Below are 72,089 nucleotides of genomic sequence, written 5' to 3'. Positions count from 1 at the left end.
CAGGACCTCCTTGGACACTAAAACCTGAAGATGCTCAAGTCCTTGATATAAAATGGCATAGTATTATTTGCATGTAACCTATGAACTTCTTCCCACAAATCATCTTTGGATGACTTATAATACCTAATTCAATGTAAATGCTGTGTAAATCATTCTTATACTGCATTGTTTACGGAATAATGATAGCAAAAATGTCTATCCGTGTTCAGTACAGATGCAACCATTGTAGGCCTAATTTTAATACATTTTCCATCAGAGATTGGTTAAACCCCTGGATATGGAGGCCCATTGTACCAGTATTTGATAAGTGATGTTGGGACAACCAACTAGAAAAAATTAACTTAGAGGCATATCTTGCACCTTTTACTAGGACAAATTCCAAATGGATCAAAGATTTGAAAATGAAAAGTGAAACCAGACCAGGCATGGTGGCTCATGCCTGTAATCCCAGTACTTTGGGAGGCGGAGGCAGGAGGACCACTTGAGCCCAGGAGTTCAAGACCAGCCTGGCCAACATAGTGAGACCCTGTCTCTACAAAAAATAAATTTAAAAAATTGGCTGGGTGTGGTGCATGCCTGTAGTCCTAGCTACTTGGGAGGTTAAAGTGGGAGGATTGCTAGAGCCCAGGAGTTAAAGGCTGCAGTGAGCTATGATTATGCCACTGAACTCTAGCCTGGGTGACAGAGCAAGACCTTGTCTCTAAAAAAAAAACATGAAACCACTAGAAAATATGAGAAAATTCTTTTATGACTTTAGAATGGGGATTGGCTTCCTATGACACAAAATCTAGAAGCCAGAATAAAAGAGATTGAAACATTTTAGCATGTAAATTCACCTTGCTTACAGAAAATTCTTTATGAAAAAGAGACCGACAAAAAAGTACAAATACAAATGACAATATGGGGTAAGTATTTGTAATTTCTATCACAGATAAATTGTCATGCTCCTTAACAGATAAATAACACCTTAGGAAAAGGCAACTTAACCAATGAAGAAATAGATGAAAGATAGGAATAAACTGTTCCTAGAAGAAATGCAAATGATTCTTAAACATACAGAAAGATGCTCAGCCTCATTAAACAGAAGAAATGTAAATTAAAAGAACACTGAGATACCATTTCCTTTGCATTTTGCAAAACTCCAAAAGCCTAGTAAATTATTGCATTGTGTATGGCTGTTGGGAATATCAATCAGTCAAATCTCCATGGAAGGCAATTTGTCAATACCTTTCAAAATTACAAATGTACATGTCCTAAATTTCAGGAATTCCATTTCTAGTAATTTCTCCTACAAGTATATAGTTGCACACATGGACCTATATAGAAGCTATTCATTGCAGCATTTTTGTGTGTGTGTTTTGCAAAATATGGGACATAACTTAAACAGAAGACTACTAAATAAATTATAGTACAGGCCCATAATATGTACAGAAAAACTAAGAATGACTTCATTAGTGATTTAGAAATAATCCTAGGAAATATTAAGCAAAAAAGAGCAAGGTACAGAACAGTATGTGTTGTAGGTCGCCATTTCTGAACCATGAACACAGAGAGTTGGCCCTTCTCCCTGCAAAGGAAAATCAATGGTTGCTTTCCTGGTTAAACTGAGGGGATAGAACACACAATTCTGGATCTTGCTTTTGCTGGTAAAATTCTGGGCACTCCCTGGCTGGTTAAACAGAACCAGTTCCTCAGAGTGCTTACCACAGTGCTTACCTCTCTCCTGCCATCAGCCCTGTATCCAGCTGTAGTGGTGGAGACCATCATTTTTTATTCTCTGGGGATTAGGACTCCTCCCTCCTTGCCTCCTGAACCGAGTCTAAGGATGGTTGGAAATTAGCATTCAAACTTGCTTTTGTTTTATTCATACTCAATGAATCTGGGTTGGTAGCATAAAAGTCTACTAAAGAAATAAAGATCTTTTTGTTTCTTTAGTACAAATAAAGAAAAAAGCTAATAAATAAAGAAATAAAGAAACTGTTTTTAGTTTCAACACTGGAGCTAGAGTATCTATCTTAAATCAGATGAAGATAAACTGGTATGTCAGTTACTGAAAGATTTCTCAAAGTGGATGTCAGTGGTTTGTGCATGAAAAACTACACAAGCCCAGGATCACTGTCATGTTTCAACTACCTTCTTTTTATCTTATTTTATTTTAATTGTGAGATAAAATTATATGTGCTTATCATGTGCAACATCAACTACTCTCTTGATTGCCAGCAGAATGTGGGCTTTTAATTACTGGAGATGTATTTCCCTTCCATGACTGATCATTTGGTTTTGTGCAGAAAACTTAGCATAAGACAGGAAGCATACTGTTGGGAGACAAGTCTCTATGAGTCTCTGCATTTTTTGTATGTTCCTATAAGAAACTAATCATGAATTTGTGGAAAGATTTGACTACAACATTTATTGCATATTTGTTAATAATCATGAAAAAATGTAAAACAATCATAGTGGCAAACCTATAGGTGCTAAGTTAAATTATGGTACCTCTTATAATGGAATGTTCTGCAGCAATTTGAAAATGATGATGTAGAAGAATATTTAACATGGAAAAATGTTCATGAAATATTAAGGAGGAAAGGGGAAAAGCTTGCCTCAAGCTAAATTACAATAATGATCTCATTTAAAAAGCACTAAACACTCACACACGTGTGAAATGACTATATATAGCAAGTTATTAGCACTTGTTATATTTTTGTAATGGGACATGAGTAAAGTTTTTATTTTCTTACGATTCTGAATATTTTTCTACAAGAAATATGTTTACTTTTGGAATGAATCATCTTCTAAATCTTGTTATAGAATGGGGTACAGATAAAAATGCCTCCCCCAGTGCCTCCCCCAATCTCGTTGTAGTAGGACAACACATGGCATTGGGGGGCCATTTCCAGACCCCTAATCTCTCTCTGCCTTGTCCTCCCAGGTCCTTGAAGGCTCTCAGCCAGTTGCTGGGGAAACTACCTCGATCTCTGCGCGCATTTCCTTGCTATTGACGTCTGGTGGGTGTCTGAGCTATATACCCAAGCAGAGGCACTTGTAAAAACCTATAACCTGAATGCAGTTCCCCTCAAGCATATTCCTGGTATTACTGGTTAAGAGGGAGGAGAAAAACATTTAAGAAATTAGTTTCATCCTCATGTCTTCTAGAAGACCAGAAAAGAGCAAACCCCTTGCCCATTTGAAATGGAATTTTGATTGGATTCTTTCTGAATACTTCAGTAGCTTTTGGGGGGGGGACCTTTCTGCCTTTCTGAGTATCCAGCTGCAGCTGCCTGTGAGCACATCACGTTCTACACATCTCGCTGGTTTGAGGACTCCAGAGTCGGTTGCTATGGAAACAATAGTCAAGTCAGACTGCACCGGAGGACCTCTCCTGGGTCCCCAAGAACATATTGTTTCCTTCTGTTTGGTTCCATTTTGCTTAAGTAGCTGTGGAAACCCTCACTTTCTGGATAACCTGTTTTCCGCGTGTCCAGAGATTGATGGATGGACGGTCCCAGACAGCAGATACAGCAATTCTCAACAGTCGGAGATGTCCTTTTCACAACCGGCCACAGGTCGTTCTGGTGGGGGGCTTCTAATGAGAATTGGAGTCTTTGTTTCACACAAGTGCTTTCAAAAACAGGCCAGACTTTCCCACAAATGGGATTGTATGTACGGTAGCAACTGAATGACACAATTTTCAGCTGACAGGTTATTTCTGTGACTTGCTGCTCACGGCAAAACCTGTTTTGGAGCGATCCCCGCGCCTGCGCAACAGGTTTTCCTACAATATTTTCAAACTGCTGTTTTTTACATTCCTTGTTTTTTTTATTCATGTTCCTATATTATAGCCACATGAGGCCAAATGCTAATGTAACTCTTATTTTCACTGGAGACTTAGAAAAGCCAAGTGATTTCTCTCAAAATGCAGTAAAGTGCTGTTAATCAGCACTCTATTCAGCCGTGAGTGACCTCCTGGTGCTCTGCCCACCCTGCTGTTCTTTTTTTTTTTTTTCCCAGCAAAATATCATCATTTTCATTTTTTTCTTTTTCTCAATCAGATATTTTAGCTCGCCTAAAGGCTGGCCCCTCCACTGGGAGCTACACCTCTTTGCTTAGGTACGATGGACCCCAGTTTTCACTTCTGACAATTTCAATGAGGTGTGACTTGTTAGAGGCACTTCATAGGGACCCCTTCACTTTTCTGTTTCCAACTGGGGCAGGGACCTGAAAGAGACAAACTCATGTATAGTGGTTAGCAACTGACCCACTCATTTGACATATTCTATTTTCTTTTGCTTGTGGTTATATGACCATACTTGCCTCAGGGTGCTAGGAAGGGTCTCTTGTAAACTATTTTTTTTAGGGGCTTAACTTAAGCCTGCTTCTAAATGGCCACCCTTATCGGAGACTGGGCAAGCAGCAAGACCCTGTCTCACTTTAGATGGGTTTCTTGTATCGATTCCAGGACATGTGTAATTTCTAGGTGTGGAGCTTTGCTTACTTGCCGGGTTACCTCCGCTACAAAGGAGGGTCCGTTATCACCTTTGTGAAACGCTCAGGGCTCCGAGAAATGTGCTGCGGTCCTGTGACAGTGGGTGCCTGCTGATGTCCCCGCTGAGCTGACTCTGTAGCTGTGGTCCATGGCGTCCATGACCAGCACGCCATTCTCTATCTGCTCGGCCTCTTCCCCAGGACTGCGGATGCCTGTTATCCCTCCGTGCTCCGAGGCCTGCTCCTCTTCTGTGCTGGCGTACGGGTGCAGGAACTCGGGGAAGGCCCTGTCTCAGGCCAGCAGCTCCTGGTAGGATCCCATCTCGGAACCTCAGACGATCTCTCTGTTTGGGTAGGACAAACCTCTACCCAGCCTGAAAAGGTATCTACCGATACGAGCCTAGGCATCCGAGTGAAACTGTCAATCATTGGAAGGGTGGACCCCCACATGTTGGGTTCCCCATGTAGTGGGTCACCTTTCTGGCCTAAGACCACCCTGAGCACATAAACAGCTAGTTGCAAACGGGGTCCTGTCAAATAAGGCCCCTCCAAATCCATGAAGGCATCACACTCCCAATGTGTGTATTCATGTAGGTGCCTCATAAGAGGCCGAATCAAAGCTTTGGCTAGGAGAAGAGCCTGTGAAAATCCTGTCTCCACTTAGTTATGTCATTCCAAGTGAAAGAGCCTCAGTCTTTAATATTAAAGGGGGTGTAAATCTAGCCACGGTATCAAGGCTGCAAGGAACAGATCACCTCCAGCAGCCTCCTTAGCAGCTCTGCTGGTGGCCTGATTTCTTTTTGTCATGCTGGCCACCCATATGGGCTCAGCCACGGCCTGTATTAGAGCCATTACTTTGGTGGCACACTTACTATCCTTACTCACTTTTGGTAGCTTTCTTCTTGCCCATGCTATAACAAGGTGCAGGCTTGCTGAGCCTGAACTTCAAAGCAATGACAGTTTCCTGCATACTTCACCAGGCCCTGATATTCACCCAGCAGGAGCTTGGTGGTGACCCCCGCCCCCAGAGGTAAGCTTCTGCTGCTTCTGAAACAACCCCGGTGCTCCTGCTGCTTGCCCTGGTCTGCCTCCTGGGCCTGCTGCCATGAGTTTCTCAGCCGCTATTTATCTATGGCTGCCTCACTGCCACCGGGCCCCTCCCTTGCCGCCTCCTGCCTGGCTCGTAGAACACCAGGCATGACTGGTGCTAGGGATCGGGGTGGTGGCCAGGGGAAGGGGTCCCCTGGACCACTTCTGTCCAGGTGTCTAGTGCCAAATTGAATCCCCACTGTCACTTTTGCCCAGGGCTCCCATGGGGATATTTGGAAGCAGGAGCCTCCCAGAAACTTTACTTACAAATGGCGTGGCTTTTGCAATGCTTCCCAAATCTGTTTTCTTCTTCTCAACTCAGTTCAGGCTGTGGGGAGCCACACCTACTTTGGGGATACAAAGATGGGAGTTCCCCAAAGCTAAAACAGGCTCTAGCACCTGCTGGGGCTGTCCCTTGCTCTTTCACCTTGAAAAGAGGTTGCTCCTACCTGCAAAGACCTATGGCTTTGACCTGGGGCTGCTCCCTGCCTCTTCCAGCAGTTGTGAAGTGCCATTCCACTGGGGCGCCAACGGGGCCCACCCAGGGATGCCAAATTCTGTTACTGAAAGTTCTGCACTTGTCTGTGAGGCCACATCAGAAAAACAAGGAGAAGGGATTTGAGGAGAAGGAAAGAGGAGTTTATTAATCTATTGGCAAATGAGGAGATTGGCAAACTCCTGTCTCAAAGTACCAACGTCCTTGCCCTGTTTTTCTCATTGGAGGCTCAATCATAACTGTTCTTCCAGATTATGGCCTGAAGGCAAAAATCTTCTAAATCCCTGTGAAGAACAACAGATGAGAGGCTCAGAAGACTGAGGGAGCAAACCTTTATGTAAACGTTGCCTTCACATTTTCCCATTTTATATTTCCAGAGCTTCAGATATTCTGAAACACATAAAGAATGTGCTGCAAATAACACATTTTTCAGAAACAAATATTCTGCAAAATACTGAAAGCAACCTAAATGTCCATCAAGAGTAGAATGGACATATAAATTGTGGTATATTCATACAATGGAATATCACTCAGCAATAAAGACAGAATGACCTACTGGATAAAATTTATGTTTATGCCAAATGAGAAAAGCAAGAGACAAAAGAACATGCATTGTATAAATCCACTTATGTGAAGTTCTATCTGAACCATTTATCTGAATTAATCTGTGGGGGAAAGAAAGTCAATCAGGCTTGCCTGAGGAGTGGGGGTGAGATTGACTAAGAGTGCCAGGGAACTTTTGAGATGATGGAAACGAGCTACATATGTGTGGCTGGGGCAGTAGTCACATGAGTACATACATTTGTCATGACTCTTCAAACTCTTCACCTAGAATCTGTGTTTACATACTATGTATTAATATAAATTATACCTCAATGAAGAAAAACAGTGTATTTTATAGCCTTTCTCTGTGAGCATTCTTTTAAGTGCTTTACATGACTTACCTTATTTCTCACAAAAATATGAGGAAGGAGATACGTTTATTTGCATTTTATGCAAATTTGCATTTTTGCGGGGGAAACTGAGGCACAGAGCAGTTATATAAATTTCCAAAATAGTAGATCTAGTGACTGGTGGTGCCAAGATTTGAACCCTGGCAGTTCAGCTCCAGAGCTGGACTCTTGGCTCTGAATCACACTCCCATACCTGCTGAAAGTAGCAACCAGCTTGATCTCCATTACCTGTAAGAGCTTTTCCAGATATGATAGCAGAACAATTGCTCATATATACTGAAAGAATCCAGCTACTTTAAATACATCTATTTATGCTGGGTATTGGGATAACGTTAATGATTCCATTTAGCTTTAGTATGGTCAACACTGCTAAGTTGCAGACTTGCATTGCAGATGGTCGAGAAAGCTGGTCTCCTGGATTTGGTTTGTTAATCATTGTACAACACGGTTAATGTTATAAGACAAGCAAAGTCATTTGCCTGATTTTGACAAGAGGAAGGTGAAAAGATCAAAGTGGTTCAGGCATTGGGCTTGAAAGAAGACTCATCTACTCATTCGATTTTGGTAGTGTATAACTTACTGTATTGTTTACCACATACAGAGAAAAATTAACAGGGACACCAAAATATTAACTGTGGCTGACTGTGGGAAATGAGATTAAGGTGGGAGGAATATTTTCAATTTCTCAATTATATACTTGCCTATTATTTGCAAGTTTTAAGATAATTGTGCATTTTTGATGAGATTTTATAACAGTGATCCACCTAACTGTTCTTGCTTATGTGCAGATTAGCCATTTTTCAGACTTCATTCATTCACTTATTCATTGAATAAACAAATATTTCCTTAATGTCTACTGGATGCCCTATAGCAGGTACTGGAGATACATGGGAACTAGTAGTCTGGTCTCAGACAGACATATGAACAATTGTAGAATAAGATAGGCACCCTGCAGTTGAAAGGATTTAGTTTAGACCAGGGAATACTGCCTAACTCTACTCTTAGCCACAGTAATCTATGGGTTTGATGGCTCTCCATGACAAGGGGTGAGAAAAGATGAGCATTAACTGTCTGAATGACGTAAGATTCTTCTATCCTCTTATGTTATGAATATTACTAGAAGCATGCCCATTACATGGAAAATGCAGGCCCCGCTTCTGCATCTTAATATGGTTTTGTAAGACTGTCAGTTTTTTTCCTAATCCTGGTTTCTCGTGGCAAATTGGTTGGTTGTCAGTTGCCAGGGAACTCGATTTCAAGGTTGTGATTTGAGTACTTTTCTCTGTTCCCTGGCTATAGGCTGTCTCCCTAATGCCAGCCACTGTTCTTCCATTTTGCAAAATGCATAATGGTTAAGAAGGGCTGACTTGATGCAGATTCATTGTTTAATTTCTAGAGTCTCCTAAAATGAAAATGCAAAGTAGCCACACCAACAACCAGAGTTGAAAGTACTCATTCTGCATCCAGAGGGCAGCCACGTTGCCTTTGTGATACAAAGGAAAAATATAATTCTTATCACATGCCTGTGGTGGTGTCCTTAGAGCCAGAAAAAGAATGGGTAATCGTCTACTTTTCTTCTTGCTTTAGCTAAAATCAGAATTAAGGAACCGGCTGTAAAAAGTAGTCTTTCTCAGGACCATATGGTTCATTAGCACCATATGGTGCACCTGTGCAGACACAGTTCTCTAGTCCTGTGCTCCTGCCCGATTAAAATGTGAATGATCACGTCCCTTGCTCCCACTCCGGTATGGTCAGGGTGGTTTAATCCTTCCTGGAACATCATGTTCTTGTTGGCCTTTAATACCTTCTTCACAAGCATGCCTGCCTTTTGGAATTGTTCTGTAATTGGAAATCATCCTCACTGGGAAAGCGTACGTCCTAAACCCTTCCCAGAGCCCTACCAGCCTAATTAAACTACAGAAATATAAAAGCAATTAGGTGGGAGCATTTGCAAAACAAATGCATATTAGTAACCTGCATAGTTACAAAGACTTTGTAACATAGACTTAACTGCTTGTATATGTTGACTTTACCAATGGAAAAAAAAAATCAAAGAAAATTCTCCACATATTAGGACTCCAGTCTATTCTTGGCTGAGACCCTAAGGCCTCTCCGGGGTCAGAGACTTTGTTTATAACTATAGCTTCCGGATTGTGAAGAGATACCATTTCTGCCCTGTCCTCCCCGCCCCCGACCCCCCCTCTTGCAAAGCAAAGGAGAAAGAGACTGAGAATAAGCAGCGGGAAAGCAAACTTCCACCTTCATCGTAACTAGGAAACACTCATATCTGGAACCATAATACTGCGTATGAAAAGGGGCTTTCAGATTAGTGAAAACTGTACCATTGTGAAGACACACAGAAGGATGGGGACTTTGAATTTCACAGGTGGGACTAGACAGAGTGCAAAGGTTTCTGAAGTGAATGTCACAGCCCTGGCTTGAAACAAAGGTCAGGGTGCATGGACTGAGAGCCACACGCTGCCAGCACCGAGTGGACTCAGACAGCAGCCGAGAAAACACGCAAATGCATAGACACACCGTCTCTGCTCACTACACTGTGGGGCACGAGCAGTCCACCGCCTTCTATGTCTGCTAAAGAGCAGTGAAAACATTCACCGAAAACCTCCATTAAGTGGTTTCCCTGGGAGGAGGGAAAAACCAGCCAGCCAAAAGCCACCCACAGTTTTTATAGGGTGTTGATGAGGTTTCTGGAGGAAACAAACTCAAAGGGCTCACCAACTCATTCGCCTGGCCCTTAGTCTCACTGTCATTTCTCGTAGTATAGCTCAGGAATAATGCCCCCTTCTCAGTTCAAGGATACGCAGTATTAATAAGAAATCAGCACTTAAAATGATTTCTTTAAAATGTGGCATTTAAAAAGAAATATCACACATATACACAGAGGTAGATGAATAAAACACATCAGAAAGATCATACCAAAGCAGGTGAAAATCAAAACATATTTCTTCAAAAAGTAATCTGGCATTGTACATTGACAGCAAAAATTCACCTAGGAAATCATCCTATAGAACAGCTCTGCCCACTATAGTAGCCACCAATGTGGCCACCCAACCAGGTTCATTTGCCCATGCCCAAGAGGAAGCCAATATGCTGAGACAGCAGGGTTTATGGCAGAGTGTGAACGGAAAAAATTCTGAAATATTTGAAGGAAGTTTATTTTGAGCCAAATTTGAAGAGAAAGTTTATTCCGCATAGTGCTAAGCAGGGAGATGGGAGGAATGTCTCAAATCTGCCTCCCCCAGAATTTGGGAGAAGGGTTTTTAAAGACAATTTGGCATAGGCAATTGAGTCTGCTAATTGGCCATGTTTGGGGTGAAACCATAGGGTTGTAGGAATTATCTTCTTTGCGTACAGGTTCTTGGGTAGGGGTCACAAGACCAGTTGAGTCAGTTCCTCGGTTTGGGCAACTGGTCTGGGTGGCTCGGTAGTTCCACTGGAAATGTGGGACCTGGAAGATATATCAGAAGCTACCCCTAGGTTTCAAAAAGGTGACGTTATCTATGGAGAAAGCTATGACTCTTTATGACCACCAGCTATGTGGCTCCAGAGCAGCAATTATAGAGAAGCAAACAGTGGCTAATTATTACCATTATTTTTAGCCAGGCCTGTGCCTTATTTTTCCGCCAAGCCCTTACCACAGTTCTTGCCTTGCACCCCTTTATCAATTCGTAAAGGCAGTTTCGCTAATACTTGAAATATAAAGGAACCAAATAACTAAAATTTAAATTTAAAAACTGATACTCATTACAATGATCAGAAAACTTTTAAGCATGTTTAGAACAACCTGGGCACGTGAATTTACCTTTCAATTTTAATTCTATGAAATCTAAATAGATCAGGTATTGCCAATAAAAATTTAGTTTCTCAGTTGGGATGTACACAACATATTTTGAATTTAGTTTGATAAAAATGTAAAATATTTCACTGAAATAATATCTTCAATATATTGGGCTAAATATATTTTTACCTGCTTCTTACTTCTTGCATTATATCTCTATCGGCATTGGGTAAGGGTCAGGGGAAACTTGCCCTTTCCCCCAAAGGTTCACTGAAAGATCAACTCACAATTAAGGCAGATTAATAAGAAAACAGGTGTATTTACCATGCGCATGGGCAGAATCACATAGTGATTACCCAATATCCCAGTGAAGTTCAGATATTTTTTATACATGCCTTTTGTGGGGGGTGGGGAATGAGAAGTATAGGTAATTCTGTTTAGGGGCAATAAAGGGTTGCCAGGGAGAATGAATGGATAGAGGAAACATTGACTTGCAAATTAACCTGACAGACAGGTTATCATGTTTTAAATGATTTGGGCCAGGTCTGGTTGCATTCTTGATCTTCTTTCCTGCAATATAGTAAGATAACAGGGAGAGGAAGGGAAGTCAATTGCCCCCTTTGATCAGGTCAGTCCAGTTTATGCAGATAGAAAGTTCCCTCCAGTGCTTTGTTGATCTGGAGGGGCCTGAAATCCAAAATACTCTTTATACCAAGGAGTCATATTTTGGTGTGAAATTTCCTGAGCTCCTTCATTTGGCATAGAAAATAGAAGCACCAGTATATAAAGAAAATATATACACAGTGTTCAAAGTAGGGGGAAGAAACCGCTCAAAACCTGTTAACAAAGTAAATGCATGCCCATAGAGAAATTATTTGATTAATACATATACATAATATGCTATGGGCTATTATGAACCCTTTGAGAAGAAAGATTTGCCAGTGGAATTGAAAATATTCACAAAGATTATGATAGAAGAAAAGTAATCTACATAGGTGATTGTAAAATACGCTATGGCCTGAAATCGAAAAAAAGTACAGAAGGCTGCATATCAGGTTATTTAACATGCATTACCTGTATGTGGTGAGAAACAGCGAAATGGGAGGAAAGTAAGTAAGAAGAAAATAAAAGGTCTAACTTCCCTCCCTCTCTCAGCATGTATATTACCTTATTTATGTAGAATTCTACACACACGCAAATAGGAGAAGGGAAAGAGAGAGCTAGAAATATATATAATGACTTGTAGGAATGTCCACGGTTTGTTGTCAACTGGAAAGAAAGAAGTTGAAGGTAACATGTAAAGATTCACTCTGTTTGTGTATCAACAACAAATTGCCCACATTCTTATATATGTTGACAAAAGCAAGAGGAAGAGCATGCTCGTCAATTCACAATGGTAATCTAAGGGGTGTGGTACTGCAAAGAGTCTAGGGTGAACAGGCTAGGGACAAAGATGTTTCCCTATGTATATACTTTTTCTTAGTTATATATGCATTTACATATACAATCTTCATTCTTATTGCAAGTAGCTATTGCCCTTTATAATTTGAAAAGGAAATCGTAATAAAGAGGGTAGAAATTAAGTTTTTTTGAAATAAAAAAAGCTCAGAGAAGAGCTATAAATATTTAGTAATAGTAATGACAGAAGACAGAATTTAAAAATTAGTTGGCCAGAGATCCACACTAAAGGCAGCAAAGAGATTCTCTTAAAGAGATTCTTGGGAATAAAATGGAGTAGAAAAATGCAAGGAGTTAAAGAGGATTAGAGAGAAAATAATAGCGATAGCAGATAAAGGAGAGCTGAAAATACAACCATCGGGACTGGGCCACAGAGCTCCGATGTGCCACACCATGCCCCCTACCCCACCATGTCCATGGCAAATTGTCTTCCATGGAACTTGGTGGTGGGGCACACAGCTGCAGGTGAGCGGCAGGTGAGTTCGCCTGGATTTACAGCTGCTCCCCATCACTGGCATCACTGGCTGAACCACCTGGGCTCTGCCTCCATGTCCAAAATTGTCTTCCATGAAACTGATCCCTGGTGCCTAAAAGGTTGGGGACCACTGCCATAGGCTATTATGAAGCCTGATACCAAAAGGGAGAATGAGGAAAAGGCATGCACATATATGTTCCTGAAATAAAGCCTAAAGACTGAAAAGTGACATTGAGTTCTAAGAAAAATTAATACAAATGATCAATAATTAGAAATAGTATATTGTACTTCAGGGATAAATAGTCCTTTGGGCATTTGGCCTCCTCCTTCACCACCAGCAAAAACAAAACCCAACTATTAACACATGGATTTTTAAAAAAATTAGTCTTGTGCGTGGACAGAAGACAAAATATATACAAAATAAATTAGGTCACATTCAGAATCTCTTCCTTGCGAATCACCTTTTGATTCGTCAAATGAGTTTGTTTTCACATGATGTGGTCTTTATGCTGTTGAGAGCAATGGTGATGAGCATTTAATTAAGAGTGTCCCACCATTATCTCTGGAATTTTCCTCACAGACTCTGACACCCATCAGTCAAGTCTGATGCTGATGTCTTCTTGGTTGATTGAATTCCCAGTGGCTTTCAGATCTCAACTGCTTCTTGTGTGGCTCTTTGACTAAAGACTAGCTGTTTTCCAGTCTTGTCCCTGGGAATGTGTTACCGGGTTTTCACATGAATAGGTCCACAATTATGCCCCACGAAAGGTTGACTTCTTGAACGGAGACATGGATATCATACACCCTTGTGGTATATCATATTATCTCTGCAAAATAGTCACTATCCCTCCCTATGACCAGATAGTTCATTTATGGTCATTGACATACTAGTCATAGGACTTGGTTTGGGTGGTGGAACATGCCCCACATGGGGGCTGCTCCTTTAGTCTGGGTCCTGGAAATGAAGACAGGGTGGATTATGGCCAAAATTGACCATAACAAACATGTAATGTTAGTGAAAAATAAGTTCTAAGCCACTGAGGTTTTTGGGTTGTTACTGCAGCATAATTTAGCTTAAGCTGACTGATAGAACTCTCTAAGCAGACGGGATTTAAACCCCGCTTTTCATATGGTCTGTATATTCTCCTGAAGGACTCTGATTTTTGCAGGACTTCCTGAGGGTAGCCAATCAGTAGGAGATTGATGATTAGTTTTCCTTCATGTGAGATTCAAGTTCAGGCTATTTCAGGTAAGCAAGGGTGCATGCAGAGTGACCTCACCTGAGATGCATTTAAAACGAGTCCCCCGGACTACTTAGAGACTCACTTCGCACAGGGAGTGGGTGTGGGTGAGTCACAGCCCAGTTGTTGGTACCACCATTTATACCTGTATTCTAGTGAAATGCTTTGGAAATCTAAGGTCAGAAAACATCGTTGGGACAGGAAACGACACCTCACTTTGGGACACCATAGTAGTTCTTAGTAGGGAAGGGGTGGGCTGGGAAGGAACAAAGAGGAGGAAGATGGAGTTCTGAAGCATTCACTCATGTTTTTTCTTCTTTCCTTGCAATTAAAGCAGATCCCATGATGGAAGTATCAATCTGCAGACAATTCTGTGCTTAGAGTTCCACCGGAGAAGTGGCTGGACTCAAAATGTATTCCGGATCCAACTGCAGTTAAGTGTTGATGGCTTCAACAATTCGCAGCAACCCTTCAAGGAATACAGGCTGTGGTTTCCTCCTGGGATGACCTCACCGGGACCCTTGACAACAGTGCTGGTGGAAAGTAGAATGAAACAGTTAGTTGAGCCTTAGACGGCAGAAACAGTAGGTGAACAAAAGAGGAAGCATTAAAAATAGCACAGGACAGGAAGCCGACTTCCTCCCTCACATTCTGATTAAGGTGGGTTAAGGACAAAAGCACTGAGGATTTACTTTTGGCTCTCAAATTCCAGGTGTCCCAGCACTTTCTCTGTTTCCTCCAGAACAAAGAAAGCATATGACAATCCTTATAAAACACTTGCCCATTAAGGTGGGCATCCGGGATGGGGATGTCGGATTCTGCAAGTAGAAACTGTGGGTGGGTCTCTGATCCACCATGGCTCATCACCATGTTGTCAGGACAGCCTCGATCCCCTCCACGGGGAGGCGGAAAGGGGAGGGGAGCAGCTAGGGTCATGTGCTTGGTGGGCAGACAGACCTGAATTCTGTATCTCGAATGTGGTTAGAATTGCTGCACAAGTTCTTACTTTTAAATAAAGACAGAGTCAAAACTATTTTTTAAAAAGCAGATGGTGTCTTTAGGCCTGATTTTATTAACAGTACCGGAGTATAAATAAGTTATAACCAAGAATACAATACCTGCTCAATAGATCTTGGCAACAAGACATCACTTTGGTTGCATTGCTAGGTAAACTAGAGTTGAAGGCAGTCTCTAAAATGTGATGGCAGTTGATGTCCACGGGAGTGCTGGAGAGTATACCTAGAAGTGGGACAGAGCGCCATTTATTTAAGTAATCAAGGACGTCACTGAACTCTCTGTTGTTAGCGTCTCCACCACGCTGCACACACTGAACATTCCAGAGTGCTCACAGAGGCTCTGACTCTCAGCTTTCTGCAGCCGCATGTGCTGCTTATGCAGTCTGGAGACGCTGACAAGTCCCTCCCTGTCCCCCCTCCCCAAAAGCTGCCTCCTTTGGGCATCCAGGACACAGAGAACAGGGCGCAGTACCTGCGATGCAGGCTGTCATGAAGCAGGCGACGGTCCCTGCGATCAGAGCTCTCACTGCCCCTGAGGCGATGTCACGCTTTCTGGAAGGAGTTATGGATGCTGGAAAGCACAGAAGGAGGTATGTGAGATTAACGTTGAGGGTAGTGATTAGACATCAAATTTCCAGTCTCTCAAAATTGTCCTAGGGCTGGGGTCTCAGGTCATCTGACACCCCCACTCCCTCCCTTTTTAACTTAGCTAAGCAAGGTTCAAGAGCTTCGTGATGCACTCTACATCCAGAGAAGTTCTCTGGATGGTGTGAGAAGAAGGGAAGAGGTTTGTCCACCAAAAGGCTCAGAGGTTTCCATTCTCCACAGAAAAATCAAGCCCTAAGTCCTAATGGATTGTAAGGAGGGATCAGCTAAGGAGATGGTCTGCAACTCAACTGCCACCATCTACTTCTACTTCCATGGCAGACGTCACTAATGAATCACAGCACATTTCCACTGAACTTCCATTGGCACTCAGAATCCTTTTCCAGGTGGCCATTGAATTACAAATCTACTGGCATTGGCAGGCAAGGTGAAGCCTGTGTGTCACCCTTGGGTAGGAAGAAGCAGTTGTACATTTGAGAAAATTCTTCCTGAGGTTAGCTTGGGTGTACAAAGGAAAACCTCTACAAAGAGCAGAGATTAAAAACCTATTTTTAATCTCTGCTCTTTGTAGAGCAGAGATTAAAAATAGACCCCCAGCGATTTACTACTGTTGCAGGGTTTTATTTCCCCCTGACATGAATAACATTACAAAGCAAGATGGAGATCCCAAGCATGTTTTTGTCACAGTATGGTTAAGTCACATCTGTTGTTGAATATTCTTTTCACTTACTGAGTCCGCCGATCACTATTCCTAGGGAACCGATATTGGCAAAGCCACAGAGAGCATATGTGGCGATTATCTCAGAACGAATCTGTAAGCAAGCACAAACACATATGTGTACACCATCTGACCCAGCTTAATACATCCAACTGGGCTTCATCTTGACTGCAGAATCAATATTGACAAATAAATGCACAGTACATTGTGTCAAATTCCCACTGCTTTTTAGACTCCTTTTATCATCTCCCTGAAAATTTTAAGAGAGAGCGGAAAGGGGATATACGGATTCGGAGACTCAACAAAGGGTTTGAGATTGGTAGCCTTGGCTTCTGCAAATGTAATTTCCTGCTCAATGATAACTTTTAATACTCCATATGACCCAACTACCTGCTATTATGTGCCAGGTACAGTACTATTAATAGTTGCTGGAGATACTAATTGGTCCCAGAAAATATTCACATTACATTTAATTGACAAAGGACTTATTCAGAATATCTGAAGAACTGTTATATCTTGATAATAAGAAGGCAAACACTCAAGGAAAAATGGATAAAGAGATTTAGATCCTTCAGAAAATATATGCAAATGGACAACAGACACATGAAAAGATATTCAGCATCATTAATCACCAGGGAAATGCAAATTAAAACCCCAATGAGTTACTACTATATATCCACTGAAATGGCTAAAATTTAAAAAGACCAGCAATAGTAAGTGTTGACAAGGACATAAAGGAACTAGACCTTTTATACGTTGCAGGTAGGAAACTGAAAGCTTGTTTGTAAAACAGTATGGCAGTTTTTTTTTTATCAAGTTAACATGCATTGTCTGTATGACCCAGCAATTTTTCTAGAAGAAATAAAAACACATGCCCACAGAAAGATTGTGCATGAATAATAACAGCTTTATTCATAATAGCCTCTTGCTGGAAGCAAACCAAGTGTCCTTCAATAGGCAAATGGATAAACAAATTGTGGATATCCATAAAAAAGAATACTGCTTTGCAATAAAAAGGAAAATAATACATGCAACATGAATGCTGAGTCCATTTATATGAAGTTCTGGAAAATGCAAAAGTAATTTACAGCGCAAGGAAGATTATTGTTGCCTGGGACTAGATCTTTGGAGATGAGAAGGGGGCTGACTACAAATGGCCGTGAGGGAAATTTTTTAGATGTGATGGTAATGTTCTATGTCTTAATTGTAGTCATGATTACACAGGTGACACCAAAAATGGACCCTTTATTTGGTATATAAATTATAACTCGGGATATAATGCAAAGGTAATTAAGTTAGTAAAAAGGAAATTCTCTCCCAGTTCCATAGCAGCAAAGAGTAAAAAAAAAATAAAAGAAAAGAAAAAGAAAATTCTCCAATATCACAGGGGCTTCCTACAGCCTGGCCATGGTGTGCGCCCGCCTTCTTCCTCCATGGCCCGGCTCTGACCGCCCTGTGAGGGTGTCAGGATGCCTGCTTCGAAGTGGAAAAATGAACAGCCCTTTCAAAGGGCAGGGAGAAGATGGAAGGGGAATTTGTGAAAGCATGCACACGGCCCTCTGGCTCAAGAGGGGCTGCTTAGGCCAGATAATTCTTTCTCGGTTGAGGGACTGACTGTAGAAGATGGGAAGATTCAGTCCACTCTGATGCTCGCTAAAGGCACACCCAATCTGGCAACGGGGTAATTGGCTCTATGAACCAGTGTCAATGACCCCTTTATGTTTTTTATAATCTCTCCCTCTCGTGATTTAGATTCTTGATGACCAGAACCCTGTAACTTTTAATTAACTACTTGATCTTTTGAGTTTTTCCCAAAAGCGGTGCAATTTCTACAAGACAAAGAAGTTGACATCGCGAAGGCTCCGGAAGCCTCCTGATGCTGAGACTCACCCTCCTCACTCACCTGCACCAATGCAGGTAGCCCCTTGTTAATTTCAACACAATCTGCCCCAATGCATGTAGCCCCTCCTTAAAAGCCCCCACCCTCTGTTAGGGAGATGATTTGAGGCTGCTTCCTCCATTCTCCTGGATGATGTCATTAGCATTAAAAATTTCTTTCTGCCTTGGTAATCCTTGTTGTCTCAGTAATTGGCTTTCTGTATGGCAAATAACTAGACCTAGGTCAGACCCCTTTGGGGTTCAGTAACCAAGGTACCCATGCAATTGAGGCAATAATTTTCTTTTCCAATATCCTAAAAATTCTATGATTAGTTTCAAGGAACATACCAAGCAAATGCTACACACAAAAGTAGCAGCATCTTTTTTTTCTTTCACTAATGGGATTTTTGAAAGCTCACATTCAAGACTCAAGTGGTCACGGTAAGTTTTTTGTTGATTCTAAGGCCCCTCTTCTCTCTCATGGTTTCTGAGAACTCCTTTGTTGATGTTTTCAATCAGTGTGCATATAGCAGGCAGGAAAAAATGTCAAGTATTTGTGCAGTTCATCGTTCCGGGAAAAGCTGTCCTCTTCCCACACTTTCTAGTGCTTTTCATTTAGTTCAGCTGGCTTCAAAAACAGGCATGCTAATTACAAGATTGCAGGAGAGAGGTGGCATAAAGGGCCTGAGCTTCTCCTTTTCCCTTTCTGGGGCTCTGCGGTAAGGGAACATACAGATGTGGCCATGATTAATTTTATAAGAGAAGGGAAAGGAGGCAGGGATGATTCACTTTGCTTTTGCCCACAAATGTGCAAGAGTATATGATGGAAAAAGACGCAGTCCACTAGGAAAACATTAATAATGCACCCTACAGAGAGCTCTCCTTGCATAAAAGCAAAGATGCCTTAAGTGTACAGGCCTGGTCACTGTATAGCACTACCTTTAATTGTTAAACATTGGTAACAGTGTTCATCAGCAAGGGGCTGGTTAAGATGGATTACCATGTGCTATACAAGAGGGTGCTGTGTCACAGGCACTGATATGGAAAAGTATCTGAGACCTGTTACTATATGCAAAGGGCAAGATGAAAAACAGTGCACATAATATGCTTCAGGGAGAAGAGCTGGGTGGAAGAAAAATAAGGAGGGTGACTTACTTTTTATTTTATGCCTTTTAATAAAGAGAAGATGTGGGATAAAGGGCTCATTCTAGGTACATGGGTGCTATCTAGAATTCTGCCTCTTATTTTATTTAGATGGAAGTCGGTGTAGACCTAATTCAATGGATATCCCTGGAGTCTCACTCATGGACCCATATTGTGTGGCACTGTTTCCAGGGCACTGTTGGGACACCCTCCCCCATTTGTAGATTGGTAAGCAGAAATTTCTGGGACTCATCTGCATTTTGTTGGTTGGAAATCAGAAATTTAGAGAAACAAAATGCTTTTCCCATCATGACTCAACAATGGTAGAGGCCATTGAGCTCTTCCTTCCAAATGTCCTTTCTGTGCCTGCTTCAGTTGGGCTCACCCCCAAGCCCAAATCAGCTCCACTGTTCTGTCTCTACCCTCTTACTAACCTTCCCACAAAACTGCTTAGCACTGCCAGAATCAAGAGCTGGCTCTGCTCATTAACAAAACTATTCTCCCCGGGCAACTGGCAGTTGGGGATAGAAAACATTTCACTTAATTTAGCCTATTGTTTACTTTTGGCGGGGAAACAAACTGGTTTTGGTGGCATCTAAACAATGAGGATAATTGGCTGAGCTCCACTGTGAGGTTAGTTGAAGAATGAACATGTAAGAGAAGGGAAATCTACAGAGCCCAAGTTCATATCAGATGTGTGGGTCAAAATGCCCCTGACTGTAAAGTACAAATCAAGCCTCCCTCTTCTGGAGCTGGCTGTTACATCTGTGTGCCTTGTGGGCGTGAATCTGCCTGTCCGGTCTCTGGGAGGTGGGGAGGGGTGGCGACGCTGTTCAGGGGTGAGCAGTCTCAGTACCTTAGGAAGTGTGCTGTTTCTCCCCTTTCCTTTTAAAACCAACCACATGGCCGGGCGCAGTGGCTCACGCCTGTAATCCTAGCACTCTGGGAGGCCGAGGCGGGCATCGCTCAAGGTCAGGAGTTAGAAACCAGTCTGAGCAAGAGCGAGACCCCGTCTCTACTAAAGAAAGAGAGAAATTAATTGGCCAACTAAAAATATATAGAAAAAAAAATTAGCCGGGCATGGTGGTGCATGCCTGTAGTTCCAGCAACTTGGGAGGCTGAGGCAGAAGGATTGCTTGAGGCTAGGAATCTGAGGTTGCTGTAAGCTAGGCTGATGTCACAGCACTCTAACCTGGGAAACACAGTGAGATTCTGTCTCAAAAAAAAAAAAAAATATGCCTGGGACATTAATAGCAAATGGGTTGTTTCAGTGAGTAATGGTGGTGGTCAGGAATGTTCACCATTTTCCTAAGAGTTTCCATGTTCTGTTCTTCAGGGAAAAAAGGTTGGAGACTCAACTGCAAACATGGCCTCCCTGAGTTCCTCCTCCCACCAAAACCCAGGCAGAGGTTGAGGCTTTCCTGGCAGGCTACTGACCTGAAGTGCTGATGTGGAGAAAAATCTAACCTGCCATTCTGCTTCTGTAAACTCCGCTCGCTCAACCCTACCCCCTCCCCTCGCTGGCGCCACTCTGTAACTCCCCAGCCGTTAGTCCTTGGAAATTACTGACCAAGATTAGAAGTTCCCGACATTAGCTAATGTGGTACATGTTTGTGCAAGGTCAAAGCCCATGAAACTTTCCCCCCATCCTGTGACCCCTAGCCACCTGCGTGTGGTTTCTGTCTATAAAAATCCTAAGGAAAAAAGGGCTGGTGTGACAGCTTCACTGTACGCCCCTGCGCGCGCTGGTAAATGAATCCACCTCATGCTATTGCATCAAGTCTCTGGACTCTGAGTTTTTTTTGAGCGGTCGTCTCTCCCCCACACGGGCTGTACATTTCTGCGGCCCAACACTGACATAAGTATGGGTGCTTGTCTCAAGGTTTTGGGATCATAGACTGTGAGCTTTTCTTTCCCTCACCCCCTTGGAGAGTAGTGATGGTGTCTTATTACCAGTTGAGGATGTCCAGGAACCATGTAGCGTTTGGGCAGTTCCTCAGAGCTCATAGAACGCCTTAAGCTGGGAGGAAGAGGCCGTTATGATCGCTGGACTCTCAGCCCTACGCAGGCAGGGGACCTGAGGCCTGTTTAGTGCTGTGGCCTGTGTACCCAACGCTGCACGTAGAAGGCATTCGATGAATATCTGTAGACTGATTCCTGTCCCAGCTCCTGTGACTCTGGGGCTGTTGTGCCCACAGTCCTCCAAAGTTATCACAGTGATAAGGATCGGCTGTGTTTCTCTCCACACACACACAATGATTAACTACAAGTCACGAGGTGCTACGTACATTACGAACTCCATGAGAGGATGGATTTTTGGTTTGTTTTGTTCTGACATATCCCAGGAACCTGGCACAGTGCCCAACACACAGCAGCAGCACACGTAATCAACAAATGCACGTATGTGATGCAGTGCACTGAGAAATCAAAATATTTACTCACCGACATGTATTGCTGCACACCATTCACAAATCTGGGTCCAGCCTCTTTCCTCAAATCGATCAATTTTGAGAGGTGCTCATACGCCACAAATTCATTGAAGAATGTCTTGTATCCTATGAGTTTGGCAACCATAAAGCTGTCCTGCCAGTCCACTCCCATCATGAAGGAGAAGGGCATGAAGATGTAGGAGCATATTAACTACAAAACACAAAATATTAACAGATTCTTGGTTAGATTAATGATTTGTTTCTAATTCTGCCTCATCCTCAGGAGTGTCTCTGCCCCGTTTGCCTCCTTTAGGCCCAGAAATCCCTTCACCTCCTCTTGCCCATCCTTATCCAGCGGGGCTCAAGGCTGGAATTGGGTCATTTGAAGTAACCTGTTTTCGTGGGGACAGGGTCAGGGGAGAATGACTATCTGCTGGGGAAGGGAGGTGATAGAGGCAGAGAAAGGGGGAGGGGAAGATGGGGGACGGGTGAGAAGCTTCTACAATGTATGAGAGTCCACACTGCAGGTAGCCCAGGAAGGCTGCTCACAAATTATTATTATTATTTTTTTAAACCAAAGATAGATGTAAAGAAAACAGAGGGGCACAATGTGGTAGCAGTATACCTCAAAACTTAGCTGCGGGTAGTCAAACATGTTTCCAAACCAGGACAGGGCTGAGTTCACAAAAGACAACAGGGCCAGGAAGGCAATCAGATTCACAGCGATGTTTGCCACCAGAGGGATGGACGAGGACGCTCCCTGTGTCGCAGCTTCTAGGAGATTCCTTGAATCACTTCGCCAAAAAAATAGTGATTCCAGAATTACCAAGGAGTTGTCAGAGCAAGCCTGTACATCCATCACCTCATTTAAGAACTGGAACATCTCGTCTCCGGCACTTGTGAATCCCCCTTGTGCTCCTCCCTGGTCTCCTCCCCTCTAACCTCAGAGGTGCCTCCCTAAAATACGTTTATCATTCTCTTTCTTTACAGTCTTCCTAAACGTCTGTATCCGTAAGTAATGTATTATGTCAATCTCACATTTGCTAACTTCGTAAGTGGAATTCTTACGAATTATTTGGCAGCTGCTTTTTTAGTCATGGTTGACTCCATCTACATACAAGTTGTGAGTGAGTCTCAGACACATGGTTCATCAATTATGTTATTTAAATACTTCTGAACACCCTAAATCCTTTGGTCTTTTTTTTACCTCTTATTTCTTTCTTTTTCACAGAAAAGGGGGGCAAAAGAGGAACCTCCACAATTGGTCATCCTTTGGCTTTGCAACCCTCTCAAACCAAGGCTCAGAGACCGCTAAGCTATAATTACACTAAATTGCAGCTTTACAATGAACAGATAAGGAAATATATACACATTCAGGTATTTAGAGAGGTTTTCCTCAACTGTTGAAACAAGATTTTTTTTTTTTTGGTGAAGTTTAAATAGTCATAGTGAAATTCATTTACTACCATAATTCACTGGTCTCTCCGGTTATCAAATTTTTGCTGTACTTGGGATTTGGACTTCCCCGTCCTCAACTTGTGTAGTCATTAATTAATGTGTCCCACTTACCCATTTTCCATTTTCATGGCATTCTTGAGGGTTATTTTAGGTTTTTCTGTCTCAGGCCAAAAGAGTTTGGCAGCCGCCAGCGACGCCGGCGCGGACATAACCGAGGCCGTCAGCAAGTGGGCGGACGGAATCTGCAATTTCAGAAGCGGCAAACCGAAGGGTTAGCTTTCCTCCTCGGTTCAGAGAAATGGCCCGAGAGACTTACAAGGGGAAAGATGGGGCAGGCGCCGACTGCGTGCCAGAAAGCAATATTTCTTTGGAGATTCGGAAGAGCAACTCTAGCTCCGTGAGCAAAGTCGCGGCATCCCCTAGAGAGCCGGAGGGACGAGGAAGGCATTTGTGTTAACTGACCACATCCTCGGGGAAGACTCACAAAACCAAAATCCGATCCTCGGTAAAAAGCCTGAAGACGATTCCTCAACCTCTCTGTTGTCCTATCGAACATTCCCATAGTCCCTAAAGCCCAAAGGTCACTCGAATTTAGACAGGGGAGGGAAAGGACTTAGGGTCCACGAGCAGGCATGGACAGACCCCTCTCTCCACCCTCCCTCGGCTCTCTTGATCGCCTTTGTCTTTACACAATATGCATGGATCTGGAGTCTTTCTAATCTAGGAACTGTTTCCATCTTCCTCATTGCAAGTCCCCTCTTTCCCCTTCTCACCCCCCTTACATTATTTCTGGGTTCTCTTCCCTATGCTTTCAGAATTCCAGTATCAGTCCCTCTCTCCACATTTCCATCCCGCCTAGCACTCTTTCCAAGGCAGCAGCCTGCAGTGGGGGCAGAGCGAGCTATCTGGGGGTCCACTCAAACTGCTTTGTTCTAGGTATCCTCTGCCCCTTTCTTCTTCCCTCTTCCTACTAATTGGCTCTCCAAGGCCTGGAGGAAGATCTGGAATGAAGGTCTCTTCTCTTGTAAGAAATCCTGGTCTCCTGACTCCCACAGTGTTGACTGTGTTATTGCACTTCTCCACTGGGCTTTGTATCCATGTGTGGCTTGTAAGCTCCATGTCTAGGGGCACATGCACCAGTTACCAGAACATTCTCCAGCCCTGCACCACAGACCAGCTCTCAATCTTGGCCGTACATTAGAATCTGACAAGTCTTAAAAAAAATATATATTAATGTCTGGGTCTTGTCTCAAGAAATTCTGGTTTAATTACTCAGAGGTATGGGCCTGAGCATTAGAGAATTTGAAAGCTCCTAGGAAATTCTAACATGCAGCAGTCTGAGAACTATTGCTCTAGACAAGGGGGTCAGAAAACTTGTCCTGTAAAGGGCCAGAGAGTAAATATATTTGGCTTTGAGGGCCAAAGCTCCTCAACTCTGTAGCATGAAAGCTGTCTTAGACAAATGAATAGGAGTCACTGGTTTCCAGTAAAACTTTATCTGCAGAAACAGGGCAATCTGAATTTGTATGATTACATTTTGCTATTTTTATTCTGTAAATATAGGTGGCATATTTACACATTTAGGTGGCAGGATTTGAAGCCACAAGCTCCAAGGGGTCCCTGCATTCAAATGCTGAAGCAACAGTGACCAACTTTTGCCACACAGGAAAAAGGACACTCTCTCGACCTCCTCCTTCACCGTCAATGGGAAGAAGGTGTGGGGTTGGGGGAGACATAACAATAGCGAAGAAAGCGAAGGGAAGAAAGAAAGGGAGCCTGAATTTTCCATGAGTTAATTCTAAAACCTTCTTACCCCAAAAGAGATGTATGCGCCTAAGACGCTTCCAGCGATTGTAGAGAAGCCGGCTGTCATGATGGCGTGGAGTTCGGACCTGGTGACATGTGGCAGATATGGTCGAACCAGCAGCGGAGACTCTGTCTGGAGACAAAGAAGGGTGACTAGATCAAACGTCCCTTTTTAAATTTTATGCCAGTCTACCCAAAATTTTATGCTCATGCTGGGTGTGGTGGCCCACGCCTGTAATGCCAGCACTTTGGGAGGCTGGGGCAGGAGGATCACTTGAGCCCAGGAGTCTGAGGTTACGGTGAGCTGTGATGATGCCACTGCACTTTAGCCTGAGTAGGGAGGGAGATGCCATCTCAAAACATTTCTACTTTGTATTCTTCCGAGGCAGCGTTTCTAAGAGTGAACCTCAACCGCAGACCAGCCCTATCAGCATCACCTGGGAACTTGTTAGAAATGCAAATTCTCCATTGACTAAATTCGAAACCCTGCAGGTCCAGGGCCAGCAATCTTGTAGTGGAACAAGCCTTCCAGGTGATTCTGATGCATGCTCACGTTTGACAAGGCTGTACTATCGATGTCTGTGCCATTTGAACTCTAGGTTACCGTGCATCTACGGGCATGTGCAAATTTTGCAAAATTTTCGAGGCTAGTAATATAAGGCCACCCAGCCTAGGAGTGGACTCTATGATGACCCAGTACACTTTTCTAAGGGCTGGCCAAGGGACTGTGCACAGTGGCCTGGCCTTGTGGTCTGCTGATAACTAAGCCACTGTGACCTCGCATCTTCCAACTTCACCTTAACCCTATTTCCTGATACTTCAGGGAAACAGAGATACAAGTATTAAAAAAAAAAAAAAAGAAAAAGAAAAATACCAGCAAAAACAAGGACAGGCCCTATTGTCATTAAGAAGCAGGGATGCTTCTCTAATGAGTGAACAGGAACCAAACAGAGGGCATTTGTAAAGGCTGGCATCCTGCGAAGGAGTGCACGCGGCCTCCGTAAAAAAATAGCTGTGCTTTCCGCGTATTAAGAGTCAAACTGAGTAGCACGGACGTTTGTACGCAATTTGCAATTTTCTCCTCGTTATTTCTAATTGTTCTGTAAGATTGAACGTATTGAGCCTCAATTTATACACTACTCAGGAACCCAGTGCAGGAGCCCTCTTAGCCTGCAGGTAGGAGCAATCAACTCACGATGGTGCTGTAATTATTCCCTAGAGGTTTTATGACTGTAATTATAATAATTTTAACTCCTGCGGAAGAAGTATGTGTCCCCACTCTTAAGACTATGCTCGGGGCTAGCGAGCCGGGCTTAGCAACCAGATGGCTCAGCCTGCCTGGAGCAGTTGCGAGCCTGGGATTTGGGGCCATGTTTTTCTGGGTGACTTGATTTTTTTGCTTCAAATCCAATTTCCCTGGGCAGCGGTGGTGGCAAGCATTCACACTTGGTTTCCTGGGTGTGTGGTGCCATTCCGCCTGCAGCTGCGTATCCCCAGAGATGAGTAGCTTATCACCATGTCTTTCTTATTTCCCCCTGTGCAATGCTGCTAGTTTGAGAGACAACCTGGGGCATCCCATTTCTTTACTTAAGTGAACTTTGGGCTAATGAGTCTTTATCCATGTGGTGGATCAGGAAGGCGAAAATTGTAGCCTAAAATCTAATCTTCGATGAGGAAGAAAAAGCTAAAAGCATTTTCCCTCAGGCTCAGCAAGGACAGGCTGTTGGCCAGTCCAGACAAGCTGAAAATGAGCCCAGCCCAAGTATTTGCACAGCTGCTTGGCGGGAAGCCCCTCTCCGTCGCCTTCCCTGCCACAGGCGTGACAGTGCCGGCTGGGAGGCGGCCTGTTACACGTTTGCAGCTTCGAGAGAGCGAAGTCCATTCAAGCGGAAGAGTGACTAGCCTCTGAAGAGCTGCCCAGAGAGAGACGTCAACACTCACTAAACGCAGCAAAGATTTGTTAAGAATCTATATATGAGAAGCCCTGTGCTTTAATCAAATGACACAACCCTCGTTACTCTTCATGAACTTTCAAGAACCCAATTCCGCAGCGGCGTGCCCAGACTCTTGGATGGGATTTCTCCCCACCCCACATCTACTCTAAAAGAAATAACAAAGGAATATTTTCTTATGTGGCTTTTTTTTTTTTTTTGGAAAGAGACTATCCATGTCAGAAGATGTTTTATCGTGTGTTTTGATGTTACAACTTACTTGTCCAACAAACACATTGCCAGCAGCAACTACAGATTCAATAGGAGATGACCCCATGGTAACTAGCATTGACCATCCAATCTAAAAGGAAAAAAAGGACAAAGTCAGCGAGCAACTCTTCATATACACAAAGCTTCAAAGTAGGGATAAGAATCTTTACATTGGAGTCGAAACGCTGAGGTCTTCCAAGCCCTGTTGGCAGCCTGGAGATGGTGCCCAGAGCACGGGCCCATAGAGCAGGCCAATCAGATCCTGTTTCCGGGGCAAGTCTGAGTCACTGGGTATACTTTGAACACTATACAAATGACAGTGGCACCCACCTGAGGATGGGAGACTTCCTGCTACATTCTGTCTCTCTTTTTGGCTTAGACATGAGTGCAGTATTCTGAATGTTTAAACCTACAATCAGAAAATTATGGGCCCTGGAGCTCTTGCTGTAATGCTGGCTTCTGCTGGTACCTATACTCTGGTTCTCTTTCTCCTTCTGTTTGTACATTTTGACTTATTTACAGAGATCAAAGGAGGGGTGTGGCTGTACTCCAAGCACTGTGTGCACTACTCCTCCATCTTGTGCGTCCCAACTAGCTTAAGAATCTCCTCATTTTCTGATCTAACAAACACATGAGTGCAGGACTCACAATGGCTGGGCCAGTAGTACCTCTTCAGCTTTTTTTTTTTAAATGTGTGTATTATAAAGCTCCCTTAGAAGCAAAAAGCAGCTTGTCCTTCTTGCTTTGATTTCTCTAGCAAGTCCAGGACCTGAAGTGTCTACTCCTATAACATCCTGAAGATAAGCAGGGCTTTTGTGTCAGGCACAAGGCACAGGTAACCAAGCTGAAGGAGCAACACTGTTTTCCCCAGGCGGGTATCTGACCTCAGTTCCTTGGCTAAAGACGTAGCTGCTGTGCTATCACGAAGATATATAATGGATCACGAATCAAAGCCCTGTTAGAAGTTTCCAAGATAAAATTTTGGTGTCTGAATCTAATAACTTGGGTGGTGGTGGTGGTGGTGGTAGGTCGGTCATAGTAGGAAGAGAAAGGCACTTTGGAAACACCCAGGTAGAAGGCTTTGAGGACTTCGTGCCTGAGACGATCAGCTCTACCCCTGCCACCCACTCCCTCCCCATCCCAGTACCTTTCTAATAATCCACTGCATCAGCCCGAGGTAGTACAGCATGGACATCACGGTGCTGAAGAAAACCACGATTGGCAAGACCTGGGGGGACAGAGGCAGCCATGGGTTAGTGTTGGGCCCAGTTGCATCGCAGGTTTCATGTGAGGTTTCCTCTCTGCCCCCTTTTCTCCTGCAGAAACGTCATGAAAATATTAGAAACTCTTCTTGAACTAAGATCACCAAGATGAACTTTTCTCACTCAAAGAAGGAATGAAGTTTTGTGGAGGATTTATCCTAACTAGATCAACAAACTTAAGGCCACCAGCAAATATTCTTACTGTCCTGACGTTAAAAAAATACGAGCTTCACCATTAACTAGCAGAGTGGGTCAAGATGAATTGTGAGCAACTTTAAATTTTATACTGGGGTGCTATAGAAACCCCAGAAAGCACGGTGGCTGCTTCCACACAGTATTTCCTATGGAGTAAACATTCATCCCTGTAGATTTAAAAATTAATGATTATTTTATCTATTGATTTTATGAATCACTAAAAAAGTGACTACATTTTGGAAACTAGTTTAGTTCTGTGTTAAAGAAAGTGTATTTTTGGCCAGGTGTGGTGGCTCTCGCCTGTAATCCTAGCACTCTGAGAGGCCGAGGCGGGTGGATCGCTCAAGGTCGGGAGTTCAAAACCAGCCTGAGCAAGAGCGAGAACCCGCCTCTACTAAAAATAGAAAGAATTTAATTGCTCAGCTAAAAAAATATATAGAAAAAATTAGTTGGGCATGGTGGCGCATGCCTGTAGTCCCAGCTACTTGGGAGGCTGAGGCAAGAGGATCTCTTGAGTCCAGGAGTTTGAGGTTGCTGTGAGCTAGGTTGATGCCACGGCACTCCAGCCCGGGCAACACAGTGAGACTCTGACTCAAAAAAATAAAAATATAAAAGAAAGTGTATTTTCTTAGATCCTATTTTCCTATGCTCTTTGGGTGCCTTCAGAGCAGCCTGTGTTCCCACACGGAGTGGTTTCTACCCTGCATCGGCCACACAGAGCCGTGGGCTGGGCCACTCCTCAGCTCCACCCTACCTCACCCCTCCAGCGCTGTGCCCCAGCTGAATGGCCAGAGACAAGCTGCGACCAGAAGTACAGAATGACCGGGGACAATCTGTACAGGATCTAATTTAGAAAAACCTATTAATAATACATATTAAAAGACATTTTGTGCTAGCATTCAGAGCTCGCTCACTATGAGGCTTTTATTGGCCATAATGGGTAGCAAGCACCTGCCTAAAAGCTTGAGGAAGTTACAGGGGCTGTCTCTGTAATGTTCCCGCAGGGATTCTGCACCCGAGGGAAGAATGGAGGCCACTGCCCTGGAAGGGGGAGGGAGGTCTGAAGACACCTACATTGTGGCAAGTGGCAAGTTGTTTTCTTTATGACTTTACTTTTTTCCAATTCTGAATTCAATTCGTGATATAAGCATATTTCTGCCTCACGCTGTGAACACTTGATCTTCCAGAGACGGCTCAGTTATCTTAGCCTTAAAGCCAAATCAGCAGTTTGACAAAAAGATTCAACATAAAAGTTAGCCTAACTGAAACCAGGGACATTTGGAGGGAAATTTGGAGTCTCTAGGTGAGAAAATAATTTAGAAGTGTATGAGCACCAACACACCACAAAAAAGAAAGCCGGAGAGGAGCCCAAATACATCTTTCTGACTCATTGACAAGTGTTGGTAGGGACTTCACACAGGGTACGTGAAGGTCCCAACTGTGCCCAGTCACGGGGCCAGGTTGCCTTCCCCCTGTAGAATAACATGCCTCCTTTGCTCAGGAGAAGGCCCAGAGCAGGCCAAGGCTGTGCTGAAGGGGCGATGGGAAAGGTTTGGCTCGGAGACGGCTTTGGAAGAACAGAGGTTGATGTGGTTGACCAGCTGTGTCTGGGACCGAGAGGCTTTCCCACTGCAGAGCTGTCACTGACCCTGGACCCGTCAGCCACTGCTGGCAACATGCCTACCATTGTCAGGAACATAATGTTCTTTTCCTCGAAGTCCCAGATACTGATACTCCATATGACTTTTCTCATAGGTATCTCAGTAAATGCTACAAGCCCACCCACCCCCAAATTTGAATATTTGTGACTTCCTCTAGATGTCTCCTTTAATACTACACTAACAAAGTACAATGTGTGCACTTCACTGACTTCAGATAACACTGTAAACGAAAAAAGAGCCTCGATGTGTTGCGTACCATTGACAAGGTATGTACCTCGCTTTGGTCAGTTAAGTTCTATCTGAACATCTACAAAGACTGAGAAGTAAGGGGGCTTGGCTTTACCTTAAATGCAAAGAAGTGGTCTTTGTATTTCTCACCAAAGACAAATGAAGCACCAGCATCAGTGTACTCCAGAAAAGTCTGAGTTAAAGAAGAAAAAGAAAGACTGTTACAACCACTCAAGAGTCCACAGTAACACAACCAGGACTCTGCAGAGGATGGAAACCCAGCAAACTTATTGGATAGACTGGGAAAGTTCACGTTCTCAGCTTTGCCCCCTCCAATGAATGGCATAGGATTGTATTTTTGAGTTACACCTGCATTTCTGACATTCAGTCTGATTCCAGGAAGCTAAAGAATGAACCAAATGTGGTCCAGCAAACCAGAGATGGCACATGAGTGGTGCAGGTTACCACTGGGTGCGAGGGAAGCCTGTTTCTCTGTCTTTGGAACCATCTTAGAAGTGCAATGCCGTTTGGGCAGGGTGGAGGGACAAGGGAGTGACAAAGTGGGTGATATAGGTGGGGGGAAGTAGTAATAATAATAAACTATACAGATTAACATGTTTAACATAAACAAAATGATTTGTTTAACCTACGCTACAGGATTAAAATTTGGGTGAATTAACGCAGACAAACCTATTTCTAACACATCTTGAGGATTACATCCAAAAGTTCAATGCACCATGTAAAAGCAAGGTGTTCTTTTGAACCAAACTTACCTGAACTTGTTTGCCCAACCAATTGAAAGCTATAAATCCAGGGTCAGTCCTTAGAATCAAGAGTCCAAGAAGAAACTGTAACCCAATTCCCCAAAAGACAGGTCTCCAGTAAACCTATGCAGAAAGATCAAGAGGTATACCTTAGTAGAAAATTAATGCTAACTTTGGCATGTGTCTGAAGGATCACTATTTCTTTGGAAGCATTCTCAGATATGGCCTGTGACCCATCTTCTTTGGGATGGCCAAAGCAGTCATGCGTGTGGAATCCCTTGATAGGATCATATCTTTCAAAACTCAGGATTGTGTTCCCTCTTCCTAAACCTGAATTTGTAGCCGTCACTCGAAAGGTAGGTAGCTATTAAGTCCTGCTAAATAACTTAGACATGAACAGTGGTCTAAGAAGGTGCACTAAAGGAGAGGATCTGGCTGTCCTAGTCATGTTGCAAATATTGGACACATATAATTATTTCCCATCTGGAAAATGGAAAGGCAGAACATGATTTCTCTGTGTGTCCAAGGTTTGTTGATCTGACATTTTCTAAGTAAGTAATTTTCTGCCCTGTCAAGGGGCTCTTGTTTCACTGTGAAAAGGACCAAGAAACTCTAATGCAGACCCAGGGCATAGCGGGAAGGGACACTCATCTGCTTCCAATTTTGATGCAGGGCTGAGTGGTCTGAAAAGAGCCATGTGATTAAGCACAGACAACAGAGATGTTTACCCAAGCAGGGCAAAGGATTTGGGTCATATTAGGTGAACTTGGTCTGTCATTTATGCTCTTTTCTTGGGTCAGTCTTTTAACTGGTAAAGTCTTCCAGAGTTTGCCACTGTGAGTTACACGCAAGAGCCTCGGTGTATCAGAATTCTTGCCCAGTTCATGAGTTACCGGCTGACAGAGCAAGGATGAAAATCGGGTTTGGGGGGCTGGGGGAGGAGACCTGTATAAGGACAAATTTTCAGAACAAAAAAGCCCAAGTTGCAAGTGGTACATTGATAAACTGTAGGATGCAATGGCAGAATATTAGATTATTTACTGGTCTGGGGAAATCTGGGTCAAAATAGATGAGTTTTCCCTTTATGTGTGGTTGATGGGGTGGGGGGGGGGGTCCATGAATAGAAATCGGACTTGACAGGGAGAGAATGTCTCCCTGGTTGTGCAACCAGAAAATCACTGAGGGTGAAATAGGAAATAGTAACAGACAGGACAATGAGAGCTCAAGAAGTAGAGCCCCCTGGCCACTCCAAATAATCACAGCAAGGTAAGAAAAATATTGAAAAATCGTTAAATTCTCTCACAATCAGTATTTTGAGTAGTTCACATATGAGGGGAAAAAAACCCAAAAGGTCAATTTCATACTTACTCTGGTTGGGTGCTTAGAAAACAGAAATAACAGGGTGATGTACATTATGAGCCCACCGAAGGACACCAGGTGCTGTCGGCCCATCCTGGCAGTGTCCAAGACCAGCCAGAAAATAACCCCCAGGCTCAGGCAGCTCCAAATCACCCTAAGAGAACAGGAAGGGAAGCACTGGCATCATTGGTTATGCTAACACGAGAACTGTAATCAGGCTTAAAGAAAGAACAAAAAAAAAAAAACGTGAGTGAGAGTAACACACCCCGGTGCCAGGAAGCTGTGCTTTTTTTTTTATTTTTTTTTATTTTGGCATATTATGGGGGTACAGATTTTAAGGTTTCAATAAATGCCTATTTCCCCCCCTCCCCCCAAAAGTCTGAGTCGAAGCTGTGCTTTTGCGAATTGCAACAGACCCTTTTCGGTTCTGGCTATATGGTAAATAGCCAAAAAAAATTAAGTAATGTGTCCCTCTTACCCTACAACTCTTGGGCCCTTTGCCTGTTCAAGGATATATAAAGGGGTCAGAGAGGAGAAAGCGGGGAGAGAGAGAGTCCAGTGATGTCTTTGAGAGAGGTATCGGGATTTGTCGCCTCTTGTTTTGAGAGGTGGGTGAAGTGTTACCTTCTTCCCTCCAAGGGGGAGCTTGAAATGTGTTCCCTGCAGTTGGGGGACCTCACCAGAGCCACAGAGAGCTGACTCCGACTTTAGCCAGGTTCGGACTCCCCTGGGGAGTCTAGCGGGCGCGACAAGGCTGACTCACTGCTCACATCGCAGAGCCAGAAAGGGTGCTGTGTGGGGATGACACAACCCCAGTTTATTAGGCCAAGGATGTGGGACATTTCCTGCTAGATCCCGCGTAAGCCTCACTGGAGAGAGGCTGGTCCTGGATCCTACCCAGGAGGGCCGCCTGGAGGGAGGGGAAGTCCCACAGAGAGAGGCCAAGGGAAGGCCCTGAGAACTCAGGGCAGGACACGCACAGGCCCTTCCTCCCAGGGGGGCTGGCTTCCCACCCGGAGCAGGAGGCCGCCTCAGTCTGTGAGAACTGTCCCAGCTCTGATCTCTCTCCTGGCTTTGAGACTGGCAGAGGGGCAGGTGACAAAGGGGAAATGCAGGCCCAAGCTGGGGAGGAAAACATGGGACTCTTGGTCAAGTTCACAGTTTCCATTATTGTATGGGAATGCACATCCTGATACTCAAAATGTGCCTGTGACCATGGGACTATTAACCAAGAGTGTGCACAAGAGTTGTGGGCTTTTGACATTTTTATACAAAGTACCAGGTAGATAGCTCCCGCTGAATCAAATTGAAAGGATGATGGATGAGAAAAACTGAGTTGTATTTTAATCCCATTCCACGGGTCACAATTTCAAAATACTGGTTGGTTACACAAAAAGTCAAGTGCTAGTTAGTGATGTACATATATATATACACACACATATATATATATATATTTTCTTGAGGCAGAGTCTCAAAAACTTTTTATTTTTTCATTTTTTTGAGACAGAGTCTCTCTCTGTCATCTGGGCTAGAGTGCAGGGGTGTCATCAACCTCAAACTCCTGAGGCCCAAGCGATTCTCCTGCCTCAGCCTTCTAAGTAGCTAGGACGACAGGCACATACCACCACGCCCAGCCAAAACCATAAGTTTTTAATGAGCAAAAAGCATGGGGGGAAATTAGGAGAAAAGAAAAAGAAAAGAAAGCCTGAAAAATTATTTGGCTTCACTAGTCAGCAAAGAATTGCAATGAATGAGATAGTGGTTGACTTACAGCAATCAGAAACAGACATAAAGATTTATATTCATCATGACATTTAAAATAGCAAAAATTTTGTAAGTATGATACATGGTCAACCATACAGGAATACAAGTTAAAAACCCAAATTTGAGATTGAATATGTTCTCCATAATCTCCATTTTGAAAACACATTTTAAAGAGACTATGTGTGGACTTGTGTAAGAAGAGAAAATCTGCAAAAAATGAAAGCTTGTTGCAGACGTGTTGTCAGCAATCTCCAGCACTTTGTACTTATAGACCAATTCTTTATAAATAGATGGCATTCGTGCTGCTGTCCCCTGTCTCCTGCCAGGACAGATATTAGCAATCTATCATGAAGCCCTTCCACTGACAGGTTAGAGGGAGGGCTAAAGCCACCCCTGCTATGACTAAACTCCCCCCACTATTGTGCATTCCTGACTGATGCTTGATACGTGGGCATGTAATTGTCTTTCTAGTACAGCACAGGAAAGTTATTAGGTTAACATCCTTTGGACAACATTTATCATTTAATGACACCTGAAAATTAAGGCAGTTTGCAGGGACATTTGGACACATCTCAAATGAGTCATCACCTCATCTAGGCCTTGATTTCCTATTTGTAAAATGAAGACATCATAACAGGTCACTCTCTACGTTGTTTCTAGCTTCAGTGCCTCATAAATGAGGAAGCGATTTCAGAACAAATTCTTGGAACCGTGGTAGAAAAGAACAACACCCCTTCCAACTGCAATAACAGAACCGATTGCATTTACCACTTCAGCCAGAACCAATGGCCGTTCAGAAGCCTTCTGCCGGGAGCCAGGATCTCGTCAACTCGATGTTCATATCTGGCCATCAGGCGATCCCAGACAACGAAGAAGATGGCAGTCACGGTGATCACAAACAGAGGAAGGGCTCTGTGAAAGTTCAGCACACAGGCTGCGATCACCAGAGCCAGATAACCTGTCCAGGAAGCAAATGCAGATGTTGAGCGTCAACACTAGCCGGATGCCAGCCTCGGCCTGGACCGGCTCAGGCAAGGGGAGGTTTAATCGAGGGACCACTGAAGGCAGGAGCACTCTTGATTTGGCTACAGGCTTCTCCAATGGGCATTTTTGATGTTTTCCAAACCAAGTCCCTAAGATTCTCACCATGAAGGCTAGGAGGACAGGGTGCTAGGTCCTTTTTCTTATAGGATCTTCTGAGTTCCTGGATCTAGAGGCCTGATCACTGGGCCTCGCAACTTAGAACTAACCAATTTTCCCCCTGGCGTTCGGACTCGGCAGGGCAGCTACTATCAGAGACAGGCCATGTGTTGAAGCGACCACTAGTGTACAGGTATTGATTCCCCAGGTTTGCACCCCACATTTGGCCTAACCTTGAGTAGGAAAATAGACTTACCAACAATAGACCACGTCTCTAAGTGCCACAGAATGTCAAGGACAAGGGGCTATCAAGGTGGCTGCTTTTGAAGAGCAGATGTGAGGATAAGAATAAGGTTTCCTACTCTTACAGGTCAGCAAAGACGGTCTGCAGGTCAAATCGATTTGGCTTGCCACATGTTTCTGTAGGTGGCAAGTGCAATTGTATTTGTATATTTGCATTCTACAAATATAGTGAGGGAACACAGCCGTGTCCGTCTGCTTATGGCTGTTTTTCACTATAATGACAGAGTGATGTGGTTTTGACCTTCTGCCTACCATACTGAAAATCCTAGAATACCCTCTGGCCTGGTAGAGAGAAAGTTTGCCAACCCTGCTGTTTCCTGCTGCAGCAGTCTGAGCGCCAGCAAACCCACTGGCCTCAGTGGTGCAGCGGTCTGGGACAATGTCTGTGGGAGAGGGTGGCAATGCTCATGTTTTACAGACAGGAGTGCTCTTTAAGACGGCCTGGGGAGCACTTTGCTTTGGAGAGAGTGAAAACAGAAGATATCCTGTCTTGCTTTCAGGCAAGAGGAGTGGGCTGGAGGACCCTGGGCTCCTCAGGTTGCATTCACACAAAGCGTTAATTGCTTGCATTAACCACTGCACCCCCCCCAATCCACGTGATGCTAATGAAAGCCATATGAGCCCTTGAGAGAGGTGACTCAAAAAATTAGCTGCTGGCCTCATAAACAATTTGCATAGGTTCTTCAGCTGAGACTCAAGACACAGGGGCTAATAGATTTCCCTTGCCGCCTCTCTGTGTGACTCAGTGAGGTCCAGGAGAAGGTTTATTCTCTCTCCGGTCAACCTTTGAGGGATTTCCCCCAAAAAGAGACAGTGGTACCCCACCCCCTTTGTTAATTACCTGCTAACAAAATGCCCCAGATGATGTACCGAAGAATGGTTTTGTGTTTCCTACAAAAATCGCAAACTGTATTGTACTTCCTTTCCAAACACCTGTAACACAAAAGCAAAAAGGCAGCCACAAGTAAATACCAAAAACGTGAAATAAACTGGCATGATGAGGCGGGAGTAGGCTTTGTAAAACAGGCAGGCAAGCAAATTCATGAAGCATGTGTCTCACAAAACAGAAATGGTAAACTCATTTCATCTTAGACTAAAATCAGCCGTGACTTGGATCAACCCTCACTGAATCAGTGTGCCAAGCCCCGGGAGATTAGGGAGATACAGAAAACAGGCTCCCAGGAAGGCAGCAGGGGGCATGGATCACCAAGCAAAAGCCGAAGCAAATCATAGGAGAGCGTGTCTCGTTACACTATGAAAGCCTCTGTTAGCTTTAATTAATGCTTATTAAATGTTTACTGTTAAAAAAATAAATAAATAAAAAGCCAAAGAACTGTCATCCCTTCTGGTTCCCCGAAGTTTGAGCGCGCTGGAGGTTCCCTGTCTTAGATCGTCATTCCCTTTAGTTCAAGACTGGCAGGCTTCGCTAGGTGTGTATTAAATGCAAAGCAGGATTTTGTGGATTTAAGGGCTGTTAACAAACGGGTTGTCACAGCTTTCTCAGAAAGTTCTAGAGTTGGTGGAATGTCGGTTTCTGTCCAGGGCTTTTTCTTTTTTTGGAGACAGAGTCTCACTCTGTCGTTCCAGCCATAGAGTGCAGTGGTGTCATTCTAGCTCATGGTAACTTCAAACTCCTGGGCTCAAGCAATCACTGCAGACATGCCCTGCAATGCCCAGCTAATTTTTCTATTTTTAGTAGAGATGGGGTTTGCTCTTGCTCAGGCTGGTCTAGAGCTCCTGAGCTCAAGTGATCATCCTGCCTTGGTCTCCCAGAGTGCTAGTATTACAGGTGGGAGCCGCCCTGCCCGGCCCTGTACAGGGCTTTGATACAGGTAGGGAGGCAGTGCACGAGCAATGTGTATGTCTCATCACGTCCCCTGGGGAGGATGGTGTCCAGTGGTCCCTTGGGAGTGTGTCTGGAGAGGCCTCGGGGCCATAGCCACAGTGGCTCTCCTCTCCTTCTCCGAGGATCTCCTTGTCCACAGGGAAGCCTCTTTCCTTGGAAGCCTCCTGTTCTCCCTCTTGAGGTGGGGTGGGAGGACTTCACCTGCACATTTGACCATTGCCACTTCCAGGCCACTGCATAGCATTTCTAAAATGACCATTTCTCGCCCAGTATAGATTCCCGGTCTCCAGGACCTCAAAGGACTTGGCTCCTATCTGGGAGACCTGCTCTTCCTTTGGTTAATGACTCCATTTCCAACAGTCCTGCCTGTGTGTCCAGGACTCAGCCCCCTCTCAGGCTTCAGGGCACAGCTCAAGTCCTTCTAGAAAGCTTTCTTGCATCTTTTCAGACAGACACGTTCCTCTGCTCTTTATTCTTACTGTCGTCTTTGATTGTGACTTGTCATAAACCCATTACTGATGGTAATATCCTGAAGAGTAGATGCGTGTGAGCCACAGCAGCACCAGGAGCAGGGCCTTGGGTATTAAGGTGCTCGATGGCATTCACTGATTTTGTACATAAGCTAAATGGGAGTGCATACTGCTTATCTGAACAGCATTTTACAGCTGTGCCTTGGGGCACATTAGTGAGTCCACATATGATATCTACCATTAAAAAAGACAGAAGCAGCGGGCGCGGTGGCTCACGCCTGTAATCCTAGCACTCTGGGAGGCCAAGGCTGGCGGATTGCTGGAGGTCAGGAGTTCCAAACCAGCCTGAGCAAGAGCGAGACCCCGTCTCTACTATAAAGAGAAAGAAATTAATTGGCCAACTAATACATATAGAAAAAATTAGCTGGGCATGGTGGCGCATGCCTGTAGTCCCAGCTACTCAGGAGGCTGAGGCAGTAGGATCGCGGGAGCCTAGGAGTTTGAGGTTGCTGTGAGCTAGGCTGACGCCACGGCACTCACTCTAGCCTGGGCAACAAAGTGTGAGACTCTGTCTCAAAAAAAAAAAAAAAAAGAAAAAGAAAAGAAAGAAAGAAAGAAGCATCAGAGTGTGTCACACCTAAAAATGATAGGCATTCTTTCATGAAACTTCCATTGTTACATATGTGTGTGAGTCTGTGCACTGACAATTAGAAACAGCTCTCTAGAAGACACTGGGTGCTCACAAGCACAGTGAAGGCTGTTTTTCATGGTCTGATTAAGGAAAGGCCAATGATGCATTACTGAGTTGAAGACCCAGTGTTAAAATGCAGCAGCAGCAGAGTGACATTCAGTAGGGTATGGCCATCAACTGTCGGTTGACTCTATCAGATTATCTAATGACAGGGGATGGGTATGGTCCATTCCAGCAAATGTGACTGTGGCTCTGCTTAAGGTAAAGTGGCTGGAAAGAGACACCTTTGGTCATTTGGTTATCTAGGCTGAACCATTCCCGGCCTCCTGGTGGTTGTTTCAGTCCCATTAGCATCACTGAAACCTGAGTACCTCTGAACACTCGAGAGAATTTCCGGGCCTCAGAGGCTCATAAAGTAAAATGAAGAGTGAAACTTAGCACAGGCTCCTGACCATGGTATACATGTGAGAGGCACTCTCAGCCCCCATTCTGACCAACGCCAGAGGTATCTTCTGAAACATGAAAACTAAGTTCCCCCAAGACATAGGAATGCGAATAAAATTTAAATAGGAATTTAGAAAATGGACAAATACTGTAGAGTTATGGCAGAGCAGCAGACAAACCTGCACTAGGATCAGAAGCTGAAATTATAAGCTGGCTCCATCCTCTCTAGCTGACGTGGGCAAATCATGCCTCTGAGCTTCATTTTCACAAAATAAAATAATCTTGTCTCTCCTCCCTTTACAGGGATGTAAAGACCTGGAATACCTTTGGGATACTATAAGGTAGGAGCAACAGTTTGTTGGGGTTTAAAGTGGATTGGGTTTTGAGAAATCTATCGCTATTTGTTGACATTAGGAAGATGAATTAACTACTTTCATATGGACTGGAGCAATTTGTTGATAATTTACACCTTTAATTATAAAACTGTCATGGGTGAATTTAAATCTAGACATTGGGTTCCTGGGACATCGGCAGGCTGAACTTACCGCATCGATCATCCTAGAGTTCCATTAATTTTCCTGAAAATGGTGTTGTGTGAGGAGAGTGAATTGGGAGTGGGTGGTGGTGGTGAGAATCTTTAATAAATCACAAGAGATGTACAAAATTAAGTGGGGATAAAACAAAGTGGTAAAGCCAAATAAGAAGTAGGCATGGTGATTTCCCTGGCTTAAAAACTGTACCCTTTTTCGTGCATCTCTTGGTCATCCTCCACGTCATCTTTGTTTCTTGGAGAATCCTGCTCAATGGTAACCTGCTCTTCACCCTAGAAACCAAACATCAGAGCAGAGATGGGATAATGAGGACCCTACGCGTAATGGACCCCAATCTTCTTTGCCTAAAACTCTGGCAAAGAACTTTCAGTAAGTCCCTTTAAATTATTATGCAAGAAGATGGCTCCTATTATCTACTGCACAGACATTTTGTTTCCTTCTATAATCACAAAAAAACCCAGGATCACATTTAATTCTCTCTTTCCTTCCAAAGGAGCAGTTGGTATTTTCTCCTTAAGAGATAGGCTCATATTTATGCTTTTTACTCCAGTCTCTACTGTAATCATTCAACCCCAGCTTCGTTTTCAGCCAAGTACTAAATGAAGTTAGTAACAGAGGCTGCGTAAATCTCCCTTAATACGCCGCCGGCTCTGTTGCCAAAGGACTAAAACCACAGCTGGATTTATTTTCCTGGCAGCCCAAGGCTTGGTCCATGGATATGAATGCAAGCCCGGCACCTTGGAGAGCTGATAAACCTCCCCTTGGAACTAGGGTCCTTCTTTTCAGTCGGGCTAAAGGAGAGTATTTCTCTTACTCAGCCAGCCCTTGCTCTCATTAGCTGAGTGAAGTATACGCCTGGGCTAATTTTTTCATGGACAACCTTTCTAGGTACGGTTTGACGTCTCAGATATCCATGCCCATAATCCCAGGATGCAGAGGATTTCCTACCTGTCTCCACTCTGCAGTAATGTCTCAGACAATAGGTCTGGTACTGTTACCAATGGCTGTGGAAGCTGGGCAGAAGTGTACACATGTGGAACAGTTTTGAGTGTGCTCTAAAATGTATAATGACGAATCTTAGCTTTTGTTTTCTGTCATACCCAATAGGGCCTTTGATTATCTTAAAAAAAAATCATAGAAATAAACCATGAGCATGTTTCCGAGCTGAAAGGATCATCAAAAATCATATAGTCCTTAGATGCCAAACTCCATTGTACTTCTGACCCAGATTACCTGTGTTTTCTGGGCTGGACCCCAGAAACGAGGAAGGTGAGAGGATAATTGGAAGAGAAACCAGCTGAGTTCCGAGCTGCACTGAGTCCAAGCCCCAGTACTGCTGGGGACTGGGTAGAGATGAGTCTTACTCGTTTATTTACATCTAATGCCCAGCCTTGCCTACCGTTAATGTTTGGTAAAGTTTTTATTTAAATGATCTTAACTACTATTTCCTTCCAGGGAAAGCACCCCACGTGGCCTACTGTCTATGAAGTAGCTAACATTACTATTATTTTCTTCTCTTTTCATTTTTCAACCCTTTCTCATCTTTCAAAAACAATAGTAACAAAACCTCCTTAACCCCCACAGTCATGACACCTGCCCCTTCTCCTGCTCACAGCCAGAGCACTGCAGCCAGTTGCCCTCCCTTTTTTGTGTTCACTTCTCACATTCTGCTCACTGAGGCTGAGCTTTTACCTAATGGCTCCTGCCAAGGCCCCCCTAGGCCCGTTATTGCCAAATCCAGTAGCTACACCTTGGTCTTCACATTCCTGTTTACCATCATAAAATATCTAAAACATTTTTTGTTTGTCAAAGAACTGAAAAAAAAAATATATATATATATATTTTAAAGAGCAGTTTTTGGTTCACAGCAAAATTGAGCTAAAGTGCAGAGGTTCCTTGTGCATCCCCCCTCCCCCTGCCCCTCTCCCTAACAGCCTGGCTCACTGTGGACATCTGCCCCAGAGCAGTGCATTGGTTTCAACTGATGAACTTACATTGTCACATCAACACCACCCAGAGTCCACGGTTGACATTAGGGTCCACTCTCCGCGCTGTGCGTTCCATGTGTTTGGGCAGATGTATGACGACGTGCATGCCCCACGACGGCGTCACACACGATAGCTTTACTGCCTTAAAAATTCATCCCTACTTCCTCCTGACCCTTGCTCCCAGGAAACCACTGATCTTGTTTTACTATCTCCTTAGTTCTGCCTTTTCCAGAATGTCATATAGTTGCAATCATACAGTATATAGCCATTTTAGATTGGCTTCTTTCACTCGCTACTATGCATTGAAGGTTCCTCCATGTCTTTCCAAGGCTTGATAGTGCATTTCTGTTTAATGCTGAACACAATGCACTGTGTGGATGCAGCACAGTTTATTTATCTAGTCATCTCCTGAAGGACATCAAGGTTGCTTCCAATTTTGGTGATTGTGAATAAAGCTGCCATAAACATCCCTGTGCAAGTTTGCGTGTGAACCTAAGCACTGTGTTCTTTTTCCTCGAAGGATGTTTAGTAACATGACCATTTTCTAACAATATAGTAAGTGAAATAGATAATTACTTAATACTGTAATTTACATACTGTGACCCTAATACAGATGAGGCTTGCATGTGGCTGTATGTTTGCATAAAGGACAAAGGTCTAAGATGTTAAAAGGTACTGATTTTTTTTTTCTTGAATTACAAGCCTTTTCTTTTGTCTCCCAAATTTTGCAATACTTTTTCAAGCTCTCTTTAAATAAAATCCTGCCCAGAATTCAAGAAAAGTGAAATAAAACAGAGTTCCTCAGACTGCTGTAAGTTTAGGTGCCACTGAAGAACTGTAGGTCATTATGGCTACAGTTTTAGAAACTTATTAATTATAGCCTTCCTCTATCTGCCTCATCTACTTTAAAATTCAGAATTTTTTTTTTTTTTAAATGCTCCTGCTTTTTGCCCTCGGAATGGATATTGGAGTCCGTAATTGTCAAAGCCTGGGTACTTTTCCCATCAAGGAACTCTGAGGACAGGTGAATGAAAACAAATTCCCTGGCCGGGCGCGGTGGCTCACGCCTGTAATCCCAGCACTCTGGGAGGCCTAGGCAGGCAGATTGCTCGAGGTCAGGAGTTCGAAACCAGCCTGAGCAAGAGCGAGACCCCGTCTCTACTATAAATAGAAAGAAATTAATTGGGCAACTAATATATATAGAAAAAACTAGCCAGGCATGGTGGTGCATGCCTGTAGTCCCAGCTACTCAGGAGGCTGAGGCAGGAGGATTGCTTGAGCCCAGGAGTTTGAGGTTGCTGTGAGCTAGGCTGACGCCATGGCACTCACTCTAGCCTGGGCAACAACGCAAGATTCTGTCTCAAAAAAAAAAAAAAAACCCAAATTCCCTTTGTTTGCTCATGTGTGTTTTCTTCCCGACTCTGAGACTCTGACTTACACACTATAATCACCACTTAATTTGTTCCTGTGAGCGCCGGCTGGGGGTCACGCTTTCTGTCTCCGCCATTGGCAAGGGCCTGTTGCACAGCGGTTACCATGGCACCGGAGTCACACAATCACCGTCCAAACATACCTGTTTGGTGTTTCCGTGCTCCCCGCTTTGCACGGCTCTGTTCCGAATTGAGTTGTTGTTTTCTGACGTGTTCTGGTTTTTAAGACAGTTTTCTTCTTCCTAAGGTAAAAGTACAGATTGCAAAAATAAAATGTCAGTGCCAAGAAACAAATATTCTTCGGTGAATGATACCCCGGAGAGTTTTGAGGGATGAGACAAGCAAAGGTTAGGTGTTCAGACGAGGCATCTGATCCAGGAAACAGCTAGTGCACCTCCGGCTCATAAAGTAGCAGCTCATTTTGGCTTTGTTTTGCTCTGAGCGAAAGGATGGCTGTGGTCCCACTTGAAGGAAAGAGCGGGGTGGACAATCGCCCTCATGTAGGCCAGGCAACTTTGATAAGCTGAGCAGGGACGAGGGGGCAGGTTTCCACTCTCCTTTCTATCACATCACACAGGTTTCAACTTAAAAAATGAAATAAAATGTAGTAAACCATAGGTTGGATAATTTTATTCCTAGATGTTGGATTTATGAGATGTTGAGATGCACTTTGTTTGGTTTAAAGCAATCTCTGGTAGTAATGACCATGAGAAAAATGCCTGCTGGTGAAGCTGTCTTGCTTTTACTTTAAGAAACTGAGTAAGGTTTCCCCTTGGAGGGCTGTCCTGGCCTTGGCCATGGTTTCCAGAAGTGATGAACACCTGATTTGTTTCCTTTTAATCTCCTTTGGGGTGTCTTTCTCCCATCTCATCCCAACTTGCCCTTTTCTCTGCTAAGTCCACTGAAAAATGGTGTCAGAAATGCCCCCTGCAAGCCCCAGGGCTTTGACCTTCTCTTTGAATAAAGGCCAGGTGATGACTTCGGTTTTGACGTTAGGTCTCTGGCCCCAAGAGTTTGGAAAAAATACTGTAGTCCCAACTTGTATTGCATTTTCCACTTATTGAAAAACAAGATTGAATAAGCATGAATAACGTCTGACAGCACACACATGACATATGCATATCAGTATTGTTGCCATACTTCCTTCTGTGTTACAGTAGTTTACATCTTACTTTAGCATGGTTCCTTGCACACAGATCAATTATGTGGGTTAATGAACCACGGTGATTTTAACGTTGCATTAGCACAGCAAAGTAGTACCTCTGGGTGCCTGGTATGAAAACACAGCATGGAAGGAAAACATATGTATACACATACACATATACATACTTCCAAGTTAAAAACAGTCGAGCATGAGCTGGTGGATAACAGGACATAGGTCACTGCGGGGCTTAGTCCTTAGGGCTAAATACATGTGTGACACTGAGCAGGTCACATCATCCCAAGCCTCAGCCCCCCATGTGGCCAACACACTTTCAGTTTGGTGTCTTGGGGTCCCTCTCAGGATCCTGACATTTGCTGGTTCCATTAGGAGCATCAGCTTCCTGGTGCTGATCACTCCTGCCACCTAGTGGCAGGATCTGAGAATTACTTGTGGACCCAGGATGGATCCTGCCTTTTTAAAGTTAATAAAAGCAGAAGGGTGTGTGTGTGTGTGTGTGTGTGTTGGGGGGATAATGTGGGTGCTTTTTAAAAGTGGCAACAAAGGTGGAGGCAGGAGAATTGATTAATACCAGGAGTCTGAAGTTGCTGTGAGCTGTAATGTCGCCCCACACACTGTAGCCCAGGCAACAGAGTTGACACCCTGTCTTCAAAACAAAACTGACAAAAGCAACTCAGCATGTGTTTTTCGCTGCGTGATGAGATTATCGTGGCACTGGCAGAGTATATGCCTTGGCCTTTTAGTATTTTCAGGAAGCACAATGTCACCCACTTGAGGATTTGCTGCAGAATTAATGGGGTTATTGTGGGTGTTGATTAGTACCTGGAAATTGACTGTTGAGACAACTGTTTTGCTTCTTTTCAAATTACGCCCATGGGGCTGCTGTATGGGGCCCCAGATGACGTCACAGCCCATTGTTTCTATCTATTTAGCAATTCAGATTACTAGTTACTTTCCATGCCTAGCCTCCTACTACCATGACTGTTCTCAGGGCTTACCTGTCCCTCCACTGAACGGGTAAGAGGGTTGAGAGAGTTGCATAAGAGTGTTTCTAGGCAGTTTTCACGTGCCACTTTTAATTAATTAATTTCAGGTAGTTATCGTTCTTAGGTGTGCAGAAGGGCGATGACCCTGGATTGAACCCACTTTGAAGTGCAGATCCTGGTAGCTAGGAGCACATTGTGCCTGGGAGTCTATTTCCTACTGAAATCTCTTTGATCCTACACTTCCTGTTTCTCCAGTGAGGACAGATCCACAGTGGCTGTTAACAGGGAGGCACAGATGGATTTTCACCCTTTTGTTCTAAGCCACGATAAGTTTGAGAACATTGGACATTACTGAAATTACTCCCCTCTCCCTCATTTGTGGTAGCCCATTTAAAGAGTTTTAGCTGACACAGGGCCATCTAGAAAAAAGGCTACATTTCCAAGCTTCCTAGATTCTTGCCAATGAAATGCCAGTCGCAGGAGTCCTCAGGGGGGGCAGCTCAGGGAATGTTCCTTAAGGAAGCTGGCAGGTGCTTTTGGTTCCTTTGGTCCTTTCCTGGCTTTCTGCCTGGTGTGTGGATAGCTCCATCTGGGCCAGAACACAAGGCCCACATCCCAGTGGGGAGTGGCAGGAACTCAGGTCCCGGCCACCTGTGGGCGGCAAAGCACACTCACACCAGCTCTGCGCCACCCACCCCAAGACTTCTATACGGATGCAATTAACTTCTCACGTAGTCGCGGTTAAGGCGATGGACTAGAAATTAACTTCTCCCTTGTTGCTTTTGGTATTTCCTTTTATTTTGCTCTGAATGATACAGTAGTTAGTAGATACAAAAGTTCGTAGATAACAAAGTTTTGCGTTTGGTCCTCCTAAGAGGCCTGTGAAGTGGGTACTGTGATATTCATTTATACAGATGAGAAAACTGAGGCAAAGATAAGTGAATCACTTGACTTGGGTTACATGGTCAGAAATGGCTGGGGTGGGACCTCAACCTGGATTGCCCATGCCCAGCCCACACTGTGTCTGGAGAGCTTGACCCTTTGCACAGTCCTTAGCTCGCACATACGGAAAAATGTACTAGTCTGCCTACCAGTATAACTCCCGTTGGCTCCCTTTCAATTTACAAAGTGCGATCTGAACCCTAGGTAGTAAAGGGTAGAAATGATACAAGTATTGCAAGTGCCAGAGGGACCTGTGGCTGCTTTTAAATTACACTTAGGCTCTGATGGTCATCTCTTAACCCAGAATAGTGGACTTGCCCGCCCTGACCCTGGTTTTAAGTGGACTCTATCCTTCTAAGTGGGCACTCCTGCCTTTGTGGACATGTCCAGTCTTCATGGCTAGTGCGACATTCCCCAGCCTCTCCCTACCACTCTGCTCTGATTGCACAGCCTGGATTCCCTTCCTCAGCTCCTGTGGCCGTGATTTCCCTGCTGCACACTGGCGTGACGGTGCCAGGGAGCCTTTCTTCTCTACAGCGTTTGCCCTGATTGTTCGAGGGGCCTTGCTCAAAGGGCACAGCTGGGCTCGAGGCCCGAGGTAAGCACGGAAACCTCAAGCACCCAGGAGACGTTCACCCTGACCTTTGGCAGGATGCAGGTGTGCCCAGCTGTCCAATGTGATGCTGACAAGGACTCTCTAGGGAGTCATGAAGACTCCGGAGCCTGGCACTTTACAGCGAGTTCTGTGAAGTGTTTGATAATATACCTCAAATGGAAGGCTTTACACTATCGGATCAGATTGAGACTGGTGACCAAAGTTGCTTGTTTTATGTTAGCATCTATCTACGTACTGTATCTGGTTAATTTCCACATCTCTGTACACCTCTAAAGAAGCAATTTGCCTAGAAGCAGTCAATATGGTGCATTCTGAGAAGCTGTGATGCCTTAGATATTGCCATGAATGTCAGGCTCCCGATGCCTGGGACAAAAAGGGGACTATGATATCAACTGGATTTGGGACTGTGCACATCTATAAATCTGTGTTTTACCCACTGGACTCTAAGCAACTGGGTACTCTGTCCTCCGTTCTCTGCTGGATGGAAAAGTTATTCCCAGAGGCTGCTGAGCTTTAGCATCTCCAGAATTGAGCAGAAACCAAGTGGTAGGGGTCTGCTCTCTCCTGCAAGAAGGTTCCCTTATTTATAATATTCTAAGACTCAGTTGTACAAATGAAGGTGTCAGAAATACATCTGCAATTTCTATTGTTTTTCTGAGCTTCTTCAAGTGATCTAGCCTTCCTGTATGCATTTCTCTGAACATGGAATGGGACTAGAATAGGGCAACTGCCTCAAAAGGTAAATAGATCACAGACGTGGACGTGGATCACAGACACAACATAAACCTTAATCACTGTTTTTTGGGAATATGGATAGTTATTTGCAAACATTAATTGGAGTTGCGTTTGTGATTACAAGCTTGGGTTCCATGATCAAACTTGGGTTCAAATCCAGGCTGAATTTTGAGGGCTCATACCACCTCACCTGGGAATGGAAGTGGTACCTACCTAGCAGGGTTAGGTGGCTCAGTCCAAAGTGCATGGCAAATGCTCAGTGACTATCATGTTAATTTTATGGTTTTGTTTTTCTTCCCACTTGCTTGTTCTGGGGCTATTTACAGTCTCTTTGTCCTCAATATTTGAAAGTTGCCTGTCAAAGTCAACATCTGTTTGGTGAATCTGATCTCTCCAAACTGTTTGGGATCATTCTCTCACCCCTCTCCCCCTCTTTTTTTTACTTTTTTATAATCTACCAATGTCAAATGTTTTAAGGGCATTTCTCTATAAAATTATTCTCTGATTGTCTGGACTTTGCCCAGGAACGATTGCATTTCTGACAGTATCTGGAAGTCTTTGTTCTTTCCTACAGTTCTTGAACCACTCGGCTGGTGTTAACCTTCTGGCTCAAGTCTTGGGTTTGTGTAATCCTTAATGTGAGTTAATGGGCACTAGGCTAGACCATTTTTTTGAGAGCTTCCCATTTTTCCTGCTTCTCAGTAAGGAGCCACAGCACCTGTGGGAAGAGACCCCCATGGTCAGCCTGGGGCTTGTTGCCACACTTCCCTGGCACAATTGTCTGTTATCTCTTAGTGTGGAGGGGTCTCCGGAGTGGGCACAAGGAGTCCGGCCTCTGCATGTTGTTGCTGCGAGTGGCGGTAATGCTAGCCACTGCCAACATTCCCTCTCCTCTCGTGAGCTTTGTGAACCCGGGTGGGGCAGAGGAAACCCCTACAGATGGGAATATCAGGAAAAGGGGAAAGAGGCAGAGCACTCTTTCCAAAGGAGAAATATTAAAGGAAGGTTTATAATCAGATTTAAGAGAGTTCAAACATACCAGTACTCACAGAATATGGTTTCTATGAACTTTCTTCAAGAAACTGCTAGAGGAAGAAGCTACACAAAGGAAAAATGGAGAAACTACCATAAAAGGAGTGATAATATGTTTTGAAGGTATTTGATGAATTAAAATCTAAAAACTCGAGGGATGATGATTCCGGGACAAATTGTAAATATAACGTGTAGCAATGTAGAGCAAAGATCATCAGAGTGCCCCTGAAGAGTAAGAAAAAGGAGGTACAGGTAGGGTAGGTCAGTTTCCTCTTCAGTTCTTGCTGGGCCCTCCTCCCTACTGCAGTGGTTATTACAGAACGAAATCCGTCTTCATCGCTGTAACCTGTGTTTGGCTTTGTTTATCTTTGACATTGATCATAGCTGAGGATAAGACCAAAAGGTCTGAGTTATTATTTCTCCAAATTCATTGAAGTCTATTTTTTATTTCTTTTTCATATATAAGATTTCCAGCTCCGGGGGGGCTAGTTAAATGCACAAATGCAGATTCGTCTGCTTGACCACATCACGGCCCTTGGTACCGCCGGGTTATCTTTCACTGTTGTTGCAGCTTCCGATACTTGTGTTTGTTACTGTGTTGAAATACTGAATTATTTCAGTCTGGTTCTAATTTCCTGTTATTGTCCTTTGCATTTTGCTGGCTCAGGCTGGTTTGTTTGAACCGGGAGAGACACTCCCGTAAGAACTTCCTACATACTTGGGAGGGAGGAGACCAGAGAAGTCTGAAGTCACCCACGGCGAATCGGGTCCCAAGAGCAATAATGTGGCACCACGTTCACTCCCGCCTGCCAGCACCAGCACTCTGTGCCTCTCCTACATATGGTATGACTTAGCCCCTCTCTCCCGATTCTCTAATATTTGCAGCTTTATCAATTTTTTTATTGCCCCAAAGCCAAGAATTCATAGGTTAAGTATTTTTCCTCCACAAAAACCAAACTTCCGGGCATACGTGGTGCCTCACACCTGTAATCCTAGCACTCTGGGAGGCCCAGGTGGGAGGATCGCTCAAAGTCAGGAGTTCGAAACCAGCCCAAGCAAGAGTGAGACCCTGTCTCTACTAAAAATAGAAAGAAATTAGCTGGACAACTAAAAATATGTAGAAAAAATTAGCCAGGTGTGGTGGCGTATGCCTGTAGTCCCAGCTACTTGGGAGGCTGAGGCAGGAGGATTGCTTGAGCCCAGGAGTTTGAGGTTGCTGTGAGCTAACCTGATGCCATGGCACTCTAGCCTGGGCAACAAAGTGAGACTCTGTCTCAAAAAAAAGGAAAAAAAAAAGCCAACCTTCTATCAGTACTTACTGCTTCCATTGTCTTGCCTTACATATATTCACTCTTTAACCCATTCCAATCTAGCTTCCACTCCTACCTCTCCATGGAAATCACTCTTGTCAAAGTCAAGTTTTCTATTCCCTAAATTCATTTTTTTTTAATTTAAAAAAAATTTTAATTTTATTTTTGTAGAGACCAGGCCTTGCTATATTGCCCAGGCTGGTCTTAAGCTCTTGGCTTCATTTGATCCTCTTGCCTTGGCCTCTGGAGTGCTTGGATTACATGCGTGAGCCACTGCACCTGGCCTGAATCCAGCTCTTATCATACACCGTGTACCCCACTCCTTCAAACTGCTCCCGTCCCCACTTCTGTAATATTACACGTTGCTAGTTTCCTCCCACGTCCTGTACTGTGCCTTCTCTCTTGCCTGTGCCACCCCAGCCTTTTCTACTCAACTCTGAATGTTACATTCAGGGTTGAATGTTCCTCAGGGCTCTGTCCTAGGAGTACTCATTCAGTCCTCCAACAAATGCTTCTCGTGCACTTATTATGGGGCTAGACACTCTGCTGGTGCTGGATTGCGGATATGGTCCCCGTTCTCAGGGAGTTTAGAAGAAAAGCCGCCAACCATGAATTGTAGCATTGATTAATGATAATCATGAGGAGCACTACTAAAAAGTTCAAGATGCTACTTCTATTTCTACAGGCTAATTGGAATGACTTGGACTCTCCTTAAAGTCCAAAGATGCGACCTGTTTAGTCAGGGGCAACTGGACATGCTCACTAGCTAAACACTTTCCAAGTAAGAAAAAAAATAAACAAACAAGGATATAATCCCTTTGAATCTATCAATTGAAACTAAGATTCTTCTTAGTTTCATTTCCTTCTCATTTCCTCCCCTGGGTTTTTGTTTTGTTTTGGTTTTTGGTTTTTTTTGCTGTGTCGCCCCAAGTAGAGTGCAGTGGCCCTATCATAGCTCCCTGTAACCTCAAACTCCTGGGCTCAAGTGATCCTCCTGCCTCAGCCTTCCCAGTAGATGGGACTACAGGCGTGCACCACCACACCTAGCTAATTTTTCTATTTTTTGTAGAGTCAGGGTCTTGCTCTTGCTCAAACTGGTATCGAACTCTTGACCTAAAAGGATCCTCCCACCTTGGCCTCCCAGAGTGCTAGGGTTACAGGTGTGAGCCCCTGTGCCCGACCACAATTTTTTTTTTTTTTTTGAGACAGAGTCTCACTTTGTTGCCCAGGCTAGAGTGAGTGCCGTGGCGTCAGCCTAGCTCACAGCAACCTCAAACTCCTGGGCTCAAGCGATCCTCCTGCCTCAGCCTCCTGAGTAGCTGGGACTACAGGCATGTGCCACCATGCCCGGCTAATTTTTTTGTATATATATTAGTTGGCCAATTAATTTCTTTCTATATTTATAGTAGAGACGGGGTCTCGCTCTTGCTCAGGTTGGTTTCGAACTCCTGAACTCAAACGATCCGCCCGCCTCGGCCTCCCAGAGAGCTAGGATTACAGGCGTGAGCCACCGCGCCCGGCCACACAATTTTTTTTAAATATAGACAACTCCCTACTTTGTCTGAAGGGGTCAAAAGTCAGACTGCAAGGTGATTTATTATAGGTTGTTTTTGTTTTTTCTATTTTTTTTTCCTTTTCTTTCTTTTTTTGGTCAGAGAAGGAACTGTCCAATATAGGTTGGTTTTTGTTTATAAAAATGCTTTCAACATGGGCACAGCAGGCCAGTGATGGGAAGTCTTTTTTTTCTACAGGGCTCCTGATACTCAAGGTTTGTGAGGTTAAGAAACGTTATGTGTCATATACTATTTATAGCATGAAAAAAGATATGGAGAATATAACACCTGTCTGTGAAACAATTTCATCAGATACGTCCTGAAAAGATTTATTTCTTAAAATAGGAACAAGAAACATGGCTTCACTTCTTCATTCAAGTCTGTCATTGTAATGAGATAAAATAAGGAAAAGAGGGGGAGAGATAAAGGTTGTGTCAAGAGACATTGGACATCACTAATGATAGCTTCATCTTGGAGCACCTTAAATAGCCCCTAAGCTATTCAAAATCATGATTTGCTTTTGCAGTGATTAGCTTATGCAGCAAGTATCACAACTTGGGATCTTCCTGCACATTCAATAAAATTGACCTCTAATCTGCTTTCGGGAAAAAGTTACTTTTTGGTGATCTCTAAAATCACCTTGGCCATTAAGCTTTTCTTCCCAAAGAGTACTGATTAAACAAATGTAAATTACCATATTAGAAACACATAGAATAAATTTACAACATATAAAACATTTCTTAAGAAATGCATTTGGCTAAATAGCAAATGGCTCAGAATGACCCAAAATATTTGAAAGATAATGTTAGAAAGTCCTTTGACGAGACCAGATGTTGAGAGTCAACGTCTCCCAGGCCGGCAGGACCTAAGGGATTTGAAGTTTTACGTTTTGCCCACATGATGAAAATTCAAAGCTGCATGCTGGCACCTTCTATCCATAGGTCTTACAACAACAGATTCCAGCATTTGCTTTAAAAAAAAGGCATATTTTGGCCAGGTGCAGAGGCTCACACCTGTAATCCCAGCACTTTGGGAGGCAGAGGTGGGAGGATCCCTTGAGGCCAGGAGTTGGAGATCAGCCTGGTCAGTATATTGAGACCCTCATCTACAAAAAAAATAAATAAAAATATAAACAAAAGAAAAAAATATGGCCGGGCGCGGTGGCTCATGCCTGTAATCCCAGCACTTTGGGAGGCCGAGGTGGGCGGATTGCTCGAGGTCAGGAGTTCGAAACCAGCCTGAGCAAGAGCGAGACCCCGTCTCTACTATAAATAGAAAGAAATTAATTGGGCAACTAATATATATAGAAAAAACTAGCTGGGCATGGTGGTGCATGCCTGTAGTCCCCGCTACTCGGGTGGCTGAGGCAGGAGGATTGCTTGAGCTCAGGAGTGTGAGGTTGCTGTGAGCTAGGCTGACGCCACGGCACTCACTCTAGCCTGGGCAACAAAGCGAGATTCTGTCTCAAACAAAAAAAAAAAAGAAAAAAATATATAAACAGCATCTCCAACTAAATGGTTTGATTGATAGCTGATACTTGAGCATCGGCTAGGCACCAGTGCTATACGTTACTTTCCTATAGTCCTATGATGCGGGGTATTAGGATACCTCGTTTCCAATGAAGAAACAGGTACAGAGACATTAGGTATGTTGCCTAAATGGTGGGCCCGGAAAATCCAGGCAGTCTGACTCTGAAGCCCAACTCTTCACTTGAATAGCTTGTCATGATTTAGTAAGGATTTTTAGCCTTTCTATCTGTGACCCTCTCTAGACATTCCGCACCGCCACCCCCAATCTGCCTTTTCTCAGAAACTCATCACTTTCCTCCTTCACTAGAGGCCATTTATCTCCAGCCAAGGTCTCCGCCACACACGGTACAGTCTGTACTTGGAGCACGACAGGCTGCCTCTCTTGCCCCCTCCTGTGCTTTCTAAATTCTTCCTCCTCTGCCCCTTCTTCTCTAATGTAAAGACTTTACACTCTGCAGAGGAACGGGGAAGTGAGTCAACAGGAATCTGGCTCCTAGAAATGTCTCTGTGAGCACCTTGGTCTGTCCCCTCCTTGCTGGACCCCACACGCCGTGCAAGTGGACCTTCGCTCCCACGTGCTCTACCTGTTTGGGTCCAGCCTTCAGTTAAGCAACTTTTCTTGCAAATCTCCGTGGCTGCACAAATTAGACCCCGTACTCTCTAACCAACTTTTTCCTTGCGGTTGTTTCTGAACCAGTGGAGTCTGTCTGGTAGATGAGAAACCCGGGGCTCAATAAATTGAATTAGAAAAATTTTAAAAATTTAAAGAGCTAGTGAAGCTGTAAAGTAGCACAGTTGAAAGGGAGGGGCGCCGACAGGCACGGAGGACCCGCCGGTGAGCAGCCGCACGACTTCGTGGATTGTGCTACTGGAGTGAGGCCACTGGAACGTCCACGAGAGCAGCTTTGCCTGTCTTGGCGCCTTTCGGACTGCGGCTGACACTTTCCCCTGGGGAAAAGCACCTCGCCTCACATCAATGGGTCTCTTGATGACCATGTTTCACAGAGGAATTTATATCATTACTTTAGTTACACCTGGCTAATTTTTCTAATTTTTGTAGAGTCAGGGTCTTGGTCTTGCTCAGGCTGGTCTGGAACTCCTGACCTCAAGTGATCCTCCTGCCTCAGGTTCTCAGAGTGCTAGGATTACAGGTGTGAGCCATGGGGCCTGGCCCACAAATTTAGTTTTAAATCTACTTTATCATTGGTTTTGGATTCTTGGGATCAAGATTTTGACACTTGAGAAAGCCTTGAGGTAAATCAGGAGAACTGGCCTCCACTCCTGCCTGCCTCTTTCCCACCCTGTCAGTCTCCCAGCTCCCGCCTCTCCTGCCTTCCATCTGGGGCCTTGATTTCCCCACATAATGTAATATGGGAAAACAGTGCTTGACGTGGTAGCTTGGGGAGCTATCTCCTTTGTGCCCTACTGAGTATTTTCCTTCCACCTAGCACAGTTGTTGCTCAATATACTTTGTCGAATGAATGAATGAAAGAATGAAAGCATATAAATTGTTCATTTGGAACATTTGGAAAATGGAATAACTCCCTGACCCCCAAACTAGGTGAGGTCACCTTCTCGTGCCATGAATAAGTACTTTTCACAGACAGTATTGAGCTAGTTTGCCATTGTTTAACTAATTTTAACCAAGCAGTAGCTTTCTGTCTGCGGCTCCTAGCATACTGCCTGGCACAGGGTCAGGGCTCAGTACATTTTTGTTGAATCAGTAACTGTCATGCTCATGTCAAAGAGTTTTGCCTCACAGAGGAAAAGAAAACAAAAACAAAGGTTTGAATTTGCAGAGTCAGGATTCCGGAAGGAGGATTGAGAAAGACTTCAGGGACATTTCCTTGCTTCCTGACTCAACCATTCCCAGTAATCATTCACTTTGCTCCTGAACACCAACAGGAGGCTCCTCAACTAGGTGACTCACCTGTCTCTCCTAAGAAATCTCTTTATTTATTTCCAGGTAACACATGATGTGCATACCATCCTTCTTTTTCTCTCTTTTTTTTTTTAACGTCGTTTTAAAGGAAAAGAAGAGAATTAGTCATACCAAGGCTGTCAGGGGCATCTGGGTCAAACACCTAGCCCAGGTGTGGAGTGGAATTAGATACTACCAACCACCCAGAATCGTAGCTCTGAGTGAAAATCGTGCCGTACTCTGTCTGGGTGTATCTAGTCTGAAGACAGGAGTTCCAAACTTCTGTGGGACAGAGGCTCAGGCTTGGCGCTCACAATAACCCTTCCATGTAAAACTGCAGATACTCTCACCTTTGATTTTTTTTTCAGTTTGACAAATAATAGTTTAGCTAGCATCCAGGGCCTGGTTTCTCTATTCAACATCAACAGTGCCTGGACCAGAGGCCACAGCAGGGAAGACCACCCTCACTTTAAATGAAGGGACTGTGGAGTGCAGGTTGTATTACTACGTATGCCACGAACACAACTTTTCACAGACAGTACTGAGCTAGTTTGTCATTGTTTGACTAATTTTAACCAAACAGTAGCTTTCTGTTTCCAGCTCCTAGCATAATGCCTGGCACAAGGTCAGAGCTCAGTACATTTTTGTGGAATCAATAAATGTCACGTGGCCGGGCGCGGTGGCTCACGCCTGTAATCCTAGCTCTCTGGGAGGCTGAGGCGGGCGGATCGCTCGAGGCCAGGAGTTTGAAACCAGCCTGAGCAAGAGCGAGACCCCGTCTCTACTATAAATAGAAAGAAATTAATTGGCCAACTAACATCTACAGAAAAAATTAGCCAGGCATGGTGGCGCATGCCTGTAGTCCCAGCTGCTTGGGAGGCTGAGGCAGGAGGATTGCTTGAGCCCAGGAGTTTGAGGTTGCTGTGAGTGAGCTAGGCTGACGCCACGGCACTCACTCTAGCCTGGGCAACAAAGCGAGAATCTATCTCAAAAAAATATATAAAAATAAAAAAAAATAAATGTCATGTTTATGTCAAAAGAGTTTGCCTCACAGATGAAAAAAACAAAGTTTTTGAATTTGTTCAAAACATGAAAGTACAGCCTGGGAGCGAGTCTTGGTTCTATCCTAATTGAAGTAAGAGCATTTTTCTGAAAACGTCTGCAGCCTACCCTCTGAAGGTCAGGGATGTACTTGCAGGACACGATGCCTCGTGAGCCAACTGAAGCTGGTGGCCCCATGGCTGATCAGGGGTTTTGCAGTCATTACTGAGAAGAGATGGGTAACAACCTAGATCTTACTCTGTATTCAACCGAGCCTCAAAGGATGCCTCTTAAAACCAGCAGGACATCTTTCTTGGTACATTCAAGACAGAAACAGTAGAATTCAATCTCCTTCTCCTTTCCTTGTTCTGTCACTATTAGATGCCTACATTCTTCCCCCAGTTTTGGTAAAATGAGACATAATGGCCTCAGAACTTCAGCCCTGCCCTGCTCCGACCCATTCTAGCCTAGAGAGGTAGCCGGTACCATGCAACACACTGACAACCATCAAAATTACTTTCTTAGAACTTTGAAAAAGTACTAAGGCTTGCAGCAATCCAGAAAGTGTTTTTCAAGTTAAATGGCTGAATCTTAGAACATCAAGCTTTATGGTATCTTAAATTTCCCTAGTTTCAGTCCCCTCTCTCCATGATACCCTTAACAACCGTGATCACAGTGAATACCAACAGCGTACAGCCTATGGCGGGAGCAAAACGGGGTGGAGCTCCCCTCAAAGTGCAATTCCCAGAAAACTGTAATTATCGGATCTTAGAAAATCTACCTTGTTTTTATTTGATCTGACTCAGAGCTTACTCAGTACTATTTCCCTGCGGGAAATTATCTAACACAGGCAGCTTCTGAGGTGGCAGTAACAGCTGGGGAAAACAAGCTAAAGTAAGAATTAAATTGGTACACTAGAAAATATTCATCTAACACAAAAGAGGAAGTAATGAAGGGGGAAAAAGATGTAATATTATATATGTGTATGTGTGTGAGAGTACGTATAAATATATAGGTATACATACACACAAAATAACAGATGCAAATCCTACTTTATCAGTAATTGCATTAACTATAAATGGATTAAATCCTTCAATTTCAGTTAAAAGGCAGACATTGGCAGAATGGAAAATAAAACACGATCCAACTATACACTGTCTACAAGAGAAAACTTTAGATTTAAAGACCTAAATAGGTTGAAAGAAAAGAATGGTAAATATATGCCATGAAAAGAGTAGCAAGAGTGGCTATAATGTCAGATGAAATAGATTTTAAGACAAAAATTGTTTCTAGAGACAAAAGACATGTTATAATGGTAAAAGAGTCAATCCATCAAAAAGCTAATATTTATAAACGTATGTGTATGTTAGAGCTCTAATAAAAGAGCTCTAAATAAGAGCTCTAAACAAATGAAAACTGGCAGAATTAAGGGAGAAATAGACAATTCAACATTAGTTGGCTATTTCAATACCTCATTGTCAATAATGGATAGAACTAGAGAGATGATCAATAAGAAAACAGAGAAATTGAACAATGCTATCAACCAACTAGACCTTACATATTTATGCAGAACATTCCATCAACAACAGTAAAATACATATACATTCTTCTCAAGTGCTCAAGATACACCATTATGTTAGGCAAAAACCCCCCAAAATCTCTATAAATTTAAAAAGTTTGAAATCATACAATGTATCTTCTCTTAACACAATGGAAAAATGAGAAATAAATAAAAGAAGGAAATTCTGATTTTAATAAAACATGTGGAAATAAAACACTCTAAATAACCAATGGACTAACAAAGAAATCATAAGGGGAGTTAGGAAACAATTTGGTAAGAATAAAACTAAGGAGGTAATAAACCCAAATTTATGGGATATAGCCAAAGCAGTGCTGAGAGGCAAATTTATAGCCATAATTGTTTGTATTATCAAAGATCTCAAATCAATAACCTAATCTTCTACTGTAACAAACAAGAAAAAAAATAGCCAAGTAAGCCCAAAGTTGGCAGAGGCAAGGAAATAATAAACATTACAGTGGAGATAAATGATACAGAGAATAGAAAAACTATAGAGAGAATCATTGAAACCCAAGTTGGTTCAACTGACTCAAGAAGAAATAGAAAAGCTCAGCAAAACTAACAACAAGTAAGGAGATTGAATTAGTAACAATCACCCTCCCAAAAAAGAAAGGTCCAGGAAAAAAAAGAGAGACCAAGAAAAATGAGAGAAGACAAATAACTGAGGACCTTAATTTAATTTTAATTTAAATTAAAAAATGGACACTAGATTAATTTATTGGAAACCATTTAAGTATGTTTGGAACAACTTGGTTATGAATTTGCTTTTTTTCAACTATACATTTTATGAAACCTCAATACATACCAAGTATTTCTGATAAAAATTTAGTATTACAGTTGACATGTACTGTAAGTATAAACTATACACTAGATGTCAAAGACTTGGTATGAAATAAAATTAAAATATCATTAACTTTAATATATTAGTTTCAATAAAATATATTTAAAATACAAGTCATACCTCTTTCATTTTACATTTTTCAATGGACCTGTAGGAAATTTTTAAATTACATGTGGCTTGTGATATATATTTATTAGAATGTTCTGCCTTAGCCCTCAGCAAAAATGTACGTTTTCTACAATGTCATTTCCTATTTTCTTTCTAATGCCTCAGCCACTGATGAGTAAGTGGCTCATTCTTTCAATGGGAACCACTCCAAGAAAGCCTGAATGAGGCAAAACCGAATCCTCTACATCCTTTCCCTCTAAGATGTCATGGAAGTGACTTGTTTTATTGTCCCCTGTGCTATTTTCCTATAGGAATAAGTCTAGATGTGATTGTGCAAATTTGAGGAAAGAGTAGAGAGTTTTTTTTTTAACCTCCCTCACAAAAGCAAATTATTATCACGTGTTTTCTGTATTGTAATTCAGTTGTGGAAAGAAAAAAATCAAGTTTCAGCCTGAGCTATTTAAGACACGACTTAATAATTTGAGTGTGATTCATGTTAAACTCCCTGACTAGTGTCTTGAGGACAAATGACTCTTCCTCTGTGCTTTGTGTAATTACTTCTAACCTCAGAAACTTTTTTTTTTTTTTTTGAGACAGACTTTATTGCCCAGGCTAGAGTGGTAAGTGCCGTGACATCAGCCTAGCTCACAGCAATCTCAAACTCCTGGGCTCAAGCAATCCTTCTGCCTCAGCCTCCCAAGTAGCTGGGATTACAGGCATGCGCCACCATGCCCGGCTAATTTTTTAATTTGTATATATATTTTTAGTTGGTTAATTTCTTTCTATTTTTTTTAGTACAGACAGGGTCTCGCTCAGGCTGGTTTTGAACTCCTGTCCTTGAGCGATCCACCCGCCTGGGCCTCCCAGACTGCTAGGATTACTGGCGTGAGCCACCGCGCCCGGCCTAACCTCAGAACTTTGATATCACAAGGATCTAGTTGAGAAGTCTGTGCCAATGTCCCAGCAGGTTTTGGTTCCTAATGAGACTTACACTTATATGGCCTCCCAAATTTTGCCCTCCATTTAACACACTCTCCAAACCTGCCTGGCTGGCTCACCAGGCGATTCATTGAGTAACTCAGCCTTCCCTGTGTTTGTGCAGAGTGAAGGCCAATTTCCCGAGTCTATTCCTACCTTAAGCCATCCTAAGCTGGTTCCACCCAACTGGCCTCAGAGCTAGTGTAGGCTGGGTGTTTCCAGGGCCGCCCGTGGAATCTATCAGTGCTTATTCACAGGAATAGGGAACTTGAGTTGGGATGCAAAGGGCACCCTTTAACAAAAGTGTTCTTGCTATCTCTTTAAAACCTCCTCCACTCTTTTTGAGAATTAAAAATCTACATTCTTGCCTGGGGCCAGGAATCAGAGGGACAGGGAAATGTCCTTTGTTCTTTGTTCCACAGATGGATGGCTCAGCAAAATTATCCAGACAAGAGTAATGGACACTGTCTCCCCTGGAGGAGGGCTTGATCAGGACCATTGACTATAGTTAAAATAGCCTAAAACTGAAAACACTCCTTTAAAAAGCACTGTATTTCTGCTTATAGATAGGACACTGGTACCTTAAGACGGGAGTCTGGGCCAGGCACGGTGGCTCATGCCTGTAATCCTAGCACTCTGGGAGGCCAAGGTGGGTGGATTGCTTGAGCTCAGGAGTTTGAGACCAGCCTGAGCAAGAGTGAGATCCCGTCTCTACCATAAATAGAAAGAAATTTTGCACAATCACGGTGCTTTAAAAAAAAAAAAATTATAAAAAAAAAAAAAAGAAATTAATTGGCCAACTAATATATATAGAAAAAATTAGCCGGGCATGGTGGTGCATGCCTGTAGTCCCAGCTACCCGGGATGCTGAGGCAGAAGGATTGCTTGAGCCCAGGAGTTTGAGGTTGCTGTGAGCTAGGCTGACGCCACAGCACTCACTCTAGCCTGGGCAACAAAGTGAGACTCTGCTTCCCAAAAAAAAAAAAAAAAAAAAAAGACTGGAGTCTGCCATTCTCATTTGTCAGCAAATTAATAAACCTCCCTTTCCTTCTTCTCAAACCACTTGTCCTTCTGATGTAGCCTTGGGGGTGGGGACAGGTGCCAAAGCCGAAGAACTTTCTGGATTTTTGGTACCAGCTACATTGCTTGTAGAAGCTCCAAATGACTCCAAATTTAACAACACAAATGTCCGCTAAGAGTAGTGAAATGTATCATTTGTGGAATGTTTATAGGACAGGGTGCTGTGTGCCATTGGATGTGCTGTGGTGACATGCAGCACCACGGCTGCATCTTAGAAACAGCTCAGCAAAAGGAGCCAGATACAGAAGAATTCATTCTGTTGAAATCCATATAAACATTTTAAAATAAGCAAGGAATGCATTTTGTATGTTTCTATTATTTAAAGCACAAAAGCAGGAAGAAGTGCTGCTTGGGGATTCATAAGTAGAAATTTAGGTGTAAAGAAAAGCAAAAAAAGGCCGGGCGCGGTGGCTCACGCCTGTAATCCTAGCACTCTGGGAGGCTGAGGCGGGAGGATCGCTCAAGGTCAGGAGTTCGAAACCAGCCTGAGCAAGAGCGAGACCCGTCTCTACTAAAAATAGAAAGAAATTAATTGGCCAACTAAAAATATATTGGAAAAATTAGCCAGGCATGGTGGCTCATCTCTGTAGTCCCAGATACTTGGGAGGCTGAGGCAGAAGGATTGCTTGAGCCCAGGAGATTGAGGTTGCAGTGAGCTAGGCTGACACCACCGCACTCACTCTACCCTGGGTAACAGAGTGAGGTTGTCTCAAAAAAAAAAGCAAAATGATCCTAAGGGTGGGTGGGTGGTTGCCGCTGGCTGGGCTCAGCCTTGGGTAGGGGGCAGCGGTGGTACGTGCAGGGCTGGGACTCCTGAGCGATGGCAGTGCCCTGTTTCTTGACCTGGGTGGCAGTTCACCTTATAATAGGTGGTTCTTATGTATTTTTCCTTATATTTAACAATTAAAAACTAAAAACAAAAGAGCATTCCCCCAACTTTGCCTCCCAAGCCTCTTTCTCTTCCCTGTCCCCTCCCCCTCCCCCATGCCCCTCTCCCCCAAGAACCTTCATTCTCCTACCACCTTTTCTGGTGTAACTCCCACTCATAACATAAACTCCCCCTGACCCCGGGGTCGCCGGTCACCTCTAGCCGGTGGTCACCGATGAACCTGTGGCCTCCGTCTGTGGGCTCTGCAGTCCCGCGCTTTTCTGCCGACCGTGCTCTCTTTCCCCTTGTCCTCCCCAGTCCTCCCTTCTCCTGGTTCTGCCGCGCTTCCTCTCCCTGTGGCCCTCTCTGGCTTCCTTCTCTCCCTCACTCCACAAATGCCGGCGTTTCCCACGAGTCCCTCCACGGTGGTCTTATCCACGCCTTGCTCATGTCCATGTCAACAACCCCCAATTAATTCTGTGTCCTGTTCTGAGCTCCAGGGGAGCACACACTGCAAGCGTCCTGCTTCCACTCCACCTTTGCCGAGATGTTTGGAGTCGCCTTAATTTCAACCAACAGGCCTCAGGTGGAATTCATTCTGTTCCTTGCTCCAAGCTTATTCCTAGACTTCCTGTCTTAACAAAGGGAATCCCTTCCAAGTGGACATCCCAAGCCAGGAATGTTGACCCCTCATTCTCCTTACCCTACCCCCTGCACCAAAACCTACCATTATTACACTCATACTATGTGCCAGGCACTGTTTGCATAAGTACATCTATATTGCAAACGTTTATTTACGTATATTACTACTAGCTCGTTTAATATTCTTAAGAATCCAAGACAGGTCTCATTATGATGTTATCTTACAGAAGAAAACTGAAATCTTCAGAGCCAGAGCAGCTCTTACATCCTCATTCTTACTCTTAATTTTCACCATGGAGGGGCCTCTTTGTCAGTATCGATATTTCCACCCCAGCATCTGTGCCCACTGCCTCTCGCCTAGTTAAGATTCTGATACTAACTGCCCGACCACTGTCTCAACCACAAACAAATCTCGCTCCATCTTCATACACTTTCAACAGGGCCACCAGAGTGATCTTTAAAATGCATAATTTGATGGTGCAAATTTTGAGCTGTCCCTTCCTTGGCATGCAGAGGCCACATGACCTGGTGCCAGCCTGTCCCGTTCCCTACCTCCAACCCAGACGCATACGCTCCTCTCTGTCTCTCTGTCTCTGTCTCTGTCTCTGTCTCTGTCTCTGTCTCTCTCTCTCTCTCTCTCTCGGGCGCTGGGCCTGTGTACAGACAGTTCTCCTTGCCTGCCATGCTCTGTCGACCCCCCTCCTGCTTTGAGGGGGAGGTCCCTGCCCATCCCGCAAGCCCTCCCCAAGTCCCCCGCCCTTCGTGCTGCTGTCACAGACTCCCCAGTTGGCCTCGGTCCAAATACAGTTGGTTATTTAGAATGCACTCGGAGCAAAGCTCCAGCAATTTTTTTTTACACCAATCATATCGTAATTGCTTGTTTGTTTCTGCTCGTCCTGCTCCTGAGGACAAGAACAGTGTATCATTCCTTCTCCAACTGGTGACCCTTCTTAAGGGTGGCCACATCTAGGGAGCAATCACTGATTACGTGGAATACATACATGTCTCTAAATATTCTTGTTGGAAACCAAGCAAGAACCCGGTCACTGCTTGTTGGTGTTGGTGTCCTTGGTATGGTCTCTGCTGGGTTTGAGATGCCCTGCTCAGAAACCTGGGGCCTGGGGGTGCTATCTGGGGTTTTGGGGTGGGTTTTTTTTTTTTTTTGTCCTTTTAAGCTTTTATTTTTCACAGTTGTATGGGAACATCTGGTACAAAATCAAGAGCCAGTTTGTTGACTGTTCTAAGTTTTAAAAATATTTAAAAATAAAACATAAGAAATATTAGATATTCCACATATACCCACTGCTTCAAATGTCAATCTAAACTTCTTTCATAAATAGCAAATGCCTTATTGATGACGGCTATAGAATGAAGTCATTTCCATCTTCAGCCATGAGAAGTTACTTTTTCATAAAAAAGCATCCATTTCCACCGTTGATTATAAAATCTACCCTCATTTGTGAAATGTTCTCTAGTTATGAAGTCTTCTCCTGGATATGATACTATTTCTGTCTTCTGACCTGTATCACTGACTTCGTGCTCCTGTTTAAGCTTTCTGAATGGAGTATTAGCTCCAGGGATTGGTTGCTCACTTCTGTGAAGGGCAACCCAAATGAGAGCTTGTCCAGGTACCCCATAGACATGTGTATTCACTGCATCTCTACCATGTTTCACCGGCACAGGCCTTTGGGGGACCCACAGTAGCTCTTCATGCTGTGAGAGTAGTTCTGCTTAGTAAAATCAAAACGTTGCTTTACCAAAGGGCACTGTAACAAAGAGGAAAAATGGGTTTCCAGAACAATTCACAGATGAGGGCAATGTGAATTAGTAAGTATCCTAACTTCTTTGGAAGTCTGGATGGAATGTTAATGTCTATTCAACAATGCAAGTGAAATAGCACACATTTTACAATCGATTAATTTTTCTTAAAGAAGATAACATAGCAGAAGAGCTGAATGTCAAACAAGGTTAGACTCATACTCATTGCCTTGGTAGGAGTTATGAAGCTTCTGATTCTCTTGAAAGACAAATTGTATTCACTCGGTTGACTTGGGAATGTAGAAACTCAGATTTCAAATCAATGATAAGAAGGACTAGGAAGAATCTTTTTTCTTTCTTTCTTGCGGGGGGAGGGATGCTCTCTTTTAATAGAGTGAGGGGCAGAAAACAGAGCCACCGTTTTGTGCCCTCCTTATCGTTAGGGGCCATTTGTCGTGATGTGAACCTTCCCCATTGCTGCCACACTCACTCTGACTCCATCCCGTCCATCCTTTCCATTCTGCTAAATCAAAATAGCCTCATATTTTATGGTTTTTTTCCTCATTTAACTCTTATAATGGGGATTAGGCTATGCCACCCCTAAAATATGCCACTTTGGGATAAGAGTATTTTGAACTGAAGGCAATTGAGAAAAAACAGATACAGAGAGGGCTCTCTGCCCTCCCCCTCTCCTCCTACAGGTGGAGCATAAATTTTCCTTGCACAGGTGTCTCCTCTTCCATACAAGGATGAGGAAAACCCTACCACCAGAGACAGAGATGCCACTGAGATGAGTGTGCATAAAAAAAGCTGAATGAAATAACCTTTCGTTTCCATTAGTTTTCCCCATATATTTCCTAAGTCACTTTCCCACAATTCATTGGCCTTAAAAGCACAAACAGCCTTTCCTGTGTCTAACCACTTCTCCACAATTTATCACCCTTTGTTATAATGGTATGTATATAAGCTCTCGAGTCTTTGGGTTTTTCACTTTCTTTCCGTGAAGCTCTCAGGCACTGAAATATTTATAAAATTTGTATGCCTTTTCTTCTGTTAATCTGTCTTTTGTCCATTTAATTTGCAGGTCCCAGGGACTGAACTTAAGAGGGTAGAGGAATTTTTTTCCTCTCCTACACTTATAATCTGTAAGTGGTAACCTGATGCCTACCCACAGAGGTGAGCATCACTGTGAGCATTGTACAGAAAATCAAACCCAGGCTCAGGGAAGTAACAGGAACTTGTGGATGGAAGAGTCAGGACTGATGTCCAAGCCCTTTTACTGTCCTCTTTCTTTTCTTTGCTGGCACCTAAAAGTTTTGTTTTGTGTGTCTAGCCACTATAAAGCCTGAGGGATTGTTGACACCTGCTCATGCGGGCTTTGTGTCTTGTCTGGAAAGGAAGCACGCCTAGAACTGGCCCTGAAAATCCCCGGCCCAGACCCAGTCATCATAGCCTGGTGTTTTGACAGATCTCCTCCCTGGGGCCCTGCAGCACCCAGCCGTGGGCTGAGCAGCACTAATCACTCCGTGAGTTTTGGTGGAAGATGTGAGACTGGTTCGCCTAATCCAACTGCTCTGGGCAGGTACCTGGGCCACCACCTGGCAGGGGCTGAGGGACTAGGTTTGAGAAAAAGAAACCCCCAGGCACTAACTCTATCCAGGATCTGAATTCTCCCATTCTTTCCCTCTAACCAGTGCTTTGGAAAGGTGCCCAAAGGTAAATACCGTACCCCCTGCTGTGAGCCAGAGGGGCGGATAAAAGCTGGAGGAAAAGGCAATCTTGTTTCTAAGTGACAGGGTAAGTGGAGATCAAAACAGGTCGGTTAAAAGAGACTTTTCAGGTTTGTCAACCCAGAGGAGCCCCAGAAAGAAAAATAATGGGCTTAATGTAGGCTATGAAAAATCTTATTGCATTCCAATAACCCCACTGCTTTAGGGAGGAAACACGCCAAAGGACTAAGGAGAGAGCAATATATCCATTGTCTGGGTCTTAAAGAGGAAACCTCCACTCACCTGGAAGCCAGTGTTGCTGCAGCCCTGGGCTCCGGGGGCTGCCATGCTGTTCAGCTCCATGCTATTTTGCTTCTGGCTCCCAATGGCTTTCAGATGTCTGGTCTGGAGGTCCCCCGCACCTGTGACAAAGAACAGCCTCAGCTGAGGTCTGGATGCCACCTGCTGTTGTAGGGACCTGGGCACTGCCTCAGTTTGGAAAGTTCTGCAATATGTCCTGAATGACTTGGGCTGATACCTGTTTGGGGTGGGGCAGGCAGGCTGGAGGGGTGGAGGCTTCTAGTTCAGGCCCGCCCACCCCATTAATCTTTTCCTTTATCCTCATTATTGGCTTCCCGATTGCACTTCTGGGGAGAAAACTCTTGTGGCACACAGAACAGAAAATGATACTTGCTTTGTAGTCCTTAGTGAAATAGTGCATTTTCCTGTGGGTGGCATCGGGGACTAGGAGTGGTGGTGGTGGGGACAGGGAACGTAAGGACTGGCTGCTACCCCCGAAATCACTTTCTCTGTGCCAGGAACAGAGAGAGGCGTGGGTTCATCTTCAGAACAACTTCGAATTCCACTTGGATAAACTGAAGTGCAGAAAAGTTAATTTGTTCAGAGTATTCTAGCCAATAAAGGGACCATGAGAATTCACATTTAGGCCTGGGCCACTCCAAAGCCTTTTACTACATCTCAGCTTCAGACTGAGAAAGTATTACAGTATAACAGCGCTGTAAGAAGTCCATTTCTTGTACCTTAGGTACCAGCTGTTTCAAAGAATGTAATAGTAACTGCAGGCCATCCTGCTGTGACTTGTGACTTTGTAAGAAAAGCATACCCAGCAGTACTGTACTACCTGTCGGACTTTATATCTCTTAAGTATATTCTTAATTAAGGTTACAAGTATCTCGTAAGTAACAAAAAAAATTCTCTCTGTTCTTGGCACAGAGCAGGAAGAATCACGAGCCTTGGCCCACAGGGCAGAGAGAGATGCCAGACACTCAGCAAATATGCGTGAAGAATTTATTGTAAGGAAAGTTTAAGGGCGCAAAGCGAGAGACGTTTCCTAAGGGGAAACGGGTCTGTCTCCGTGAGTAGAGAAGACACTGTCCACTTGTATGTTTTCCCTTTTATATGCTAGTAGCTTAGGTAAAGGTTAGTTACAATTATTCATAACCAGACATCACTGTTTGGGGACTGAATTCCTTTCTATGTTTGGACATGACTTAAAGGTTATGCTTCAGTCATTCTTTGTAATATGTGTATGGTGGGGAAAGTGCCACAGCCTATTCATGGTGTTTTTTCCATTCTCTGACTCAGCGTTCATGGCCAGTGTTCCATGGCCAAATTACCCCATTCTTGAAGACAGAAATAACTGGCCCCTCTTTTTTATTTTTCCGCAACCATTTCCTCTTTATTGTTTTTTCTATAACTGCTTTCTCCTTTCTGCTTTTCTGATTTCTATTACCTCTCACTTGTGTTTCTGTTCCTAACAATAGTAGCCATTTAAAAGGATTGCTGGGATGATAACATGAGTTAATATACTTAAAAACACACAGAATAATAGTGCCTGGCACGTAATTCGACATCACCCAAACTTTATGCCTTTGCTCTTTAGTGCTTCTGATTGATGAGACTTGGGAATTTTCATTAATCCTTATCCTTAATTGCAGTATGCCATAATCAGTAGTCATTGTGATACCAAAGGCTAAGCGTCCAAATGCAAGTGCTGGACAGAAGTACAGACAAATAGAAAGCAGATGTGTAGGAAACTTTCATTGAGAAATTGGTAGAAGTCTGGTGAGTTTGATCACTAAAAAGAAAAAAAAGAAAAGAAAAAAAAGAGAGAGAAATTGGTAGAAGAAAGCAGTCATGACAACCTGATGTTATAACCTTGAGAGACTCAAGACTCAACCTACTTTAAGGTTATAGATGATCCTTACTTTCTGGAGGAAAAGATAACAATCTTCATTCTACCATTTATATTAATTGTTGTAATTGCAACTTCACTCAAATGCCTGACATTCTTGCAGATACTGCTATAGGAACCTTTTAAAATGTTTCTTCTGGACTATCATAGATAAAAGTTGAAAAAGAGTGCAAGAATATTTGAGAGCATTTCACTGTGCTAGTGAGAACGCTGGACAGTGTTGATTAAAAGATACAGTGACCTTCCCTTCCACTCTCCAACTACACCAGCTAATAAGAAAAATGACACCTAATTAGAGAAAATTGCAGGTATTAATACAACCATGATACTAAAATGCCAAAGCGATGGTCATATCCAGAGCAGTTTTAACTTACAGTAGAATGTATCTGAAGTCTGTATTTTAAGATCTTTCCGAATTAATGAAAATTCAGACTCTTTCCTTGTAGCACCAGAATTAGTTTGAGTTATGGGACTGTCATTTAAAATGGTGGTACCTTAGTAAAAGCTATGGCTCATTTTGCCCAATTAGGAAATAGAAATTGTGATCAGAAAATGAGGTCAAAGATCCTTTCAACTTTACAAGAGTACATTTTAAATCATTCCTCAGTCATACAGAGTCATTATTTGTAAGGAATAGCTTGTACCAAGAACTAAAACTATCTCTTAACTCCTCTGAGCTATTTTCATTGCAGTGTCCCTCAAACTTAAACTTTGAAACCACTGTGTAGCAACCAAATCACTGGGCTTTTTAGTCAAAGGATTCCTGTAATCTATTCTGTTCCCCAGGAGCTGGCTTAGAAAGACTGAGAACCCATGGACTGTCTATGCACAAGCTCAGTAAAGAAAACTAGCCGGCGCGGTGGCTGACGCCTGTAATCCTAGCTCTCTGGGAGGCTGAGGCGGGTGGATTGCTCAAGGTCAGGAGTTCGAAACCAGCCTGATCAAGAGCGAGACCCCGTCTCTACTATAAATAGAAAGTAATTAATTGGCCAACTAATATAAGTATATAGAAAAAAATTAGCCGGGCATGGTGGCTCATGCCTGTAGTCCCAGCTACGAGGGAGGCTGAGGCAGGAGGATCGCTTGAGCCCAGGAGTTTGAGGTTGCTGTGAGCTAGACTGACGCCATGGCACTCACTCTAGCCTGGGCAACAGAGTGAGACTCTGTCTCAAAAAAAAAAAAAAAAAAAAAAAGAAAAGAAAAGAAAACTAAACCCCCAAGTCCTCTATACTTGTTAGCAACATGAAAGCAGGCTGGGCATGGTGGCTCATACCTGTAAGCCTAGCACTCTGGGAGGCCAAGGTGGGAGGATCGTTTGAGCCCAGGAATTCAAGACTAGACTGAGCAAGAGCAAGACCCTGTCTCCACTAAAACCAGAAAGAAATTAGCTGGACAACTAAAAATATATAGAAAAAAATTAGCCGGGCATGGTGGCGTGTGCCTGTAGTCCCAGCTACTTGGGAGGCTGAGGCAGGAGGATAGCTTGAGCCCAGGAGTTTGAGGTTGCTGTGAGCTAGGCTGATGCCATGGCACTCTAGCCTGGGCAACAAAGTGAGACCCTGCCTCAGAAAAAAAAAAAAAAAAAAAAAGAAATATGAAAGTAAAAAATTAAATACATGGCAATAGATTGTTTTTCTTGCTTTATGCATGTAGTTTCTATAGTGAGGTCACTCTTTTGTTAGCAGTATTCCCAAAAGGAGTAAAATAAATTTAAAAAATAGCATGTAACACTTATCCTATGTTAAGCATGATGTATTATATTATAGCGTGATTTTCATCTGCCTCCTGCTGTCTTTCTCCCTGAAGAACGTTTCGTTTAGTACATATTAACTTCTATAAAAAAGCCTTTAAAAAGTGTATTTGGTAAGGACTTCTCGTGTATGGATAAAAAAAAAAAAAAAAGTGTATTTGAAGTCCCAATTACTAGGGAAGCTGAGGCAGGAGGATTGCTTGAGCTCATGACTGTGCCACTGCACTCCAGCCTGGGTAACAGAGCGAGATTCTGTCTCAAAAAACAACAACAAAAAAAAAACAAAATTAAGCACTTCAATCTAAAATAGTTTGCATGTTTTAAAAACTGATTTAAACTAAGTAAAATTTTTGTTTGGTTTTATCTGCATGTCTACTTAGACATAACTAGACATAACTTTGGTTTTATAAGAGGATTTTGAGGAGAGCTTGGGTCTACAGTTTGATCTTGGTGAGGGACTAAAGAAGGTCCCCTTCTGCTTGTCCAGAAATTCTGATACAGACAACTAAATGCTTACCACCACCAAAGATTATGTACTTCTTGCATTACTCAACCTCACTAGAACGACAATTTTACCAAGCAGACTTTTTTTAAAACCAGGGGTACTTGCAAGTTAAAATAAACAAAATGAAAAGGGAGAAAAGTATACCTGAAAATTAAAAAAATGAATAAATAAAGAGGGAAAATTTCCCTCAAAGCCATATTTATACTTTGGGATTTGTTTTTCCAACAGAATTACCTTCACAGTTAGAATTTGCTTTTTAGCACATTTCGCCATATACCAGACACCAGGAAAGTAGACCAATAAAGAAAGGAGGGAAGAAAACTAGCGTCTGTCGAGCACTACTGTGTGCTTTTCAGGTCCTTATATTGTTTCCATTTCATTGTCACAACAACCCTTCACATGAGGTACTAATATACCCATTTCACAGATGAAACATGAGGCCCAAGGAGACAAAGTGACCTTTTCAGGAGCACAACTAGTAAGTGGCAAAGCCATCATTTGAGCTCATGCCCCTGACACCTAGTCCTGTCAAGAACCAAGGTCAAGAAAGATACAAAGACTGGAGGAGGAAGCACAACTGAGTTGGTTCCCCAAAGTGCTCACTCTACTAGTGGGGAAAGCAAACCACAAGCAAGGTAAATGCAAAAAGTTTAATAAAATGGATGAGCAATGGGGTTGTCAGGAAAGCAGAGTTTAATCCATCTGTGTACTTTGAAATCCTCAAAAAACGTGCCAATATTTAGTTGAGGTGAGTCTTAAGAAGGCACAAGTATTAGCCTGCCATATTGATTCCTTTGGAAGTGGATTCTTGTAACTGCTCAAGGATAAGTAGCTTATCCATTCATCAAAGGTAAACAAAGGAAGAAAACTAAAATCACTACATTCCCATGTGTCCTGGGGAATATGTGTTGAGTTCCAAAATGAGATGTTAGGCAACACCAGTTTGCACTGGCCAACTTTCTCCTAGAACCAGGACTGGGACCGGGGGAGGTAAGCAGAGCCTGGGGTGCAAAACATGAGGTGGCACTCACTCTCCAGGTCAAGAGCAGGGTTAGCACCTGAGAATTAGTACCTCCTTCAATTTTGCACCCGAGGCACCTTGCCTAGCTCACCCTACACCCCTCCACGCCAAGAACAATCTATGAGTTTGTTTTAGGTGAGTATAACTTAGCAGTTAACAGTGTAGGCTCTGAACTCAGATCAGCTTCCAATATAGACTTGACCTCTACACAAACTAGCTGGGACCTCAGGCTAGTTACTTACCAGTAACCTCTGTAATCACCTGTTGTTACCTACAAAAGGAGGTTAGTAGTTGGGTCTATTTTATGGGTTGGCCTTGAGGATTAGGTGAGGTGCCACATGTTAAGTTCCCAGAACCATGTAGTAAACATCTACTATTGTTTGACTATGTCCTCCAAAGTCCCTGTTTTAGAAACACAACAGTATTAAAAGGTGGGATCTCTTAGAGTTGGTTAGGTCACAAGGCTTCTGCCATCATGAACGGATTAATGCTGTTATCAAGGGAGTGGGATCCTGATAAAAAGGATGAGTTCAGCTCAAAATTCTCTCTCCCATGTGCTCCCTTGCCTTTCCACCATGTTATAATGCAGCCCTCTCCAGATGTGAGCGCACGCTTTTGGACTTCCCAGCCTCTAGGACTGTGAGTCAAACTTCTGTTTGTTAAAAATTACCCAGTCTGTGGTACTCTGTTACAGCAGCAGAAAGTGGACCAAGACAGCATGCACACACTCAAGGCTCCAGGGGAAGCCTGTCAGTGGTTAGCCTTTTGACAACCTGAGTTGACCCCCTAGGGCTCAGTCAATATATATTAGGGTAAATATGTTACCATCATATGTAGTTGGATAAGGATAACTAAGAGAGCACA

At 43.5% G+C, this 72,089-nt stretch overlaps 1 protein-coding gene across 1 annotated transcript; it reads right to left on the bottom strand.

Annotated features, from left to right (window-relative positions):
• Window positions 1–14,399: 14,399 nt before the first annotated feature.
• On the bottom strand, window positions 14,400–67,075 carry SLC28A3 (solute carrier family 28 member 3). Its single transcript, XM_012779806.2, has 18 exons — window positions 66,038–67,075; window positions 43,488–43,586; window positions 40,116–40,198; window positions 36,766–36,857; window positions 35,250–35,439; window positions 32,727–32,871; window positions 31,368–31,481; window positions 30,710–30,787; window positions 28,396–28,476; window positions 27,259–27,339; window positions 25,055–25,180; window positions 23,353–23,483; window positions 22,409–22,577; window positions 21,797–21,994; window positions 16,346–16,427; window positions 15,482–15,580; window positions 15,112–15,232; window positions 14,400–14,526 (listed from the first exon to the last, which is right to left on the bottom strand). The coding sequence occupies exons 1-18, from the start codon at window positions 66,095–66,097 to the stop codon at window positions 14,400–14,402; spliced, it is 2,076 nt and encodes a 691-aa protein (XP_012635260.2). The 5' UTR covers window positions 66,098–67,075.
• Between the last annotated feature and the right edge of the window lie 5,014 nt (window positions 67,076–72,089).

The sequence above is a fragment of the Microcebus murinus genome, chromosome 12, assembly GCF_040939455.1.
Source record: "Microcebus murinus isolate Inina chromosome 12, M.murinus_Inina_mat1.0, whole genome shotgun sequence".
Lineage (NCBI taxonomy): Eukaryota > Metazoa > Chordata > Mammalia > Primates > Cheirogaleidae > Microcebus > Microcebus murinus.
This window is presented reverse-complemented; position numbering and strand designations above follow the sequence as displayed.

What these genes read in the sequence shown, in the direction of transcription:
- SLC28A3 (XM_012779806.2), bottom strand. Translation starts at nt 66,097, where the DNA reads ATGGAGCTGAACAGCATGGCAGCCCCCGGAGCCCAGGGCTGCAGCAAC. An exon ending in AGCACGGAAACACCAAACAG is followed by an intron (nt 40,199 to 43,487) that starts GTATGTTTGGAC and finishes TTTGGTTTCTAG; the next exon opens with GGTGAAGAGCAGGTTACCAT. An exon ending in TTTCTAAGCACCCAACCAGA is followed by an intron (nt 31,482 to 32,726) that starts GTAAGTATGAAA and finishes CTTTCTGCATAG; the next exon opens with GTTTACTGGAGACCTGTCTT.